The sequence below is a fragment of the Bos javanicus genome, chromosome 16 (assembly GCF_032452875.1).
Source record: "Bos javanicus breed banteng chromosome 16, ARS-OSU_banteng_1.0, whole genome shotgun sequence".
Taxonomy (NCBI): Eukaryota; Metazoa; Chordata; class Mammalia; order Artiodactyla; family Bovidae; genus Bos; species Bos javanicus.
In genome coordinates, this window is record NC_083883.1 from 38,802,272 (window position 1) to 38,874,360 (window position 72,089).

General features: G+C 38.6%; 1 protein-coding gene across 2 annotated transcripts; it reads left to right on the forward strand.

The window, feature by feature from the left end:
* Window positions 1-15,026: 15,026 nt before the first annotated feature.
* Window positions 15,027-38,191, forward strand: GORAB (golgin, RAB6 interacting). Of its 2 annotated transcripts, XM_061382578.1 has the most exons (5): window positions 15,027-15,204; window positions 23,024-23,372; window positions 25,559-25,660; window positions 28,198-28,338; window positions 35,959-38,191. In XM_061382578.1, exons 1-5 carry the CDS (start codon window positions 15,069-15,071, stop codon window positions 36,416-36,418), a joined length of 1,188 nt encoding a protein of 395 aa, XP_061238562.1. In that variant the 5' UTR covers window positions 15,027-15,068; the 3' UTR covers window positions 36,419-38,191. The 2 variants fall into 2 exon arrangements, with proteins under 2 accessions (XP_061238562.1, XP_061238563.1); XM_061382579.1 differs by lacking the exon at window positions 25,559-25,660.
* The last annotated feature ends 33,898 nt before the right edge of the window (window positions 38,192-72,089 follow it).

Here is a 72,089-nt window from a genome sequence, read left to right on the forward strand (position 1 = left end):
GAATGTGTGTATTTATGCACCTATTCACTATATACATGTGTTTGTATGTGTGTGCATATCACCTTAAATTCTTTCTGGCCTAGGTAGGGATACAAAAAGCACGAATTTATCATTTTGTGATATATGATTTCCATTGACTAAAGGCAAGGGTACAGTTTAGCCACATGACTATTTAAATTCCATCTTATTAATATAATCCAAAGATTATCTGGCCCAGAAATGTCTTAACTTTAAAACGGTTTACAAACTCTATTCTTCTGAATATCAATGGCAGTTTCATAATCTCTCTCATCCACATATATTGAATCTTATGTAAATTCAAGTATCTAAAAGAAAAACTTCTAATATTCAAATATATTGGCTAATTGTAGTAATCTTTTAAGAAAACAAAAAATCAAACAAAAACAATACTTGAAGCAAAAGAATGCATTAATAGCACAAACTCGAGTCAGACTGCCTGGGTTAACCTCAATTACTAGATGTGGCAACTTGGAAGTTATTTAAATTCTTTGTTCCTCAGTTTCCTTATCTGCAAAATGGGGTGGGGGGTGCTGATAAGAATGCTGTTGTAAGGATTCAATAAGATAATCATGAGAAACTCTTAGAGAACGCCAAAATAAATGTTAGCTACAATTATTTTAATAAAATATCTTCATGGAAAACATCTTTCCCAGAAACATTTTAGCATTCTATCACACAAATGATGATAAGTTTTGAGGGATCCAGAACAAAGTTCATTCAGAACAGAATGAAGATTCTTTAGGAATAACAAGTAACATAAACAAAAAATGACCACTTCAACTTTTTCTATTGCCATTCATTTTCTAAGCCGCTTATTCAATAGCTACCTAAATGTTATAAATAAGCATTTGGTCAAAATTCTCCATCTGATAAGGTGACTAAATTTTGTCAAAATTTTCCCGGGAATTATATGCTTAAAGAAACAGTACTAGTACATCTTATCCAGTTAAATCAAAATTTCCCTTTAAACTTAGGCTTTTACAACTGATGGCTTCCAAGCTGTATATTTTGTTGCTGTCGTTCAGTTGCTAAGTCGTGTCTGCAGCCCTGTGGATTACAACACACTAGGCTTCTCTGTTCTCCACTATCTAATTCCTCTTCAGTGGTTTGCTGAAGCAGTCTCGTATCAACTGGTAAGAGGTGACTGTATGCAACTCTTCTTAATTCCACATCTCATATTTACCCTATGGGAATCAAGAAAGCATGGTGGTGGTATTTTTTTTTTTCTTCTTTTTTTCGTGGAGAGACTTTTGTTAAACCTTACCAGCAAATCATAACTTCTAGTTTCAAAGAACCAGTCTTTGTGAAATCCCAGTTAACAGTGTCCACATGATCTTTTGCAATGCAACTTATTTTAAAAGTAGGTATCAGAAGACACCCTGATTTGAATATACAAAAGAAATACAGTGCAAAAAGAAAGTATGTATCTATCTGTAATATTCCTACTTATAAACCTAGCTTTCTATTCTGGTTTAAAATTTTGAGCTTAAATCTGTTCAGATGAAACAGTAACTTCTGCAGTTATGTGGTTTGATGATTCCGCATACTCAGTTAACTTGGAAATATTGATACATGATGTAAGCCCTCTTAGAGGTTCAGTCTGTTTTATTCAAAAAAGTTTAAATGCAGAATATTTTATTCTGCTCTGGAAATTTTATAAAGGTGTTTTGCCAAAAGCATTAAATACTTGATTTTACTTGTTAAGATTTGCAGGAACTGCTTTAAATTTATTATAAAAAATAACAGCAACAGCAACAGATTTTCCCCTTTCATTAAGGTAGTGAAAAAAAGAACTTTAAGAGCTTTTCCATAAAAATGCTCTAAAATATTCCATTAAAATTAAAAGGCAACTGCCATTTCACACATGGTCAGATTTAACTATTCAAAGTTATTTTTGGTATATCAGTCCCCAAAGACCAAACTACCTGAGAGTCCAGCTGTGTTCAAAGATCTCTAGAACCTAGCCTCCAGAGTTGGATATGGCTGATACAAAGGGTTATTAGACCAGAGAAGGGAAGAAGAATTTCAGGTGCAATATTAGTAACTTATTCCCTCCAATGTCTCACTTCATTATAGGTTTCTTAATGAAATAATCATCCTGCAATGATCAAGGAGAAATCCACAACAGAGCAAGGAGCTTGGAACAAAAGCCCAATTCGAATATTGATAGCATGTGACCCACATGTCGGCAGCGGTGAATTTAGAATCTTAACAGCAAACAATACTTCAAAGGGGTGGAAAATAGTAACATCTCAGTTGTAATTTTATGCTTTCATGATTATCTATTTTTTAAATGCTACAATAACATGCATACTCGTCGTTAAATATTATACTCTTTCTGGTGTGGTTCTCCTTGCCTAGTTTTGTTTTATAGCAATACTTCTGCATTTTAAATATGGTTCAAAACATTAGTTGCCACAGAGATACATAGTTTCCTGCATGAATAACTCACTAATGTAGTTTGTAGGGTGGCCCATTATATGTATACTTAATTAGCCCTAGAATCGGATCGTTAAATACTTGTTTCAATGTCCTAAATATCAAGAAATGAATACCATATATTTTTCAGGAATTTATTATTGACTTTTGTATTTAAATCTTAACAGTCCTTGTTAGGGTCTCCCAGAACCCCAACAAACTTTGAAATAACTTACTTTTACTTTAGTACCAGATGCTGATATCTTTAGATTTTCATTTTTGGTAAAAAAGAGAGCTATATTTTTAAAAAGCTGGGGCAAGTGTGGAGGTGGGGACTAATGACATATGATTAAAAAACATGGACACAAAAGATACAGTAACTAAATTAAGAAGCCAAAAGATTTGCCAATAACTCTTGATTTCCAGTGTTAGAAAGAAGATATCCAGATGAGAGTTTTTTTGTTTGTTTAGTTTGCTTGATTGTTTAGATGGAAGTGAAAAGTTCAGGGCTGAACACATATATATTTGGGGTATCATTCTGACTTTTCCGTTTACTCATTTGCCTGACCCTGAGGAAATCACTCAACTTCAAGTTATTTCTAGATTTCATTAGACTTCCTTTCAGGTCCATCAAAAAATGAGAAAACAAAAATAATGAATGATATTTGAATGATTTTATTTATTAAAAAACGGTGCAAATTCTGAAAAACAATAGACCAATGACAACTTTCAGGTTAGACCACTGCCTTTCCTCAAAATATTTCTATAAGGAGCTTCTCACCCTCTGTGTTAGAATGATTTCTTAAGGTAAAGTATGGCTATAATGCTATTTCAAATGTAGGACTCCTTAGATTTCACACATACCTTGCTGGTAGGCCACTGAATTTTCTTCCACAAGAACCAATGAAAGGGCAATTTCTACCCTACTTTCCTACACATTTACTATGAGCTCAACTCCATTTGTTGGAAAGCTGCCATACATTTATGAGAGCCCAAGGGATATTGTCATCTTTCCCTTGCTCACTCCCACCACACTAAATGCCCTGGCAAGGTTGCTGCACCTGGACTCTGTATTCCCTACAGAGCACCTTGTTACCAAAATTATGGAAAACTTGGACTAAGTTCAGAGAAGAGCTACTAAAATGATTAAGTGACCGAGGGGACCAATTTATAAGAAACTCAGAAATGTTTGGTTAAGTGGTAATTACCCTAAAAAAAGGTGTGGTGGATCTGGCGTTAAGTTTGAATTCCAAACCATACTTGGCAAAAAGACCTCCTTTCAGGCTTCTACATTCGGAAATGCTCTGAAGAGGGGGCAGAGTCTCCTCTTGTTTGGCCCTCTGACCACTGTTTGGGTGGTATTCCCATTCAAGGGTAATGAACTCTACAAACACAGAAGGAAACACTACCAAAGCAGACAGCCCACTTAAAAAGGCTGAAGGATGCTTAAAGGAAAGTCTTCTTGGGAATCATGAAGAACAAGCCTGGGCCGTGAAGGGCCAGTTCTTCCATCCCTGTTAAGCACCTATGCACACCCCACAGCCAATCTCTGCTTGATGGGTGGTACTATTTAATAAGAGCTGCTGACTGACTCCAAGTGTGCAAGTCTGCCTAAAATACACTGCTGGGTACATTGACTCCTTTAGGGATGACAGTTTCCACTTAGCCAAAGAGGAAAAAATCTAAGAACACCTGTAACAGTTAAGGAGAGTGAAAGAGATAATTCCTCATAGCAGCATTTCCCAAAATGTCTTCCAGGTGATGTTACTGTGGGTTACATATATTAATAATAAAAAAGAGCTTAAAACTGGGATAAACAAAGTTAAACCTTGTATCTATGTACTTGATGTGTTTGTTAATAGTAACACCTCACAAAGTCATTAATATGTCAGAGTCTATTGTGTCTCACTAAGAGGGGCAGTGTTTATACTAGCTCCCAAATTCAAATTGAGCATGCAATGTTTCACTCCTTAAGTACAGATTCTCTGTATTCACAGCCACTTCCATAATGCCATGTAAAATGTAGCACCCAGTTGGCTTAGTAGTAAGGAATCCGCCTGCCAGTGCAAGAAACACAGGAGACATGGGTTCAATCCCTGGGTTGGGAAGGAGGAGGAAATGGCAACCCATTTCAGTATTCTTGCCTGGAAAATTCCATGGACAGAGGAGCCTGGTTGGCTATAGTCCATGGGGTCACAAAGAGTCAGACACAACAGAGCACACACACTCACTCAGTAAATAAACAATTAAATGAATCAGCCTAGGCTAGAACACAAATCTTAAATCCCAACCCACTCCTCTTTCCACTACACTGATACTCTAGCTACACTTGGCTTACATGAATCTTTTTATCCTATATCAACAAAATGAAATTTGATTACTAGAAGTAGATTGACCACCTGAAGCTATTAAAGCTCAAGCATGAGGGCCTTCCACTTGCTTGAGGCCTCCATGTCCTTGAAAGTAAGTGTGTACTTACAGTATTGTATTCTTTTTACTTAAGGAGGTCCCACACAACTAAATAAGCTTCATGTCTTGCAAAGCCTGCTGTTCCATGTAAGATGAAAATGATTCAATAGATTTTCACTAAATAAATTGTGATTGAGATAGCTGAACTTGAATTACTAATGATATGACAGACAAAAATTCACTTCAGCTTACTCTCAGGTCACCTTTGAGAGAGAAGTATTCATCCTTCTGTGTAGGTAAAATGTAGACTCAAATAAGAACTAAATGTAGATTCATTACCTCTAAATGCTTCGCAAATACATTAGCTTAAACCATCTTGCTTTTTAGAATTCCTCTTAGGACATTCATCAAATCTCTACTATTCTATTTTTTTTTTTAAGCACCTTACCCAATAGTCTTACTTCTGCTCTCCCCACCTCTCAATATTTTAAGACATGCACAGCCACTTTGAAATCATCACATTGTAAATATCACCACGGTTGGAATTCCTTCCGAAGACCATCTGAAGTTTCTGCATCATTTTTTTTCCATGAGTAGGGACTGACATCTTTAAACTTGAATCTGCGGTACTGCAATTTGGCATTCCACTTCAATTCTTGAAAAGCTTCATTTATATTGATCTTGTCTTTTGGAATTTCCTGCAGGCTGCCTCAGATAAAATAATTTCCAGCCCAATCTTCCTCTTGTGTGTTCTCTAGTTTGACATTATGCCTTCAAAATCAAATCTTATTATTTAACACAAAACAAAAACACCTTATTACAGAATATTAAATCAGTAATGTTAACAAACTGACTTTGGTGATTCACTTTTACCATGATTGATAAGCCAGTGTTTGAGCTTTGACTATTGATAGTCAAAGCTTTGCAAATTTCTTCCAGACTATTCATAATTTAGCAAGATACTCTAACAACCACATGCACACAAATCACTCTCCAACCACTTGTGTCTTAGACCAAGTCCATGCTTTACTCTCTCATTTTTTAAGATACAGCCAAAATTACAAAACTAAGCCTGAGCACAAAGGCCAAACATTTTACCTTCCTGTTTTCTTCCCATTATCTTCCTGAACTGGTGACTATGAAAATATGCTAAGCCCGAAATAACTGTTGGGTGCCGCCAGCTCAGTCTCAGTCATTTCCAAGCCAAATGGGACTTGACAGACCTTTATAAGTTGTAGTGTTTGTAAATATCCAAGGAAATTACTTCATTCAGTCAATTATTTCTAGGGAAAGCTGGCAGAATAATGTAGTAATTAAACTGAAGACTAAACAGGAGAGCTATTTTGCTCAGAAGTTCTAGTTAATGCTTTCAATGCATTTTCATTTTGCAAAAATGCTTGCAGTGGTAGTGTAATGAAAAAGAATAGCTTTTTCATTGAGAAACATATTTAAAATATTCCAGTGAAGAGAACATATGGAAAAGGAAGGAGAAATTCAGTTTTCCAGTATCTTATTAGATTCAGCATTGATTTCTTATTTTAAGGTAAGGAATTCTGAAATCAAAAAACAGCTGTATTCAAATGCAAATAGAAAAGACATTCCAAAGTCAGGACATCATGTTTTCAAGACTCAACTGCCTTTGTGCTAGGTATTCACTTCATAGTGAATATGTTGTCTGCAACATATTTTTTGCCCTCTGGCCCTTCTTTGGCTCTTCCAATTGGCCACCTGCATGCTTTGATTTGGGGCTTCCCTGGTGGGTCAGTGGTAAAGAATCTGCTTGTCATACAGGAGACGCAGGTTCGATCCCTAGTCCAGGAAGATCTCCTGGAGAAGGAAATGGCTACCTACTCCAGTATTCTTGCCTGAGGAATCCCATGGACAGAAGAGCCAGGCGGGCTACCAGTCCATGGGGTTGCAAAGAGTTGGACTTAGCAACTGAACAACAACAGTAATGTAGCCATAAAAGGATACTTTCCCACATTAGCTCTCCTAGCTGCCTAACCATTATACACTTGGAGAGAGACAACAGTTCTAACACAAAGTAATAATAAGAACCCCAAACCAATGGAAAGAACTCTGAATGCTTCCTAAAGGAAAATGCAAGCCATTAAATTACTTATAGCACTTCATATTTAAGTCTTTTGCATACAGATAACTACCATCTTTCCTAGTACCTGATGCCATGAATACAAAGGTTTAAAAAAAAAAAAAAGATAGAGAAGCTGTTACGTCATCTGTAACAACTGAAAGAATGAAATGGGAGAAGTTGGCAAAAATCAAGACTGGCTAAGGGAAAGGAAGCCAGAAAATTCCAAGATTGAGTGAAATTGGGAGAGTTAATGACTAAAAAGTGCTTGTTGCACTTCACAAACATTTCTCATTTCTCTTTGTCAGTATACACGATATTTCCTTTACTAAAGATTCCTCTGGATGAATAAGCATATTCTGAAAATGCAAATAACATGGGATTAAGAACTCTCAGTCATTCACATTCTGCTCATATAAGCTACATAACAATTTAATGAGATGTATGCCACAGTTCTTTATAAACTGAGGAATACTATAAAATCAGAATGACAAGGTAGGTAAGAAAATAGATTCTAGAGACATATTGTCTGAGTTTAAGTCTTAACTCTATCATCAACAAACTATGCAAGGCTTCCCAGATGGCCCTCGTGGTTTAGAACCTGCCCGCCAATGCAGGAGACCTCAGAGATGCTGGTTCCATCCCTGAGTCAGAAAGATCCCCTGGGGGAGGGTATGGCAACCCACGCCAGTATTCTCGCCAGGAGGATCTCACGGACAAGAGAAGCCTGGTGAGCGATGGTTCATAGGGTCACAAAGAGTTGAACACGACTGAAGCAACTTAGCACATACACACAAGAAGCTATGCAAGTTTGGGTAACTCACAATCTCTTGGTGCCTCAGCGTTCTCATCTACAAAACAGGAATAACAGTTGAATGCACTCTACAATGTTGAAAGGTTTAAATTAGTTAATATACATACAGCATTTAAAACACTGCTGAGACTTGCACTGTTGACCAAAATGGAGGAAGAAGGATTGAATTTATGTTCTCTCCTAAGACAACCACAAACAAACAATGTATGAAACAATGATTTTCCAGACACAGGTAATGAAGGGTAGTTATTCCTGAGACATGGCAAACAAGTGAAGCAAGCCCTATGACTGCCCCAATTTAATTCCTTAAGAGAGTTCCCAGGCTACCACATGGGGTAGGGGAGAGAGGAGAATCCAAGCAAAGCCAGCTGGACTCCCTGGGTCGAGAAGATGAAGTTCAGGATACCAGAAGGGAAAGAGCTGAACAGGAAAGGAATGATGGAGATCAGCAAAGGATCCCCTGAAAAATGCAGCAGAGCAGTGATCAGCACATGCATGTGAGGACCCTACGTGAGGCCAGGGAAAGAACTATCCAAAAGCATCAGGGAACACAGTATACAGTACCCCCAAAGGACAAGGATAGGGACTATTGCCCCCAGTCAGACTGCAAAACATTTGTAATTCACAGAGGACTTGGTATTCAAGTCTTGCCTCACTAGTAGGAAATTAGTCTTTAGTAAACATTTCTCTGGTCATGTCTAACAAATTTTAAAAGTTATAAGTCTCAAAAAAAATAAAACTATCTCCAAGTAACTTAACTTCATCTCAGAACAAAGTTCAAAAATATTTACAGGAAAACAAAAACAGGTAACATCCAACATGATAAAATTCACATCTTGAATCAGGTTGAAGATTACCAGGCATACAAAGCCAGAAAATATAAATCATATTTAAGAAAAGAATTAATCAATTGCGACTGATCCAAAACTAATACAGATATTAAAATCAGCAATGACATTAACATTTATCACAGCTGCTAAGTCGCGTCAGTCGTGTCCGACTCTGTGTGACCCCATGGACGGCAGCCCACAAGGCTCCCCCGTCCCTGGGATTCTCCAGGCAAGAACACTGGAGTGGGTTGCCATTTCCTTCTCCAAGGCATTAAAGTGAAAGTGAAGTTGTTCAGTCGTGTCCAACTCTTTGCAACCCCACGGACTACAGCCCACCAGGCTCCTTCATCCATGGGATTTTCCAGGCAAGAGTACTGGAGTGGGTTGCCATTGCTGTATTTCATATGTCCAAAAAGTTAAGGAGATACACCAAAGATATAAAAAACTCCACAGAGAACATCCATAGAAGAAAACTACAATGTCTGTGTTGGAAAAAATATTCTTGATGGGATTAGTAGAAGGCTAGACATTGGAGAAGCAAATATTAGTGAATTTGAAGCACAACAATAAAAACTATACAAAACAAAGCAAAAATGGGGAGAAACCCATGTTAAAAAATAAAAAGAGTATCAGGTGAACTGTAGGAAGACTTCAACTGGCTAACAAATGTGTAATAGAAGCCCCAAAAGAACAGAGCTGGGAGGACAGAAAATATATTTGAAGACATAATAGTAGTCTATTCTTTTTTATTACCAACTAGTATTCCACCACATAAATATAAAACAGCTTGTTTACCCAGTCATCAAGCAACAGACATTGGGATTGTTCCCAGTATTTGGCCTAATGTGAATGGAAATTTTTTGTATATTCAAGTACAAAAAAAAGGCAAAATACTTACTTATATATGCAAAAGCTTAAAGAATTCATCAAGAGTAGTCCTATACTGTTATAGTAGGCAGAAGGAAAACTATGCCTGATGCAATTATGGATCTGCATACAGGAATGAAGAGTACAGAAAAGTTGTATCTATATGAATAAACATAAGACTTTCTTATTTAAATCTTCTAAAGAAATAATTTTTAAACAAAAATAACAATAATACATCGTGAGGTTTATAACATGTATTAGTTAAATGCTTGAAAATAACAGCAAAGGCCAGAAGAGAAGGAGAATAAATATTTGGAAGTTTCTTTTATGTAAAGTGGTATAACACTACATGAATGTCGACTGTGACGAGTTAAAGATATATACTCTGATTTTAAAGCAATCACTGAAAAAATAAAGCTGAATTATAGCTAGTAACTCTCACATCCATATATGACCACCAGAAAAACCATAGCCTTGACTAGACGGACCTTTGTTGGCAAAGTAATATCTCAGATATGCATATGACACCACCCTTATGGCAGAAAGTGAAGAGGAACTAAAAAGCCTCTTGATGAAACTGAAAGGGGAGAGTGAAAAAGTTGGCTTAAAACTCAACATTCGGAAAACGAAGATCATGGCATCTGGTTCCATCACTTCATGGGAAATAGATGGGGAAACAGTAGAAACAGTGTCAGACTTCATTTTTGGGGGCTCCAAAGTCACTGCAGATGGTGATTGCAGCCATGAAATTAAAAGATGCTTACTCCTTGGAAGGAAAGTTATGACCAACGTAGATAGCATATTCAAAAGCAGAGACATTACTTTGCCAACAAAGGTCCATCTAGTCAAGGCTATGGTTTTTCCAGTGGTCATGTATGGCTGGAGAGTTGGACTGTGAAGAAAGCTGAGTGCCGAAGAACTGATGCTTTTGAACGGTGTTGTTGGAAAAGACTCTTGAGAGTCCCTTAGACTGCAAGGAGATCCATTCCGAAGGAGATCAGTCCTGGGTGTTCACTGGAAGGACTGATGCTAAAGCTGAAACTCCAATACTTTGGCCACCTCATGCAAAGAGTTGACTCATTGGGAAAGACTCTGATGCTGGGAGGGATTGGGGAAAGGAAGAGAAGGGGACGGCAGAGGATGAGATGGCTGGATGGCATCACTGACTGGATGGACATGAGTGTGAGTGAACTTCGGGAGTTGGTGATGGACAGGGAGGCCTGGTGCTGCAATTCATGGGGTCTCCAAGAGTCGGACACGACTGAGTGACTGAACTGAACTGAAGTAGAATTTATAACAGGATGCAAGATTGGTATAACATTGGTTAACTGCTCAAGGCAATACACCATATTAAAAATCTAATACAGAAAATTCATATTATCATGTCAATAGGCCCAGAAAATGCATGCAAGAAAATCCGTTATCCATTTCTGATAAAAGCTCCTGGAAAACTAGGAACATAAAGGAATCTCATCAACCTGCTAACGCGCACCTACGAAAAAACCTAAAGTTAGCATCATTCTAAATGGTGAGAGACTTTACACTTTTTCCCTAAGATCAGAAACAACCCAATTTCATTCTTTCATTCAACATTATATTGTTGGGTCTAGCCAGTGCAATAAGGCAAGAAAAGAAAAAAAGGCATGCAGACTAGAAAGAAGTTAAATTTCAGATAACATGATCATTAAGGCAGAAAATCCAATGGAATCTATTTTTTTAAATCTGCTATAACTATGGTCAGTGTAAAAATTAATAGTTATAGCAACATTTTTTAAAGTAGAATCCATTGGATTTTCTACCTGGATGATCATGTTGTCTGAAAGTTTTACTTCTTTCTAGTCTGTATGCCTACAGAGAAGAGGGTGTCAAAGGATGAGATGGCTGAATGACATCACCAACACAAAGGACATGAACTTGGGCAAACTTTGGGATATGATGAGGCACAGGGAGGCCTGGCGTGCTGAAATCCATGGGGACACAGAGTCGGACATGACTGGACAACTCAACAACTACTATTAAGTGCATTAATCATGGCTGATCAACAAACATTTCTATGTAGTAGACACACAAAAAAAGAAAAAAGAATGCTATTTATTAATAGCATCATGTTATTAATCACTTAAAGATAAATCTAACAGATGTGTAAGACATATACTGAAAACTATGGAGTATTGCTGAAATGCTATTTTAAGGCCTTATAAAAAACAAAATGACATCTTGATTCTTTTCAGCTTATTTTTAATGTCTTTTATTTACTAACCCACAAGTCCATGGCTGCAACTAGCAATAAGAAACAAACGAGGTTCACAGAAATTCATACTAGAAAGGAATCTCAAAATATATAAGATGTGGAAATGTTTCAACTCAATACTTTGAAAAGTATCTTCTTTCAATATTTATGTGAGTACTCAGTAGGCCTCAAACACTGTTATACACTGACTGAGTAAATAAAAGATGAATCCCCTGAAATTGTGGAGATACTATTGAGTAAAGAGAAAGAGAAAATAAACAAATGCCGATAATTTAGGAGTTATAACGGTGCTATGAAAATAATAAAGAACACAAAAAAGTAGGAGGAAATCTGGGGTGCTATTTGTATAGGATAGGGTGGTCACCTAAGGGGACATTCAGGTCAAAACCTGAAGCAGAAAGAGCCAGTCAGACAAGGCAAAGATCGTTACAGCCAAATGGAACAGCATTTGGGAAAGCCTTGGGTAGTGCGGTACGGGAATGGGAGGAGAGACTGGGATTTTCTAAAACTCCAAAAAAAGCCAATCTGGCTGGAGTGTAGGGAATGTGGAATAAAAGGAAAGATAGCTTAATGGTCAGGTAAGAGGTAAGCAGGGTTCAGATCCATGTAGGCTCATGTAGAAACAGCGATTTTATTCAAAGTGCAACAGGAAGCTGTTTTACAGTTTTAACCAGACTACAGACATTAGATTTTTCTTTTTTAGAAGATTATTCTAGTTGCTATGGCAGAGAATCAACTGAAGCCAATGTAACAGTCTAAGTTGTCACAGATGGTCTCCTTTAGTCATAAACACAAAAATGCTGTATATGATACAACATGTTTTTATTTAACACAAAACTTAGAAGAAAGCAAAATGAGAGGTAAAAAGCAAATCCAAAAGGCACTCTACCTGTATATGTGCTGGTGACTCGGATTTCTAAACACTTTTGAAAGCAAAATCAACGAAATAAAGTTCAGAGCGTGGAAAGAATGGTCCACATGGTAACAGAGGATTAAGAAAAATACAAAACTCAGCCTACTGCTTTGTAAAAGCAGCAAGGAATGTGGTTGTATATTTTTTAAGGGCACCTAAAGATATCTGGAGCCCCTGTTGGCTCAGACAGTAAAGAGTCTGCCTGCAATGTGCGAGACCTGGGTTTGATTCCTGTGTCAGGAAAACCCCCCGGAGAAGGAAATGGCAACCCACTCCAGTATTCTTGCCTGGAGAATCCCATGGACGGAGGAGCCTAGCAGGCTACAGTCCAAGAGGTCGCAAAGAGCTGGACATGACTGAGCGACTTCACTTTCAAAGATATCTGAGGCCTGTATCATATCTGGGGTAAAAGCTTAATTTATGTTACAAGCTGAAAAAACTACTTCAAATCTGGTTTTAAAATTATCTTAAAATCTACTATAAAATGAAACTTCTAGGAACCAGTAAAACCAATTTGTAGTCTCTCAATCCAAGATATAAAGGGCTCTCAACAGAAAGAACTTCGAAGATAAACTCCAAGGAAAATATTCATTATTTTACATTATATGAAGAAATGAGGCATCAAGAAAAGTGAAAGTCGCTCAGTTGTGTCTGGCTCTTTGAGACCCCAAGGACTGTAGCCCAACTCTGTCCATGGAATTCTCCAGGCAAGAAAACCAGAGTGGATAGCCATTCCCTTCTCCAGGGGATCTTCCCCTCCCAGGGATGGAACACAAGTCTCTTGCATCGCAGGCGGATTCTTTACCATTTGAGCCACCAGGGAAGTAACCATGAGGGAGAGCCAAAAGAAACAACAAACAGTACATTTTTAAGTTTGCAAATTGGAAATTATAACTTTATACAGAATGTCTTTTACCATAATCTCACTCAAGCTTTGGTTCTCATTCAAGGTTAATGCAAAACTTTCTAAATACCTTACTTTCCATCTCTATTAAGATTACTGATAATTCTCGAAATTATCATACAAGATGGTTCATTTTTATTAGATGGCACTAGATGGCTGATGCTGTAAACAGCAAACTGAACTATCAGAATGTACTGATCCCCAACTACTATTTTGGAGCTACATAATCTTTAACTGCATTTTAACATATTTAGTATATCTTCAAAAACTGTATCAATCTGACTCCTCCAATCTTTTTGGATGGCCTTTTAATTTCCAAATGTTAGAAAATCTGTCCATGTTTTAAAAGAAGCGTTTGTACACACCTAAATTTAAGAAATCGTTTTTAAAGTTTAAAAGCTTAGAGGTTACAAGAATTCCAAACACCCTTCACCTTCTAATCACCTTGGTTAATTAATTAATTAAGCTTGAAATACTCATTCCAACTCTTTTCCTGGGGGAGTATTTTTAGTCTACTCCTTAATTTCAATTTGTTTAAAAATAGTGACAGATTAAACCCAAAAGCCATACATGTAATTTTAAAATGTAAGCTAAAATAACTGGTTTTAAAAAGGCAAAACAATGAAAAGAGAAATAGGAAAAATTAAATGTGGTATTATTTAAATCATTCTGATCTACATGTACTTAGACATCGTTTGCATCTTTTAATCTCTGAAATCTTGCTTAAAACGAGAAACGGTGGCCCAGAGTGGTTAACTGTTCAAGGTAGTACCAGGACATTGAGATCGGGACTCCAGGTAGGAGACGCCCAGGAAACATTTTCCCATCCCCCCTGGTCCACGTTTTACATTGCCTTCCCTGAACATAAACAGAGAGGAAAGACCGTTTTTAAGAGGCGGGACTTAGACATCCCTTAGGAGAAAGGTGACAGATTAGCGAGAATCATTCACACATCAAAAAACCCATCCGCAATCAACAGAAATCTGGAAGTCGCAACGGCCTCTGGGAGACCTAAACATGTTGTTACACGTGTCCGTTCCTTTACCACTATTATACCCCAGTCTTCTGAAATGATTATAATTAAAAGCTTAAACCTGGACATTCTTGAGTCAACCTGCAGGATAAAGTCAGTGCCGTTTTAAAGGAACCCTCTACAAATCACGCAGTGAAACCCTGGATAACCGCCACGCAGAGGGCTCCGCTCCAGTAAATTTACAAAGGGCCCCTAGAGGCAGGGTCTGTCCTCCCTTCTCCGCCACCGACTCGTAGCCACTTTCTCACTGCCTGTTTATCTCCAGCCTACTCGCATCGGTATTTCCTCTTTTTCCTCTTGAACCGATAATCCAGCAAGCACAGGAGACAGGGAGAAAGAGAAAAGCCAGGTCAAGGGGAACGAATGTCTGCGAAACCGAGATTTCCTTATGCACTTTATCAGGCACTGCCGGAGACAACCTGAAAGAGATCCGGGTCCTGCTGCAAGGGAGAAGGGGGCCTTGCGTCCAGAGTTCGATGCGCTGATTGGTTGGTCCGCCGCGGCAGGAGAAGAACCCGGATGTGTCTGGGTAGTCGTGTTGGCAGTCGGGGCTCAGAGGTTTGGGGTACTAGGCGTGCTGGCAAGCCAAGGCGGATGGCGCAGGGTTGGGCCGGCTTCTCTGAGGAGGAGCTGAGGCGACTAAAGCAGACTAAAGGTAAAGGGACGGGTCTACAGAGCTTTAATTCTTCGATCTGTTAAGGAAAGGGGCGGGGCTGCAGTTTTTGAGCGAAAGGGGGCGGGGAAAAGGGTTACCTGTGTTAGGGACGGGGAGCTGTAAGTAGGAGGACAGGATTGAGGGGGGCTCGGGAGCTGGATGCACTTGGAGCCACGGCTGAGGTGGCGGTGGGGGTGTGTGGCAGACCCACGAGACTGAGATCTACTTTTTAAAAAGAGAGTTAAGGCATCTATTTCAGGGATTTGACTTTTTCCTGGGAAAGAAATGGGACTTGGGAGAGGAAGTGACCTGTAGGAGGCTTGCTGCACAGATCAGTGGTTGGAGGGTTGGGGTCAGAGTAAAGGAAGGAGGGGCACACATCGTGTTAGAGTTAAATTGTGGTGTATTTATAGAAGCAGACTGTGATTGGGAAAAGGAAGCACAGGGATCTGAATAAATGCAGAAAGTTTCAGTTTGTCATGATACATCTGGAGTCTTGCATTCACTTCTGGTTGCCAGATGATTTTTGCAGTTCCTTCCAACTCTTGAGAGTCAGCAAACCAAAAGGGTCTTTGAGAGATTAGGTGTGAAATGTATAGCTATCTATCTACCTATCAATCTATAGACATGCATATCTACTGACTTCAGTGTAAGCTAAATTTTTGTGCTTGCTTCTCCATCTTTATAGTGTAATCACTAAATGGACTTTCACTGTTTTGTTATTTTTTAATGAGGGAATTAAGTTTGCTGATATTTGGTGAGAAACTTGTAATATAACCTGTGCTTTGTGATTGAAATTTTATAAAGTTGTATATAGTGATCTTGCTAGTACATGGTACTTCTGTGAGTTACACCACTCTTGGTCCCATAACTTACACATTCTGGGGGAAAATTAATAATCCCTTCTATTCTTTTATTATAGTGTGTGAGAAAAAGTTGGATGTTGCTCAGGTCAGCTTGTTTGTTTTTAGTATGGTGGTGAAGATAATCTAGGCCTGAGGAGTGGAAAAGGAAGTAAATTTGTAATGTGATAGCAGTGTAGATTATACGGATCGGGAAAAAGTTGACTGATCCAGAGACCTTTAAAAGCTGAATCATAAAAGTTACACTAAAGTTTGTAATTAACTGACATTCCTGGTACTAGTACCCTGCCTCTGATCTGACCCAAAGTTAAGGGTGTATTAGGGATGCTGATATAATCAGAGTTTCATCCCTGCCTTCAAAGAGCTTATAGTCTGCTGAAGATACAAACTATAATGTAATGTAATAGTAGATGTTGTACCAGAGCTTGCTACAGAATTAACAGAAATGTTACTCTGCTGGTGGTTGGATGGAGCTTGGCAGTATTTCAGAGAGATTGTGTGTTAGTAGAGGTGAGTTTGCCCAGGGAAGGAAGACTTAATGCTAAATTGAACACTGCTGCTGCTAAGTCACTTCAGTTGTGTCCGACTCCGTGCTACCCCATAGATGGCAGCCCACCAGGCTCCCCCATCCCTGGGATTCTCCAGGCAAGAGTACTGGAGTGGGTTGCCATTGCCTTCTCCGAATTGACATTGGATTTATTATTTGAAAGTACATTTCTAAATATCTCCATAATTTGGGATGGAGAGGGGATGAAGGACCTTAACTTTACGACCTATCATTTCACTGAGATGTTAGAACATAGACAACAACTAGTCTTTGACTATCTTAAGAAAACATTTCAACATTTTGTATACTCAGCCAACCACAGTGATTGAAAATAGTAGATCTCACAGCTCTGCCTCTAAATCTTTTTGTCTTGGATTTCTCATTTATAAAACTAAAAGAGCTGAATCTTTTATTTTAATGCTCCTTCCAGCTGTTCTCCAGCCTTAAAAATGTATTTAAATAATCTATGAAGATAGAGTTGGTTGTCAGCAAAAATAAAGACAGCAATAGTCTAGAGAAGCCCATAGGGCATCTGGGAAAGTCAAAAATGTTCCTCATACTCTTGTATATATTGTTCATAATATTAAAAAGCTAGAAGCAACCTAGTGTTCATTAACAAGGGAACGGATAAATAAATTGTGGTATAATCATCCACTGGGCTACTATACAGCTAGTGGGAATTGAACTACAAGCTGCGTGTATTAGCATATATAAATTTCATCGACTTAACATGTGAAAAGAGCAAATTGCAGAAGAATATATACAGTCTGCTACCATTAGTAGAAGCTCAAAATCATACAAAGCAGGTATATTCATTTAGGAATATAGGAAATAGATTTAAAAATTAAAAGAATAAAACACAAAATTTAGGATGGTGGGAAGGCAAGGGAATATGATCAAGAAGGGGCAAATGCAGTTTCAAAACTATTGATAATAGTGAAGTCAGGTTAAGCCAGGTTAAGCTGCAGTAACATATAGCCCTGAAATATCAGTTGTTTGAAATAGTAAAGGTTATTTTTCACTCTAGTTTCATGTCTAACATGGGCTAAGAGGTGATTGTTCCATATAGCCACTACACACCATGATTTGGTGCTGTCATAGTTCATTATCACTATAGCGGGAGAAGATTGTGAAGTGAGCATTGGCAATAAATGCTTCCATCAGTAGAAGATTAATAGACTCTTAGAGAATACTCTCAATAGAGTATTATACAGCATTAAAATTAAATGGCTACAGCGACATGAACAACATGGATGAATAATGGCAATATCGTATTAAGTTAAAGAAGATTATATCCTGCATGACACCCTTTATGTAAAGTTAAAATAACTAAATAATATAACATTTAAAAGAAGTATTTGTAGACACAGTATGACATAAAAAGGAAAGGAAGGGAATGATCAACATACAATTCAAATGATGATTATCTTGGGTGGGGAAAGCAGGGCTTGATTAAAGGATGTATAGCCAAGATCACAAACTCAGCCCACTGGCTTGATTTAAGCCAAAAATGTTCATTTTTTCGACCCCTCCCCCCTTTTTGGATTATCTAATCTTAAAACTTCTTTTAAATTAATACTGGGGAAATTATTTCTGGTTCACTTCTCTTCCCAGTATATTCCTGTTGCCCTTGTTTTTGTATCAGACCTAGTGCTAGTTCAGCATTGAATTGCATTGAATTGTAAGTGTAAGTGTTATGTCACTCCTGGGTCAGAGCAATTAATTGCTAAACCAAGTCCTCCTTAAGCTCTTTTCTCACCTGCCCTGGGGGCTAGCAAACTCTGACTGGATAGTCAGCCTGGAGCCCTGAGAGGCTGATCAGCAGGAAGCCCCTGCTGGCCTTCAATTGGCACGTGGCGTTAATAAGAAATAAACCTTTGTTGTTTAAAACCATAAAGTTTCCAGGGTTCTTTGCCCCTATAGCATAACCTAGATTTTCTTGATTGATACAGTTCTCTATATTTTACATAAAAATCTGAATTTTTCTAGTGAAAAATCCAAATGTCTGATAACATGGACCTAAATTTTTTAGTGACAGCTGCCATCTTTAAGGGCTTCCCTGGTGGCTCAGCTTGTAATTAATCTGCCTGCAATGCGGGAGACCTGGGTTTGATCCCTGGGTTGGGAAGAGCTGGAGAAGGGAAAGGCTACCCACTGCAGTATTCTGGCTTGGAGAATTCCATGGACTGTATAGTCCACGGTGTGGGTTAGAGGTGGCCAATGGACTGTCCCCTTTAAACTATACGTGTGCTCCCAGTTGGCCACATCCTCCTTGGTACTTGCAGCCCCCCAAAAAGTATGCAAAAGAGTATGTTCCTATTTTTTCCCCCTAATTCTTCCTAAAGACTGAATTTTTTAAGAGCAGTTTTAGGTTGATAGCACAATTGACAGGTAGATACAGAGGTTTCCCAGATAGTCCCTGCCCCAGCAGGTACATAGCCATCCCCAGTATCAACGTCTTCCGCCAGACTGACGTATTTGTTATAACTTTCATTGACCCATCATAGTCACCCGAGTCTGTAGTTTACATTAGGGTTCAGTCTTGGTGTTATACATTCCACAAGTTTGGACAAATGCATGATGTCATGTATCTGTCATTATAGTATACAGAGTATTTTCACTGCCCTAAACATCCTCTTTTCTCTGCCTGTTCATTCTCTTCTCTCCTTAAACCTTAGCAGTTACTGATCCTTTTACTGTCTGCATAGTTTTTCCTTTTCCAAAATGTCATATAGATGGAATCATACAGTATATAGCCTTTTCAGATTGTTGTCTCTCTCTTAGTAGTATGCAGTTAAGGTTCCCCCATGCTCTGTGTGGCTTGATAGCTGATATCTTTTATTTTTAGCTTTGAATAATATTCCATTGGTCTGTATGTACCACAGTTTATCCCTTCACCTACTGAAGGACATCTTGGTTGATTCCAGGTTTTGGCAGTTATGAATTAAGCTTCTATAAACGTCCGTGTTCAGGTTTTTGTGTGGATGAGTTTTTATCTCATTAAAAATACCAAAGAACACGATTGCTAAATCATATGTTAAGAAATGTTTAGTTCTATGAGAAACCACCAAACTGTCTTACAAAGTGACTACCATTTTGCATTCCCACCAACAATGAAAGAGTTCAAGTTGCTCCACATCCTCACCCTCATTTAATGTTCTCTGTGTTACAGATTCTTGGCCATTCTAATGGTTGTGTAGTGGTTCAGTTCAGTTAAGTCCCTCAGTCATGTCCGATCCTTTGTGACCCCATGAACTGCAGCATGCCAGGCTTCCCTGTCCATCACCAACTCCCAGAGTTTACTCAAATGCATGTCCATTGAGTCAGTGATGTCATCCAACCATCTCACCCTCTGTCATCCCCTTCTCCCGCCTTTAATCTTTCCCAGCATCAGGGTCTTTTCAAATGAGTCAGTTCTTCACACCAGATGGCCAAAGTATTGGAGTTTCAGCTTCAGCATCAGTCCTTCCAATGAATATTCAGGATTCATCTCCTTTAGAATGGACTGGTTGGATCTCCTTGCAGTCCAAGGGACTCTCAAGAGTCTTCTCCAACACCACAGTTCAAAAGCATCGATTATTCAGCACTCAACTTTCTTTATAGTCCAACTCTCACATCCATACATGACCATACATGACCACTGGAAAAACCATAGCTTTGACTAGATGGAGCTTTGTTGGCAAAGTAATGTCTCTGCTTTTTAATATGCTGTCTAGGTTGGTCATAAGTTTTCTTCCAAAGAGCAAGCATCTTTTAATTTCATGGCTGCAGTCACCATGTGCAGTGATGTTGGAGCTCAAGAAAATGAAGTCTCATTGTTTCCATTGGATCCCCATCTATTTGCCATTTGCTATTTGTGTAGTGGTATCTCATTTTAATCTGCATTTCCCTGTGGTATATGGTTTAGATTCTTTTCATATGCATAGTTGTTATGTGTATATCTTCTTTGGTGACAAGGTATCTGTTAAGGTTTCTGACCCATTTTTTAATGAGATTGTTTTCTTATTGTTGAGTTTTAAGAGTTCTGTGTATATTTTAGATAGCAGTCTTTTATTAGATGTGTCAGTTGCAAATGTTTTCTTCCAGTTTGTGGCTTGTCTTCTCTTCCTTTGACATTGTCTTCCACAGAGCAGAAGTTTTTAATTTTCATCAACTATAGTTTATCAGTTATCTCTTTTGGTATTATATCTGAAATTCACTGCTATACCTGACATCTTCTAGATTTTCTCCTGTGTTGTCTTTTAGGAGTTTTATAGTTGAGTTTTGCGTTAGGTCTATGATCCATTTTGAGTGAAAGGTATAAGGTCTGTGTCTAGATGTATTTTTGTGCCATTTGTTGAATATTTTTGTTCTATTGTATTGCCTTTGCACCCTTGTCAAAGATCAGTTGACTGTATTAAAATAGGCCTATTGCTGGGCTCTCTATTCTATTCCATTGATCTTTATTCTATTCTTCTGCTAATTCCCACTGTCATGATTACTATAGTTTTATAGTAAGTGTTAAAGTCAAGTAGTGCCAGTCCAACTTTGTTCTTCAATATTTTATTGGTTATTCTGGATCTTTTGCCTCTCTGTATAAACTTGAAAATCAGTTTGTTAGTATCCACAAAATAACTTGCTGGGATTTTAATTGGTATTGCTCTGAATCTATAGATGAGTTTAGGATGAACTGATTGACATCTTGACAATGTTGAATCTTCTTATTCATGAATGTGGAATATCTTTCCATTTGTTTAGTTCCCTGATTTCATTTGAATTTTGTAGTTTTCCTCTTAGATCTTGTACATATTTTGTTAGATTTATATCTAAGTAATTCTTTTTTTTTTTTGAATGCTAACATAAATGTAACTGTGGTTTTTTATATCAAATTCCACTTGTTCATTGCTGCTAGGAAAGTGATTGGTTTTTGTATATTAATCTTATATTCTGCAACCTTGCTATAATGACTTACTAGTTCCAAAAGGTTTTTTTTGTCATTTGTTTAATTCTTAAGTGACCTGATTTGTTGTTTGGGAGTTTAAAAATTAGCATTTTTAATCTCATAGGTAGGTTCTGTGAAAATGCAAAATAAAATGGAAGCTGCATTACTGACTTTCAGAGAGATATTAATAATTCAACTAACAAGTATAACTGAAAGGTAAGCAGGCTCAATGACATTTTCTGATGGTGTGAATAAAGATCAGTAGCCTAGAATAGGTTTCTGTTGCAAGATATAGTACACTACTTGTGATTCTGGCTAAAGTCAATAGCAATAACATTTTACTTTTGATTATATGTCTTTTGAAAATATTTTCTTCCCATATTTCATTTAATTCTTACATCAACTCCTTGAGTTAAGTAAAGCAAGTAAATTTTCAACCAGTTTGATGAAGAAACTGAGGTGTAGAATATTAATAATCAGTTGACTTGCCTAAGGTTACTGAGGTGGAGAAAAGCAACAATGGAAATTTGACTCTCAAGCTTTAACTCTCCTTTGGGAAATGTAAATAATAAGCTTATGTTGTTTCAGAGGTCATTATTAGGTTTTACAAACCCCATTTAGTTCATTTACAAAAACTTATCAGTGTCATTTCTTGGGCACTTATTGGAATATATCACTTATTGATCTTAAGTATAGTGTGAATGTGAGTCAGAGTCTCCAGTTGTCTGACCTACAAGGTTAATACTGGTATGGACAGTCCAAAAAGTACATTTAATTACTTTCTTATCATTTAATCCATAATACTTTTTTAAAAAGACTTCTCCCGGTTATTTTGTCTTCCTCTATTGCTTTGCTCAGGCTGCTATTAAAATTAGCTTGCATACATTGATTAAAGGCTAACTGCACTTTGGGGAACGTAGGCCCAGGCTGTTTGGAAGATGAAAGGAAACAATTTAGGGTTAACTAGCATCCCTAAAATTAAAAGACTTCATTCGGTAATACTTTGTGTATTGTGTCTACCTATGTATCAAATTACCCTAAGATCTGTTAAAATTTAAGAAAGGTGAAGCCCATTTGAAAAAAGACACCATTTTATTTCAGAAGTACAGACAGAACCATCAATCAAACTTAAGACATATCAGTGAATTCATTTGTCTACCAACTTCAGTCATACTAGATTCTTCTGACAGCAAATCAGGATGAAACCTTGCTTTGTATTCTAAGGCCTAACTCACAAAGAAATGGACTTCCTTAAAGATAAATTGAGAAGTAGGATAGTTTTTGTTAAATATTAGCAGTATGATCAGAGAACTGTCAAATTCTGCAGGAAGATGGCAGGTTTTCCCCTGGAATTTTAAGGAAGACAAGGGAAGAAAAACCCTGCAGAATTACTAGAGTTTAATGTTAATGCTTTATTTTCTTAGAGAAGTTATAATTATTTGCTGCTCACACAAAGGAATTTTTCTCTGTTCTTTTTTTTATGTATAGATCCGTTTGAACCACAGCGGCGTCTCCCTGGGAAGAAAAGTCGACAACAACTTCAGCGAGAAAGAGCCCTTCAAGAGCAAAGTCAAAAATTTGGACTTCAAGATGGGCCAACCTCATTACCTCCAGAGCAGCTGCTTTCTGCACCAAAACAAAGATTTAATACTCAGAGACCATATTCTTCTCCTCCTACTCCCCTTATACTCACCTCTCCTGTTGGTGATGGAAAACCACAGGGTACTGAAAGTCAACAAAAGGAACTGGGACTTAAGAATTCCCATGAAGTTCACAAAAATGCTGAGGTTCTGCCTCTAAAAGCAGATTGCCAATTGGAAAAAAAGAAAGTGGAATTGTTAGTAAGTCTATATATCCATGAGACTTTCTTTCCATTTTACTTTTTTTTTTCCCCATTGAACTTTGAAGAAATACAGTTTTAATATTTTGTTTGTTTGATAGTCTAACCTAGAAATGTGATGAATAAACTGTTGAAAAATAGCTATGACCTAAATATAAGTAGCAGTGTTAAGCATTTTGTATGTTTTATGTTATTTAGTCTTCTCAACAGTCTTAGGATGCATGTTCATTGTTTTCACTTTACAGATGCGATATCTTAGAAAAGATACCGTATTCCCAAAGTGAATACCCTGCTAATAAGTAATAGAGTTGGGGTTCACATGCAAGTCTCTGGATCCAAAGTCTGTGCCCTTTACCCTCACCAGAACCAGTTCTTATATGTATGATACTCCTCCCCAGACTGAACCCATTCTTTGAACTTTCTGATAGCATCTTCACTTACCCAGAAAAGGGTGCTTGTGAAGAGACATGAAGATCAAAGGAAAGAGTATAGGGAATTGAGAGGACAAATTAAATAATTAGTCATTAGATTTCTTTATTTGTTGTATTGGTATTAGAAACCACTTCCTGAATTTAGTTTAGCCACATTCTTGTGGTGATTGCCATTCTGTGACTTGTGAATTCTTATAATCAGTTTTTTTCTATTATATAACTTACGTATGAATAGCCCTTCTTTGTTTCTCCTGATTTATCACTCACAGGGAAGAAAGAATAGTCTCTGTTTCTGTTTTCCATTTTCTGAGTCACTCTTTTTCAAAGTGTTGTATGTTTTATCTAATCTCAGCTCTTTTTCTAATCTCTGCTGATCCAGATTCTCTACTAAGTTTAAAGTGTTTCCTGCCCACCAGGGTTTACAGCCAAGAAATCATTTTGACAAGAGATATAAAGCCATATGAATTATGAAACCAAAATTAAATGTGCCTACATTTAATGTTTTAAATGTAATCTAGTCTCATAGTTCTGAAACAAGTTGCGGGGGGTGGTTTAAATTGGAAAATTGAGATTGAATGTCATTAGGAAAATTATTATTATCATTTTAGGTACTTGAGAAAATTTTCGTAGAAGAAATGTCATCTCGGGAATGGTTGTTGAAAAGGAGAAATTCTGAGGCTATAAGAGAGGAAAAGGAAAGCTATATATTAGAGAATGTTCAGAGATGACATCTCACTTTTCTGAAAGAGGCACATGATAGCCCAGAAAATTGTAGAGAATTAAAGAAGTATGAAGAAGGGCTTGGAAGCTGAAGATGCCTATCTAGTGAGTTCCTTGACCCCAAAGGGGAGATGATGCTCTGATAAAACTAACCGAGAACATCCAGGTGTCAGTGCTGCGGATCCTTTGACAGAGTGTACTGGTTTGAGCTGCAGCTAAGATCTGGGGAGGAGAAGCCTGCAAACAGTAAAAATGAGCAAGGACCAATGGTAGCCCTAAGGTGGAGATTGTAGGAATAAAGAGAAAAGGATAATTTTGCAAGCAGTTACTAGGTCTCAGAAGGGAGATTTTTGATACAATGGCTATGAGAAATGACAGTAATAGGGACAAAAGGCTTTGTCATTACCTTGTTTAATTTGCATTGACATCAAGTATGTGAATTTACAGAAAATTTTAATGTATTTCAGAATTGGATAGATTGGAAGACAATTCATGTTTGTAGATCTTTGGAGTTTTTTTTGAGCCCAGCATTCAAGTCTTATTTCGTAGTGTTTCATTCTTTAAAAACGAGAGCTAGAAAGAAGTAAACAAATTGAAAGAAAAATGTATGAAATAAACATTGGTTATTGTTTGTTACAGAAAACTCTTAAAAGATTTGACATTAGCTATAGGACAATTTATTTTGCTATCTATTTTGCATATAATACATGATTAACTTAAACAAGTTTCTTTGTACTCCTAAAAAATGCCATAGTACTCTGGCTTCAAGTTTGTGGGTTTCCAGCTTATATACGTATAGTGGATTTCAAAGGGCCAATTTATCTAAGCCTTTACATCAAATTATAGTCTTTGTTCCTATTAGAACAAAATAATGATCTGCAGATGGCTTCCTTTTAAGAGAACTTTTTTTGGGGGGGAAAAATATATATATATATATATAAAATCTGGTTGATTGAATTTTATACTTAGAAACTGAGACTGGCAAGGTGTGGAAAAGTACAAAAAGCTCATTTTTATACATTTGCTCCCAAGGCAAGAAAAATCTCGTTGGGAAGTCCTCCAGCAAGAACAGCGGCTAATGGAAGAGAAAAATAAACGTAAGAAAGCTCTTTTGGCTAAAGCTATTGCAGAAAGGTGAGGCACCTGAACCAGGAGAGGTTGTTTGTAACCTGTAATCAGTTTTGTCTGTTCTGTATTTATTTTCCTATGTCTGTTCTAATAAATGACATTTTCTCTACAGTCATTACTTTTAAGACCTATTAAACAAATTATGCTTTACAAGTGATACAGAGATTCCAATCTTAATTTATTAAGGCTTTTAGAGCATAGATTATAATGTATTTATGAATATAGATGCAGTTAAAGCTTAAGATCATCATCAGTGTTTTTTAGTTTTAACCAACTACATACTCATAAGGGAGCAGTAAATAGCTGTCGATATAAGTAAATTGGGCTTCCCTGGTGGCTCAGATGGTGAAGAATCTGCTTGCAGTGTAGGAGACCCGGGTTTGATTCCTGGGTTGGGAAGATCCCCTGGAGAAGGGAATGACAACCCACTCCAGTAATCTTGTCTGGAGAATTCACATGGACAGGGGAGTCTGGCAGGCAACGGTCCATTAGGTCGCAGAGAGTCGGACATGACTGAGCAACTAACACTTTCACTTTCTTTCTTCATAAGTAAGTTAGCAACAAATGCAGGTTTTAATTTTGACCTAAGCCTTAATCATCTGACATGTAGAGGAATAAGATTATTCCGAGTAAGTGACTTATACTCCCACAAATCTTAATTGTATTTTTTATGGCCATTTTTCTTAAAATTTTATCCTGCCCCCACTGATAAAAGATACATGATATAACTTAACTTTATCCATGACTCTAGGTCACCCTTAAGAGCGCTGTTTTATATTGCGTGTGATTCTGCTTTTCTCTCCCCTTCAGAACCAGTTTGTCAGCAGTCCCTTTTCCCTTGCTGCCTTGCACAGGCCTGGAACAGCATCAGTCCCGTTTGAGCCGCTTTCCCATCCCTTACCCACTCTTCCCTTTTAGTTTGTAGTTTCTGGTATGCTGTGGCCTTAGGAAACCAAGCTCAGTCAATAAAGTAGTGTTTGAGAATAGTGAGAACTAAATGCCAACAAGTATTCAGTGGCATTTTTTTTTTTAGATCTCCAGAAAAGTCTAGCAGAACTGTTTCTCATTAAAGCTAGGGTATGTGTCAGGGGGAGAGGAAGGCATAGGGCTGGAGAGAACGGTAAGTAGGTATCAGAGTAATTCAGGATTTTATCTGCCAAAGGGATATATGTATTTAAAACTAATGATTTTTTTTTCTCTTACTGTACATCTTGATCTTTCATGAAGCATAGAAAATTTCAACTTGACTTACATTTCAAGAAGGAAACAGTGTGATTATTGAAATGCATTTTAGTAGTCTTCAATTTGGAAGAGGTTAGGGAGGCTGTTTACTGGAGATTTTACAAAAAGATTTACAGGCTCAGTACTTGTTTTTCTTTATATGATTTTGATTTAAGACAGCACTGCTATAGACAGACATGTAAGGAAATGCAGCCTGGTTAGATTATTAATAAATGGACAGTGGGTTATTAAAGCACGTGTGCTCAGTTGTATCCCACTCTGTGACCCCATGGCCTGTAGCCCACCAGGCTCCTATGTTCCTGAGATTTCCCAGGCATGAATGCTGGAGTGGATTGCCATTTCCTTCTCCAGGGGATCTTCCCAACCCAGGGATCAAACCTGTGTCTGTTGCCTCTCCTGTTTGGCAGACAGGTTCTTTACCACTGAGCCACCTGGGAAGCCTGAATCATTAATATTTGAAATAAAAAAATCACTTGGTTAACTTTTGTAGACAGTAAACAAGAGTAAATGCATAATGGAGTAGAAATCAAGTCACAGTATGGTGGTTTTGTTGAGAGTTTTATTTTCCTTTGAGAATGTGTATGACATTTTGAAACAAGTAAAATCGTGATTAAAGGTTGGCTTTGTATTTGTTTATTGTTTCTGAGGTAGATGATGTACTTGGGAGTGATGAGAGGGCTGAGGTTGCCCTTAAACAAGGAGGCAAATAGAGTGTTTGGTTTTGAGCCCTGGAAAAAATTTTGAGGACCTGTAGTTTTGCCTACAGAAGAGGAGTCAAAACAATAAAAGTTTGAAGAAATGGGTCTTCAAAATTAAAACCACATAGACATTCTCAGACATACAAAGAAATGATGTTTAATGCTGGCATCTCTTCTCGGTGTCCATTGAAATGAAAATGGGCTTTGCAAGAAGAGTTTAAAGAATTTGAAAAGCTGTGTTCAATACTCTAATGTATCCAGTTCTCTATACAAGTACATCCTTTTAGTGCTTAGGGAATGAGTATAGACCTATGAGTGAATGATTTATTGTTATTTTTTAAGTATTACTTTTTCTCTTGTGTCTAAAAACAATATAGTAATAAAATTTGGAATCATAAGAGGAAAAAGTGCAAATGCTGCTTTGGAGATATACTAAAATATTACTAGCATTAGTTTTATTTCAGTTTTTCTGGTTTTTTTCTAGTTTTTAAAATTGTATACTATAATCATATTGTATATACAGTAGATTGGTTTTTTCAGTTGTATGTGGACATGTGATTTTAAAATGTTTTAATTTTTCCACTCATGTTCCTCATTTTATAGATCTAAAAGAACCCAGGCAGAAACCATGAAACTGAAGAGGATCCAGAAGGAGTTACAGGCTTTAGATGACATGGTGTCAGCTGACATTGGAATCCTCAGGAACCGGATTGATCAGGCGAGCCTCGACTATTCATATGCTCGGTGAGTTGCTGCTGCTGCTGCCAAGTTGCTTCAGTCGTGTCCGACTCTGTGTGACCCCATAGACGGCAGCCCACCAGGCTCCCCGGCCCTGGGATTCTCCAGGCAAAAACACTGGAGTAGGTTGCCATTTCCTTCTCCAATACATGAAAGTGAAAAGTGAAAGTGAAGTTGCTCAGTTGTGTCTGACTCTTAGCGACCCCATGGACTGCAGCCTACCAGGCTCCTCTGTCCATGGGACTTTCCAGGCAAGAGTACTGGAGTGGGGTGCCATTGCCTTCTCCTTCAGTGAGTTAGGAGTCTGATTTAGTTAATGTATATTGTTAGCTGGGCCAGAGGCATTTATGTATATCATCGTTAAGCCTCACAACGATAGTATTAGGTGCTGTACCTACTCCGGTTTTCAGTCAGTTCAGTCACTCAGTTGTGTCCAACTCCTGGAGCTTGCTCAAACTCATGTCCATCAAGTTGGTGATACCATCCAACCACTTCATCCTCTGTCATCCCCTTCTCCTGCTTTCAGTCCCAGCATCAGGGTCTTTTCCAGTGAGTCAACTCTTTGTATCAGGTGGCCAAAGTATGGGAGCATCAGCTTCAGCATCAGTCCTCCTAATGAATATTCAGGACTAACTTCCTTTACAACTGACTGGTTTTTTCTCCTTGCAGTCCAAGGGACTCTCAAGAGTCTTCTCCAACACCACAGTTCAAAAGCATCAATTCTTCAGTGCTCAGCTTTCTTTTTGGTCCAACTCTCAAATCCATACATGACTACTGGAAAACCATAGCTTTGACTCTATGGACCTTTGTTGGCAAAGTAATGTCTCACTTTTTAATATGCTGTCTAATCAAAGTATCTCCTTCTTGAAGTCTTCATTAACTCTTAAATCTGCCCTATACATTAACCTTGTTATATCCCTGTTAGAGGATTTCTTGCTTTATTTATTAACATTTTGGTCTCTCCTGCTAAGCCATCAGCTGTTTAACATTTGAGACTCTTTAAAAGTCTGAATGACTTCCTCCAGAACTCTATATTATTCTAACACCAAGTCTGTGCTCTTTCTTTAAGAAATTTTGATTATCTGAGATGGTCTAAGGATTAGCCTAGTTCTCATTTCAGTTTTCATCAAAGAAAGATCTAGTTTATTTTTTAAAAGCCTTTGAGTATTTTAAGGAAAATACCACTCTGTATTGAAAGCTTGAAGTTTTTTTCTTTTCTCTTTTTCAATTATGCTCTGTGTAAAATAGTTTGCTATCACATGTTTCCTTGGTTTCAATGACTGGCATTTTTTTAAGAGAAAAAATCATCATTGCATGTTCTCAAAACAAACACATGTAAAGAATTACATGAACTTTAAACAGATAAAAGAGCAAAAAAATTAAGTCCAATTTCAGGGTTTTCAGTCTTTTCAACATCGCTTTAATCATCCTGGTTTGTCTTTTTTCACAAGGGAATGCTGTGTTAATGACTCAGTTTTGCATCTTTCTCTGTAACAGTAGAAATCAATCAGAATGCCTCATTAGTCCAGAGTAAACCACAGCATCAGAATGTTTATATAACAATTTAATAAAGCGGAAATGCTTGATTGTGGTTTTTAATTCACTGTTTATTGTTTAAGAAAGAGGTTTGTGGTGTCCTTGTGATTTTTGTAATTGTTGTTTGACCATATGCTATCAGACCTAATGGGTTGCTTTTATTAATTAACTGCATAAATTAATGCCATCAGTAGCTGATAACTGGTGGTTCCATTTCCATTAATAAGGTCATTAAGGAGGTAACCAAGATTTTATTAAGATTAGACTAAGCCCAGATTTTTAGCACATTTTTCCTCTGTAACAAGTTTGCCAGAGGAATGTTTTTATGCCTTTTTAGCTCTTTAAATGAATAATTCTGATTATTCTGGATGTCTCAACAGAAAAATCATTTGATCATGTTTTAATTCTGTCCTAGGGGAGGGCTGGAGAAGGATGCCTTTGTACATTGAACATTATATAAGAAATGCCATTGTTTTAGCCTTCAGAGAACCACAAAGAAGGTGGGCTTGCTGGTTAAAGGAGACAATATCCCAATATATGAGTATTTTTTCATGACATTTTTGTACACTTTATATAGTAAAAAGATTTTACATGATAAATTGTTGCATCTCTTAACAAGCTAAAGATGACAGTTTGTCATGGTACTAACACTGATATAGATGTTTGTGAATATCCTTATTGTATGTGTGACATTATTTTTAAAAAAATAAGCTCTTGAATTAAGTCAAAGAGAGCCATAGACAATTTAGCCTAGAACCAGGGTTGTATTTAGCCTAGAACTAGTGTCAAGCAGAAGATTAAGACAACATTTTCTAAATTTACAGCTGTGGTTGTTAGGCAGTTATAGATTGGTGGTAATAGTATTATGGTCTAGACTTCTACTGAAGGTAATCCCCAGGGTAGTCTGTTTCATTGGTTCTGTGGGAGATTTCCTTGACTTTGTTTAAATAAAAATACTGTTGTTCTGCCCACAAAAGTTTCTTCTATACAAATAGGCCAGAATTCACCTTAAAACTGGTTCCTGTAGAGCAGTGTCAGGGTGAACACCTCTGAGAAGACGACATTTGGAGTGAGCCAGCTGGAGAGGGTTGTCACGGCTGCTGCTGTTCACAGCTGTGATTACAGTGCTGCCCTGTGCTGCGCAGACCAGCTTGTAAAACTGAGAGTGGCTCCCTGTAGAACTTTTCTTTAACCCTCAGTATACTGGGAAAGATTGAAGGCAGGAGGAGAAGGTGACCTCAGAAGATGAGATGGTTGGATGGCATCACCAATTCAATGAACTTCAGTTTGAGCAAATTCCAGGAGATGGTGAAAGACAGGGAAGCCTAGTGTGCTGCAGTCCATGGGGTCGCAAAGAGTTGGACACAACTGAGCAACTGAACAACAAAATACCAGGAAAAACAATGTTCGCTATTTGCCTTCCATGTTTAATAGACTCTGCCATGTGTATGTCCACACATGCGCGCGCGCGCACACACACACACACACACACACACACACACATATAAATGTTCTCAGTTGCTCAGTAGTGTCTGACGCTTCGGCAGCCCCAAGGACTGTAGCCCACCAGGCTCCTCTGTCCATGGAATTCCCCAGGCAAAAATACTGGAGTGGGTTGCCATTCCCTTCTCCAGGGGACCTTCCTGACCCAGGGATCAAATCCAGGTCTCCCACATTGCAGGTGAATTTTTTACCGCTGAGCTACCAGGGAAGCCATATTGATCTGATAGGACTGCCATAACAAATTATGGAAAAGTCAGTGGCTTAAAACAATGAAAATTTATTCTCTTGTGCTTCTAGAAACCAGAAGTCTGAAATCAGATGTTAGCAGGGTTGCCATTCTGTCAGAGACTCTAGGGAAGAATATAGTCCTTGTCTCTTCTGGTGTCTTGTGGCTGAAGACATACCTTGGCTTGTGGCTGAACTACTCAGTTCTGGGCCTCCAAGGTCACATTGCTTCCTCCTGTTTTCTCTCAAAACTTTCTCTGCCTCTTTCTCAAAAGGAAACATGCAGTTGCATTTAGTACCCAGCTGGATAATCCAAAATAAATTCTTCTTAATATCTTAAACTTTGTCACATCTTTTGCCATTTGAGGTAATGTTCATAGATTCTTGGGAATAGGAAGCGAATATCTTTGGGGGGTCATTTTTTAGCCTGCCACAACATGCATCTTTTGATTTGTCTAATAACTGCAAAATGGGCTTCCCTGGTGGCTCAGATGGTAAAGAATCTGCCTGCAATCCAGGAGACCCAGGTTCAAACCCTGGATCAGGAAGATCCCCTGGAGAAGGGAATGGCTACCCACTCCAGTATTCTTGCCTGGAGAAGTCCATGGACAGAGGAGCCTGGAGGGTTACAGCCCATGGGGTTGCAAACAGTGGGACAACCAAGTGACTAACACTTTCACGTTCAATAACTGCAAATGTCTCCTCTGTAAATTTTCTGTGCTCTTCTGGGCAGAAAATGAAAAATAATCCTCACTTGTGTTTAGTGAAAGCTAAGAGCAGATTATAAGTATGATGTTTCCAGTCTAATTTTATACTTTATTAAAAGGTGATGTAATACTTTGGCAAAACAGTAAGGAAACTAAGCAGTTCATTATTGTATCATCCTTTTAGGTCATTCCATCATTCTCTATTTTCTTATTATTTTAATTTTTCAGCATACATGGGAATAATAGATGAGTAATGAGGAAGTAATTCCTAGGGTGAGGAAATGACAAATGTTTCAAAAAACAGGAAAAACTGTATTTCAACAATCCGATAATGTAGCTTAGATTTCTAAAAGGGCCCAGTGGACTGATAAAGTAACTGTAAAATATAGTCTATTTTTCAAAATATTATAAGTAAATTTTCTCTTTGTTCTCTGGAAAACTTCTAAGAAAGAATAAACATTATGATATATTGATACTTACAAGTAGTTAGAACTGTTCAGAAAAGAAACTAAAGAACTAAAAGGTCTAAGAACACTTTTAGTTTCATCGGGACCTAATGCATGCCAAGGGTTAATGGTGTTTTAAAAAATTTTCAGGGATACTGAAACCAAGAGATAGTTTCTAGAATCCTTTAAATAACATTCATTAAATCATTCAAGATCCCTTTAAAATAACAAAATGATTCTATAATTACATTTCCAGTTCAATTTGTCTTACTGTATTATGTATAATGCTCTTATTATTCTGTTCCAAAGTATGTCTTCATAGTCTGATTTGGTATTATCCACCTGACCCCCAGACTTGTAGTGCAGCTTGTGAAACTAATCAATATTTTTTGAACATAAATCACTGTTAAAAAAAAATATATATGTATATATATATGCATGTTTCTGGCCAGAGGACTTTAAATAAATAAACAAAATGCAGAATCTTCAATGATTTATTCAGAGTGAAAGATCAATGGAAACCTAGGGACCGATTAGCAAATTTTATTTCAATTCAGCATTCATGAGCCTAGTTGGTAAATCTTTACTGACTGACTTTGACTGACTGAGGCTGACCACAGACTTGCAGAGAAGGAGGGCTTGAGTCAAGGGGAGGGACAAGATACATATACCTCTAGAGAATGTTGTCAGCTCTCAAGCTTGATGAAAGAACATTCATAGCTAGGATATTATAAAATATGGGAATAAGGGATCCATATACCCAGCATACCCTCCTTTGTAACAATTCTTTTAACATAAGGGTAGTTGAAAAACAGCTCGTTCTTATTCTTATATTTACAAGATGACAGTAAAAAAAATTAGATGTGAGAAACGAACATTATGTAAAAGTTTTCAAATATAAACCCTAAGTTCTTAAATTGTACATAAGTTTAATTGTAAATATTTGTTTGTGTGCTTAGTTGCTCAGTCATGATCCCATGGACTGTAGCCCGCCAGGCTCCTTTGTCCATGGGATTCTTCAAGCAAGAATACTGGAGTGGGTTGCCATGCCCTTCTCTAGGGAATCTTCCCCACCCATGGATCAAACCCAGGTTTCCTGCATTGTAGGCAAATTCTTTACCATCTGAGCCACCAGGGAAGCCCAGATACATGTTTAGTGATATACTAACAGTTCTGTTTAATTCTGGTGCTCTGAAGAGGAAGTTCTGTTTCTTGAATGCCTACCAGGCACTGGGCTAGACACTTGCCCTATTTTTTCTATTTAATGCTTAGTTAACACTACTATGAGGTATTACTATCATCACCATTTTATAGACAAACCAAGACTTAGTTCACGAAACTACCCCTGCTCACCATACTGGAATCTTTAGTCACTGCATGCCTTTTTTTCAGCCTCTTCCACTGGAACGTGGCTGTGTTTTGTTTTCATGATGTCAACATGTGCCTGGGGCACACTTGATAACAAAAATGGGAACCCCAGAACATTTAATCCATAAACTGAACTGAGGAGCCTAGCATGACCAGGCACTAAGGGTTCTGTTCAATCTGATATAAGTCAAGCCAAGCCAACCCAGCCAGAAAGAATTTTGGAACATGGAGGCGCTGATTGAAGAGAATTTGATATCATACAGCTGGTGGCCATATTGGGCTGTGAATATGATAGGAAAGCCTAAAGGAAAGAAACTCTGGTTTCTGACCATTGAAGAGAAGAGCCCTTTATTCTGATGACATGCCTGTGAGATTGCCTCTTATATCCTGCAGTAAAACCCCCTCTGTACTTGAGCTAGTATGACTCAGTATCTATTCATCACATCCAGAAAAGGCTTTTGCCAAAACACGTACACACATTGTAAATGGCAAAGGTAGGTTTTGAACCCTGGATTCTCTAAAAGCAAGGCCTTTTATTTATTTATTTTTCACTGTATTTCCTTCTGAGAGACTCTTGCATAAGGAGATCATACCTATTTCTTTTTTGCCATAACTCTCATACTGGAAATTACTATTACATTGAGTAAGGTAAGGCAGGGCTTCCCTGGTGGCTCAGCAGTAAAGAATCCGCCTGTAATGCAGGGGACTCAGGTTCGATCCCTGAGTCAGAAGGATCCCCTGGAAGAGGGCATGGCAACCCACTCCAGTACTCTTGCCTGGAGAATCTCATGGACTGAGGAGCCTGGCAGGCTACAGTCCATAGGATCGCAAAGAGTTGGACACGACTGAAGCGACTGAGCATGCACGCACTCAAGGTAAGGCAGTCAACAGGTAAGACAGCATAGCCTTCACAACTGTTGGTAGTAACTAAATAGAATAATTAGTTGGTAGGAGGAATCAACCTCTTCTAGACAAAAAGAAAAGCGACACATTATATGGAAAGGCAAATTTAAAAAAAGGGAGATCGTAAATTGACCTCCTCAGTAGAATTACCCTGCATCAAGTAAGACTGGCATATCTACCTATGTAGTTTCTATATATGTAAAAATAATTGACTTTTCTTAGTAAAAGTCTCACAGTAGTCTGTTGCAGAGTGGACAGGGTGAAAACAACCTGGGGCTTCTCAACTGGGGGCAGTTTTGCCCCTGAGGAGACGTTTGGTAATATCTGGAGACATTTTTGGTTCTCCCAAGCAATAGGTGCTACTGTCCATGTCTTTCTCCACCAAAAGGTTTCTCCCTTTTCTAATCCATTGAGTCAAGAGATACAGATTTTTCTGCTTTCTCCATCCACTGTTTTACCTCTCATAAATTTAACTGGCTATATGCTAGAGCTGGCTTGCCCTGCTTCATAAGAGAGTTTGTGTATCTCTTCCCAGTTCTGCATTCAGGGATATCACATCAGTAGCTTGAAACTGGCCGTAGTAATCATAGGTTTACTACAGAAATTGACAAACACTGCATATTAGGGCTTTCCCCTACTGGAGCTAGCACGCCACTGAATTAACTTTTCAGCCCGGTTTCATTCACGCACAGCCTTGGAAAGAGAAAATGGGCACAGGAAAATGTGTTTAGGTTAGGAGAGTCCAGATGTGCATTCTGTGGAAGTTTCAGCAGCAGTACCCTACTTGGTCTAACATGTAGACAGCTGTTTGTAAAGTATTAATAGCCATATTTTCTTCATACATCATTTTTTCTGGTGTTGGAGTTACTATGTCTAGCCCTCTGACTGTCTCCTTCAATAGCTGATTAATAGACCAGTGTTTCTATCTGCTCCTGCAGGAAGCGGTTTGACAGGGCTGAAGCAGAGTATGTGACAGCAAAGCTAGAGCTGCAGCGCAAGACTGAGCTTAAAGAGCAGCTCACTGAACACCTTTGTACGATCATCCAGCAGAACGAGCTCCGCAAGGCCAAGAAGTTGGAGGAGTTGATGCAACAACTGGATGTGCACGCTGACGAGGAGACTTTGGAGCTCGAGGTGGAGGTGGAGAGGCTGCTGTGTGAACAAGAAGCAGAAGCAAGGAAACAAGTGGTTCATTTAGAGAGGTCATTTCAGCCTTCTGGAGAGAGCGTGACCCTAGAGTTGGCTAAAGAGAACAAAAAGCCTCAAGACCAGGCTGCTTCCCCAAAGGTAGACGAACAGGGGAAAAACTCCAATAGCATTGCCCTTCTCGATCCAGAACGGCCAAATGAAGAGGTTGAAACTGCTGTAAAAGACATTTCAGCTTCTCTTATCACGTGAAATGTCTGTGTTTGTTCTTTACAATTAAATAGGGTATTCAGTAGACTTTCTGTTGTATATTATGCCATGACCTCTGATAAATGCCCCTTCAAAACAATATTAATTTTTAAATCCATTAGTTTTAGTATAACATGTTTGGAGGTTCTAGAAAAATCTCAGATTATGATAGTTTTTTATATGTGGGCATAGTTCACCTTGATTTTAATCCAGGTCTTCCATTGTATCCTTATCACTGGGTGAAAACAAGTGATTTTAAAGGATGGAAGAAAAACTACATGGTTAATTGTTTTTGCAGACCAGGTGAATACCGAAATGTAAAAGTGAAAAATGATAATCGGTATCTACTGGAACTTATTTAACTTCTCCTGGGAGAAATGTTGGAAATGAGAGTTCTATTTCATGTAATCTATAAAGAGACACGAAAGCTAACGTGGAAAAGAGAATGAGAGACAAAACTTCAAAAGTACTAGGTTGAATTATCTATTCAGATCTTACTCGTGTAAAATACAACTTGGAAGTTATAGTTTACAAAAAGAACCAGATACCTTAAGTTGCTGTTGATATACATGTACACACATACAAACATAGATATGTATAAATATACCATGGTATATATAATTGTACTATTACTATATTGTCTCTTTTCTAATCAGCACATTGCTTAAATTTAGGCAGTGAAAACCCTTCTATAGGCTGAAAATAATACAGAAAATCTTGTTGCTACTTTTGATTATTTAAAGTTGATACATTTTTTTCCTTAAAGTTACCTGTATGTGTTTTATATGTTGGATATAAATTATCCTGTCGTGGAACATTAAAATTGTTAAAATGATGGTTTTTTTATTACTTCAATAATTTGTTAATTACCATCACTAATACTTGACCACTACATTGTACTATATGTGAATGTGTAACTATCACGTGAAATTATGATCTATTTATCAGAAATTCTGAAAGTACAAATATTACATTTTAAGGCTTAGAGAACTATTATAAAAGAAGATAAAGACAAATGTAATATTGTATCCATTATAAGTTCTGAAAAAGTTGGGGATATCCTATTTTAAAATGAGTTTGTTTAAAGATATTACCTTCTAGGAATGCAGGTGAGCTTTTTATATTATGTAATTTGAGTTGAATTTATAGCTTTCCATTACTGACTTCTCCGAACAGAAACACTTAGATAGTTGTTTTTTATTTATGAATTACGTACATAAAAACTGAAAGCTTCATTGTTCAAAACACTTATTTTTCTAATGAATAAATGATTCTGATGCATTTATAATGTGACAAGTTTAAACACTTGAGTGTGTATTCTTAAGCACTTTGTGGCAATAATGCATCCTGTTTGTTCATGTGGTAGGGGCTTCCCAGGTGGCTCAATGGTAAAGAATCCACCTGCCCACACTGGGGACGCAAGAGATGTGGGTTCAGTCCCTGGGTTGGGAAGATCCCCTGGAGGAGGAGATGACAACCCGCTCCAGTATTCTTGCCTGGAGAATTCCTTGGACAGAGGAGCTTGGCGGCCTATTCCATGGGATTGCAAAGAGTTGGACATGGCTGAGCAACTGGGCACACAGTCTGGTTCTCAGTTTATACTTTTACTTAAAAGTACAAGGAGGAAGGAGAACCGTGAAGTAAATGAATTGGATGGGACCTCAGAGATGACTCAGTTTAATCGTCTTATTTTACAGTTGAGGAATTTGAGAGTCAGAGCTTTTGCTTATGGAATGCTGGCCAACTTGCTCATATTAAAGTGCTGGTAAAGTTGCAGTTTTAAACTTGTGATATATCTCTTACGTATGTAAGGCCATGAAGCTCACTGCATTCTTCCACTTGAAAAGTTTGCTCTCTAACATATTCAGGATTTGTGTTTGTACATGTGAAATGCTTTCAAATATGTCTATGAAAGTCCCCGAAACCATTATTTTACCTTGCTTGACTTTCCCAGGGTGGTATCCAAGTGCTCAGGTGATGATATAAGTGACAAAGTTATATCGCATCAGTTTTGTACAAGGCAGCTGTCTCCCATGTGTGAGAGGAACAGAGCAAATGAATGAGAATGGGGGCTTATTGGTATGAGGACCACATGCACTGGCTTTTCCAGGATAGCTCTAGTATCTTTTAAAATCATAAAATACATTTGAAAGGCTTTTGGTATATGAATTCAGAAATCCACAATAATTGTTATTCTCTATGAATGAAACTATTGGCTCAAAATTCCTGCCATGAGTTTACTGGGGTGCTTCGTAGAACTGTTCCTCTGGTGGTGAACTCCTTTTCCTTCCACTGCTCCAGCTGTTATCAAGGCTCTTAATAATGTGATATGTAATTTCAGAGTTAATTGCTTTGTTATCTCACTTGTTCTATTTAAAAGATAGTGTTTAGAAAATTGTAGTGATTTTCACTCATTATCTTTAAAAAGCATACTTTGAAGAGTAGTAAACTTGAATTCCTGAATTTAAAGGTTCTTGCAACTTGAGGCCCTACTTTCTTTATATACGAGCCAATTTTATAGGTTTCTGAGAATCCAACTTCCCTAAAGCATGGTTTTTTAAATTGCATTTAAAAATGAAGAGTTTTTTCAAGTGTTTCACATCTGCATAATTCTCCTAAATTATAGCAATTGCAGGTGGTAAATCTTCGTACTCACTGAGAACACAGCTGGTTTCCAAGTCAGATGTTAAAAATCTCTGATTGGAATTCCTAGAACGTATTTCATTGCTGGATTGCCATTTGAATTACAGAGTGAAAAACTCAGCTGTAAACTTCTCTCATTCTTTGTTTAGATTTGGCAACACTGTACTCTCAAGGAGTTTTAAGTATTCAGCAACTTCCTCTTCTGAGGCACTGGCACAAAACGAACTCAAGTTATTCTGACCCAGGCCATTCCCTGTGACCTTTATAAATGTTATGGGGTTTGTATTTCTAAGGAGCTAAGTCAGCATTTCCAAAGGCCTTGATAGATATAACTCAGTCTGCCAGACAAGACCTGGGGCCACTCTGGACCAGGGTAATTATACCCCTTCTCAACATATATCTATCCCAGGCCAGACTTGAACTACTCTCTGGAGGGATGAAGCAGGACAGTATTTTCCAGTCTGCCTTTACCGAAATGTGAGGCCACTTTTGCGAGCTCCTAATCCCAAACAGTTTTTCGTGAAAATACAACATCATCTCTCATGTAGCTGATCAAAAAACAACTGTGTAAGATACATGTAGAACTATATAAATGGTATGCATAATGTATAATTTTGGGGAAGCAAAATAAATGACCAGTGATGCATCCTCCAGAAGTCCCCAATTTTTAGAGTACTTCTAATTTTAAATAGTCTGTCCAGTTCTGCAATCTCTGAATATATTTAGAACCTACCATATCTTAGTTTGTCTTTAGGACCAAAGAACAACATATATACAACAGAAAAAACAAAAACCCTCTGCTAGACAACATGTCCAGATTTTGAGTTAAAAAATTGTAGTCGCTAGAGCAAAAGTGAATTGGAAAAAGGGGAAGTTTTTGCATGACATGATTTAAAACAGGGCCCCACTGAGATTTATCAGTTAAGAAAAAATCAAAATTGTAAAAATGAAATTTAAGCACATATCTTTCTGACAAAGGGTTGGTAGTATCTTATATGGAGAAGAACATAAATATAATAGCTCATTACAATAATTCAAGGTGTTGCTGAACCAGGGGGCAATAATTATTGCCCAAGCCAGAACAAGATGGAAATGGAATGATCATGTAAACTCAAGGATAACAGCATGGATGTACATTCAAAGATTACACATAAGAGAAGTCTTTTCAAGCCAAATGACCCCGGGCGTCTAAAATAGAGCCATAATTAAGCAATAAGACGTGACAGGGAGCACATTTCTCAGTGATTATAGCATGCCTCAAGGGATAAGTCACTTGGCCAAAGGTTCGTATGAGGAGTGAAATAATAACCTTGCAATGTATAGTGTCAAGCTCATAGAGGGAAAAGGAGAAGGAAATGAGTAAGGGGCGTTAGAGGAGTCATTTCATGAGCTGTGATTTCAGTTGTTGGATAATACTGCCATGTGTACTTTACATGTAGCCATTAGCCGTACCCAGCATCCTGAAACTATTTACACCAGAGCCCTCATGTAATTTAAAACCCTGCAGAATTGTCCATTTCTCATATTCTTGGCCAAGCAGAAACAAGCAGTTAAGTCACAGACTTGAAAGTTCATAGCCATATGTAAGAAATCCTAGTCTGGTAGAACTTACAGTTGCTTAGACCCGGCTTTTATAACAAGAATAATTGAAGCAACCACAAGTTATTTTTGTTATCTTGGCTCATTTATCTCATGTACATTTCCCTCAGAAACTACCAATAGCCATGGCCCCAGGTGTCACATAGATCCAGAAATATGTCCAGCCTTCTAATCTGAGCTTTCCCTTCCCTATGCTGTGCTGCTAATGGGAGAGAGGGAGAATTCTAGAGCTAGTGACCAACTGAAACCCACAATATGACAGAGGCAGCCCTCTCCCCAGGATGAGAAGTATTCTATCATCAGTAGCCATAAGGTGGGGTAAACAATTTCTAAACTGGCATCCCCTGAAAAGCCCAGCAGACAAAGGTAGGTATCTTATTGCCAGATGTCTCTCCATGTTTCTAAGATTCTTTATCACTTTAGAAGATAGCCACAAATCTGAACCAAAGTCAGAGGATAAGATTTTTTGTATGTATGAATCTCAGCATCTCCCAATACCAGTAAATTTTGTCTCAGGCTTATACCCTGGACAAAATTCTAGGCAAGCAATCGTTTATCTTAGATATCTTAGGCCCTCTTTCTGGTGACCAGTATTCTCACTCTTTCTCTCAAAATCTATTCTTGGGGAAAAATCTGAATACAGTTCCTCCAAGATTCTTATGTTGAAATCTAACCCCCAGTGTGATAGGAGGTAAGGCCTTCGGGAAGTGATTAGGTGATGAGGGTAGAGTCCTCATGAATGGTAATTATGCCCTTGTAAGAGATGGCAGAGAAAGGGGAGAAGGGGATGACAGAGGATGAGATGGTTGGATGGCATCACCAACTCGACAGACATGAGTTTGTGCAAGTTCTGGGAGTTGGTGATAGACAGGGAAGCCTGGTGTGCTGTAGTCTGTGTGGTCGCAAAGAGTCGGACATGACTGAGCAACTGAACTGAACTGAACTAAAGAGACAACAGAAACATCTCTAATTGCTTGCACTATGTGTGGACACAGGAAATCATCTTCGAACCAGGAAGTGGGTCCTCACTAGACCTCAGATCTGCCAACACCTTGATCTTGGACTTCCCAGCCTCTGGAATTTGAGAAGTAAATTTCTATTAAGTTACCCCATCTATATACTATTCTGTTAGGCCTTCAGACATTTGGTCCTGTCCAAAGCTTCTGTGAGCATTATTTGGTCCATGCCAAATGGTTTTGGATGGAACCAAATATCAAGGACCTTTTGGCATGAACCAAATGTCTTATGAACCAAGTATCTTATGGGCATTCTGGACAGGACCAAATGTCCTGTAATTTTCTGTTATAGCAGCCCTAACGGACTAAGAGAAAGTTACTTACATCTTGGGAAAACTTTAAGTTGGTAGGTTAGTTTTCCCCAGGGTGTCTGCATTTTAATGAATGGAATATTGTAAAGTAATGTACTTTAATTTGTGTAGTGGAAGTCTTAACCCCCAACTAAAGGAATTTCAAGCAGCAGAGAGCAGGTGTGAGAATAGTGCTGCTGTCTGGAGAGGACTTGAGGAAATTCTGAAATCAAACCCTACTGTATGAGCTGAGGAATGAGTCCCCAAAGCCTGTACTGCCCATGCTGGAATAATCCTTAGATGAGGAAAATTACCCCAACCTGTTCTCCCGCAACTTCCTATTGCTAATGCAACATTCTATTCAAGAAGAGAAACTAAGGCTGTCATTCAGGCCACATATATCAGTTATCTACATATATCAGCCAAAACAGTGTATTAAAACAGCAATTGCTTCTCTTTGCTCATGGAATTCTGTGTGTCAGTACTTTGGTTTAGGCTGTGCAGAGTTTACAGCTATTGCTGGGGAACACTCATCTGGTTGCAGCATTTTGATGGCTTTCCTACGGCTAGATAGTCTAAGAATGCCTCACTCACATTCTGGCTATTGGTGATGCCTAAAACCTGGGCTTTTTTGTCTCCATTTAGCCTCCTATCCTCAAGAGGGATAGCTTGAAATTATATTCATGAAGGTGCCAGGGTTCCACGATAGCAAGAGCAGAAGCTGCAATACTTCTCGAGACCTACCCTTAGAAGTCACATTCATCACATCTGCTGCATTCCACTGATCAAAGCAAGTCACTAAATTAGCCCAGATTCAAGTGGTGGCAAAACTGACTCTACATCTTGAAGGGAAGAACAGAAAAGGGATGTTGCACAGGGTCAATCAAATAGGAATGGGAGGAACTGTTGTGACCATCTTTGCAAACTATGTAACACAGTCTGTTCCCCTCATCCCGCATTACTATAATTTTCAATCATTCCACCTGCAAAATGTACTCACCTCCTCCCCCAAACATCCTTTCCCATTCTGGTTTCAGGCATGGAGTTCAGGATCTTATCATTTGATCAAATGCAGATATGAATGAATATGGGAAGGCTGATACATTGAATAATATCCTCCAAACTAAGAAACTTTGAGATCAAGAAATGAAGCAGGTGACTCCACTAAGTGCAAGTATCAAGTTTATTGTGAATATCTTCCACACAATCAGGATCAGGAGGATGGCGATCCAGAGGCATTCACAGCTGTCCTCCGCACCAGCAAAAAGGATACAGGGGACTTTAAAGGGGTCAAAGCCAAAAATAGAATCTGACTACTAGGGAGAAGTATGTCTGTGTTGGCAGGAACCAGGAGGTTTTCCTCCTCCCCAACCCCTGGGGGTCTCATGACCACTAACCATCTGTGTTAGCAAAATGCATTCTTTCAGGTTTTGTATTAGATGAAGGCAAGAATAAAAGTTGATAGAGAACTTACCTAACTTGGGTGCATTCCTTTTGAGTTGGCTAAAGCTCAGTCATGCAGAAAGAGGAGAGGGCAGGACTGCAGGTCAAATATGGAGCTGACAAAATGCAGTCAGTGTGGTTCAGCCATGCAGGTGAGGCTCCTCAGGTGTATCCCCCCAGTGTGGCGCCTCACAATCTAAAGACCTATAAACTAAAATGAAAAGTTACCTGTCCTGACTACATATCAACGTACAATGGGGAAACAAGAAGGATAGCTTCAGGAGAAGGCAAGGGTGGGATGATTTGAGAGAATAGCATTGAAACATGTATATTATCATATGCGAAACAGATCTCAGGTCCAGGTTCGATGCATGATTTGAGAGAATAGCATTGAAACATGTATATTTATTATCATATGTGAAACAGATCTCAGGTCCAGGTTTGATGCATGAGACAGGGTGCTCAGGGCTGGTTCACTGGGATGACCCAGAGGGATGTGATGGGAAGGGAGGTGGGAGGGGGGTTCAGGATGGGGAACACATGTACACCCATGGCTGATTCATGTCAATGTATGGCAAAACCACTACAGTATTGTAAAGTAATTATCCTCCAATTTAAATAAATAAGAAAAAGAAGAACATGAGGCAAATAAAAGGCATTCTGAAACAGAAGGCAAGCAGAAGCCTAGGATATGTTGTCAGGTCTTCCTCATCTGGGACCAGGGAATGTAATGAGAGCCTGGTTCTCCTGTCTGGGAGTGGCTCCCTAGTTCACATTCTCAGCTCCACACTCTAAGATCTCTTTACCTTTTCCATAAGAAATGACCCATATTTGCAAATGAGTAGCTTTCTCAGCCTGCTTCCTGTTCATAGAAACTTAAGGGTCCAGAGGTCTCTTTTCATTTCAGAAAGTCTTAGTCTCTTTTCCTTCCAACTGGTGGTGATTTTGTCAATTCAATTCTCTTAAACCTTTGTAAGTTTCTTTGAATCTTAGTGGTGATCACTTATAACTCCACAGTCACATTTAAAATTATTTTTTTTATGAAAACCTCTTTTGAGGTTTATAAAACCTCTTATATATGTTAGGGAGCCAACATAAGCCTCCCAATGCCTCATATGACCCAATGCCTCCACTGAGAACTGAACTGTGTCCTTCTGAAATAAGTTATGTTGAAACTCTAACCTCCGATATAACTGTATTTGGAGACAAGGCTTATTAGGTGGTTCAGTTCAGTTCAGTTCAGTTGCTCAGTCGTGTTCGACTCTTTGCAACCCCATGAATTGCAGCATGCCAGGCCTCCCTGTCCATCACCAACTCCTGGAGTTCACTCAGACTCACGTCCATCGAGTCAGTGATGCCATCCAGCCATCTCATCCTCTGTCCTCCCCTTTTCCTCCTGCCCCCAATCCCTCCCAGCATCAGAGTCTTTTCCAATGAGTCAACTCGTCGCATGAGGTGGCCAAAGTACTGGAGTTTCAGCTTTAGCATCATTCCTTCCAAAGAACACCCAGGGCTGGATCTCCTCTAGAATGGACTGGTTGGATCTCCTTGCAGTCCAAGGGACTCTCAAGAGTCTTCTCCAACACCACAGTTCAAAAGCATCAATTCTTCAGCGCTCAGCCTTTTCACAGTCCAACTCTCGTATCCATACATGACTACTGGATTATTAGGTGGTAGCTAAGGTTAAATGAAATCAGAAGCATGGGACCCTGATCTGAGCAGAAACAACAGAAAGCCCGCATATTCTCACTTTCTCTCTCCCTTATGTCCTCTCCTCCATATGAGGACACAGCAGGAAGATGGCCATCTGCAAGCCAGGAAGAGAATGCTCACTAGAAATCATATCAGCTGGTACCTTGATCTTGGTATTCCAGCCTCCAGGGCTATGAGAAATACATTTTTGATGTTTGAACCATCTAGCCTGTGGTATTTTGTTATGGCAACCCAAGCTGACTAATACACATTTTGACAGCAAGAAGTGGGATGCTGTTATAACAAATTCCATTCCAATATCTCCAAAACTCTTAACTCATTCCAGCATCTAAAGTCTAAATCCAGTCTTATCTAAATATCATCTAAATCAGGTATGGCTTTTAAAACTAAGCATTTAAAAAGGATGAATTTCACTCTATATAAACATGACTCAATAAGCAAGACTTTGAGGAAAAATAGTGACTTAAAACAATTGTGTTGTTTTGACCCCTTTCCGTGGTTCGTCAATTTGGATGAGGATCAGAGGGCTAGTCCTTATGTTCTATAAATAGAATCAGAAGCAAATAAAATTATTATTGTTTTAAATGGATTAACTTTTAGGGATGGTTCTTTATGCAACAATAAACAATTTAGGAACTTCCCCAGTGGTCCAGAGGCTAAGATTCTGAGCTCCCAATGCAGGGGGCCTGGGTTTGATCCCTGGTTAGGGAACTAGGTTCCACATGCTGCAACTAAGTTTTCATGCAGCAACTAAAAAAAGATCCCACATGCCAGAACGAAGATCAAAGATCCCACGTGCCACAGTGAAGACCCAGCACAGCCAAATAAACAAATATTTTTATAAATAAATAAGTAATTGATATGGTGCAATAGTAGATTGAATCAGAAACTCTTGCTTTTATATGGTGACTTAGTCACTAAGTTGTGTCTGGCTCTTGTGAACCCATGGACTGTAGTCCACCAGGGTCTTATGTCCCTGCAATTTCCCAGGCAAGAATACTGGAGTGAGTTGCCATTTCCTTCTCCAGGGGATCTTCCCAACCCAGATATTACCTTTACCAACCCAGATCTCCTGCATTGCAAGCAGCTTCTTTATCACTGAGCCACCAGGGAAGCCTTGCTTTTATATGAGGCAACAAAATAGAAGTTGGCCATGAGGAAGGTCAGCATCCCTTAGGGTGATTAGTATGCCATATCTAAATGACGCCTAAACCACTTGATCATTTCCTTCATTTGGGAAAGCATGCAGTGCAGAGGGCAAAGAAAGAATTGTGGGTCAAGTTCAGATTGTTATCTGAAGGGAAGCTGAGCTACTTTTCCAGAGTTGACTTTACATGTTTCAGGGTCTGGTTGTTACATGTCCAGGTTGGCATCCTCTAAATTGTATATGGTGCCACCTGTCCTTCAAACTCAATCCATGTGGATTACATCTTCAATATCCCTTGGCCCAGACTGTGGAATTCTTCCCTGTCTGGCTCCCTCTTGACTACTTCTATACCTTTCTCAGGATCTAAGAAAATATTAGGCTCACAGTGTCTTTGCCACTCTAGGGCCATGGAAAATTCTCTGAGGCGACCCATACTCTTTTGCTCTAGATGTTCCAGGTAGTGTCTCTGGTACAATGCTGTGTAGAGGGGATCTTGGAAGTTTGCCACCAGTTGGCTTGCAACATGGAAATACGGCATAAGCCTCTTTGTTCTCAGAACCTCATGCTCAAGTCAGGGTTCAGCCTGACTGTGGAGGATGTAAGAATAGAGCAAGATTCCCTTTCCGGGACTCACCAGCATCTCACCCTTTAGAAAAGCTTTAGAAAAGCTTGTCTCCCAGCCAGGGGAATTTTTATTTTACGTGGGCAGAAAAAAATTGGCTCAAGTTGATCAAATATTCTTCCAAATCTTTTTTGTCTGAAGCCTGAAGCTCAGCTTTTTAAACTCAAAAGCCAAGCATTTGGCTCTTTTGTTCTCTGGTTCTGCTGTGACAACCCTCCCTTGAGGCAAGGAATGACTCACAGTCTAGCTGCCCCAGTGGGGGAGGGTCAAGGGTAACAGGAAATCATGGGGAAAAACACATTTGTTAATACATAAAAATATTATCCCGCTACACTGAGATTCCTATTCTCTCTCTCATTCTTTGTTAAATGACGAACCCATCTTTCGTCTTTCTCCTTTCTTAGTCTTCTGCATTAGAGAGGGTTCTTTTGGATGTAAGTAATACAGATCAACCCATTCTTGCCCACTGGCTCCCTGAAAATGAAATGCAGGTGCTGGGAGGAATGGAGAAGGGGTGAAGACTGAGACAGAAATGTAATCACACTCCACAAACGCACCAAGGACCTAGATTTCTATTATAAGCCATTTTTCTCTGTTTTCACATTGCCTCTGTTTACTCCATGGCTTTCTTTGGCCCCGAATCTGAATTCTTCCCTGCTACTGCGCTGAGACTGAAATCTTCTTGTTCTAATATATGAATTCTAAGGGAACTGACTGATCAGTGTGGTCAATGATCAAGCAACAATAGCTGGGAGAGTGCTTGTAGGGAAGAATAAAATCTCATTTTACGAAAAGACGGCCAAAGTGCCCACTTCCAGTGGAAGAAAGGAAAATTCTTGAAAAAGAGGAGGTTGGATAGATAACTCCTCAGATGTCTAGTTTACTGCTCCCTGGGTGGAAGTGACTTCGCATTTATCTTGGCAGCTTCTGTATCTATCATGTAGTACCTACCAGACTGCTTATTTCATAGCCATTTAGGGATATGCCTAGCTTCTATTTGGGGGCTTCCCAGGCGATGCAGCGGTAAAGAATCCACCTGCCAATGCAGGAGATGCTAGAGATTCGGGTTCGATGTCTGGGTTGGGAACATCCACTGGGGTAGGAAATAGCAACTCACTCTAGTATTCTCGTCTGGAAAATTCCACAGATAGAGGAGCCTGGCGGGTTACAGTCCATGAGCTCCCGAACAGTCGGACACAACTGCACGTGCGCACGCGTACACACACACACACACATACAGAGTCTCTCTCTCTTCTATTGGGACCAGCAACTGTGGGCAAGAATTTGGTTTCTCTTCCCAACAAAGGCAAACATCGTGTCCTACAGAATATAGGATTCCAAAGCATCCACTGAAGAATCAAATGAATCAATGAATGGAAACAAAAGAAAGAGTTAATTGAATCAATAAGCCCCCTCCTTCCCAAATCAATAGATATTACAAGAGAAATATAAGGCATTTACATGACAGGCATAATTTTGAAAAGAAAAATCCAGATACCTTCTATTACATGCTACAGTTTTCTTCGGGCAGGGAAAGAGTTAAGCAGTTTTGCACCGTGTTCATGGACTTCTGACATGATATAAAACACTACAATTTTGGCTTTTCCATTTTAGCTGACATAGTTTAAGTTGATGAATATTTTGATTTGTGCCAGTCTCAGGCAGTTTTAAATGCTATCCCTGCAGGAGTCAAGAAGTCCAGTCATAATCATAACAATATGCCTGTCAGTCAAAAGCACCGGAAGATTGTTGAGGTGCAAAGAAAGCGTTTTCCCCTGAAAGGAAACAGGGCAATTGAAATCACCTACTTTTCAAGGCATTGAAGTCAAAACTGTTACCAGCTTCATGGTGTGAAAATCCAGGTCTCGGCACCCCCTTGGTCAGACTCCAGTATGTCCTGGGGCTATCCAGCCAAAAACAAGTTACAGTGTAAAGTTCAGAAGAAATTAGACTAAAGGGAAAGCACGGCGATCAAGGTTGATTTCCGCATCATTATTTGCAGGTCACCATTTCAGCAGGGAGTATATAATGAATTCCCTTCCATCTCTGCAGTCAATGCACCTTGGGATAGATTTGCAGAGCCAACTAAATAACTAAATCAGAGAATTCATGCAATTACATGAAATCTGGGCAGAAGAAAGTGATTTTTTTTTCCCTGAGCTGACCAAGCACATAATAACTTGATAAAATTGACCTAAAGTTTATACCATAGGAACTGTTTGCATTAGAGCAGGTAAAATTAAAACATCCACATAGTATTGGATTCATTAGGAAAAGGGGGAAAGCCAGAAACCAGTGTGGGAGAAAGAAAGGGAGAAACGAACAGCCTGAAGAAAAGGATTTCAGAATTGGAGGCAGCCCAGGATTATTCAGATCTTTGGGTATGTTGATGTCAGGACCTTCTTTTTTCAAAGTTAGTGTGACCTTAGCCATTCCAGCTGCTCAACAAATTTGCTCAGCAACTTTGCCCCACCAGAGGAAAATTAAAAAGCAAATCTGATATGCCCCTTCTAATTTTATTGTATCCATAGCAGCTTTTACATGGAACTGAACTGGTTAAATAAAAAGTTACTATAATAGAAAGAACACCTTTCACCCCCAAAGAATTCCATATACCCCATGCTGATATCAAAAGAATCTCCTCATGGGAAAGAGCAATGTGGAAAGCAGAGGGGAATGAAAATCTGGTGTTCAGAGTCCACTGGGAGCTTCAGACAAATATGAAACAATGACTTCATGTAGTAGATAAATTTCTCACATTCTTCAACCAGTTTTATTGGCTAAATACTCGTGTATCCAGTTATATGAACACCAAGCCCTCTCAAGGAAGAATCTGAGTGGGTATTAAAAAATATGTCCTGGATAGGAGTCTAATCATGGGCTTACCCTTTGTCCAGCAATTAACCAATGTTCCTATTAGTTGGTCATTGTTGAAGTCACCTAAAAAACTGTCTATGATTTCCCCCTGTCTCACTGACAAGGAAATGATAACTTTGAAAAGGTAAAAAAGTCTTTTAGCAATAATGGAGCTAGAGGACATATACTGTGGCTCTGTCTCTTTAGTTTTGTTTCCAAACTTTTTCCTATGAGACTCTTTCATTTCATTTAGGCTGTTTCGACTCTTCTGAAACCAGGTTATGCACACATGTGCCTCTGTAACTTCATGCCCTCTGTTTCCCCTTTTTTCTCTCATCTAAGCTCTGTCTTCCCATCCTTCAGACTGGATGCTTCTATGAAACGCTCATGGGCTGCTCCAGGCTTTCCCGGTCTCTCTCACCTAGATTATTCTCAGTTGGTGCTTAGCCTAGTTGGTTCTAACCCTGTTGTATCTCATATGATTTCATTAGCCTCTGAAGGCCAAGAGGGAACAAAGAAAGTGCACGGGCCTTGGAATCAAATAGACTTAGTTGAAGATTTGGGATCTTTCCCTAATAAACTGGTAATATAACCTCTCTGAAGTTTTGTGTACTCATGTGTAATCTGGAAATAATCTCTCTTACAGAGTTCTTAGGAACATCCGATAGAGTCACGTATACGGAGTGAAAGTGAAAGTCACTCAGACATGTCTGACTTTTTGCAATGTCATGGACTGTAGCCTGCCAGACTCCTCTGTCCACGGAATTCTCCAGGCAAGCATACTGAGTGGGTAGCCATTCCCTTCTCCAGCCGATCCCTTCCCCTGACCCAGGGATCAAACCTGGGTTTCTTGCATTGAACAGATATATTCTTTACCATCTGAGCCACCAGGGAAGCCCAACTGGTCCCTTATACTACAAAGTAAGTCAGAACTTTGTCTCTTTTGTTCCTTGCTTTGTCTTTGGTACCCAGAAGACGTCCAAGCACAGACACAGTGCTCAAATAATGTGACGAATAATCAGTGTGCAATAAGCATTGGTTCTCAACTATTTTTGAGAATTGGAAAAAGTGGAATTGGTTCTCTATTCCACTAGCCTGGAAGACACGGCTTGTGAATGTATCTCTTGGTATACTCACTGAAGGAGCTCTACCGAGTGTTTGCTTCTCAGTCCTTGGTCTCTCTATTTATTAGATGACTGAATGGCCCATAATGATCCATTTGTAATGGTGGTTAACCCATTTGTATATGGACTTCAGTGTTACTCCCCACTGATGGAAGCAGTAACAGATTAAAAATAATAACCATCTTGGAAAAAATCATGAGAGCCAGAAGACATTTGACAAATATGTACATGTATTAACCTTTTCCACCTGCCCAGCATGCCAAGAAATATACCATGAAAGTCAAACAAACAATAACGAAAGTATTCTAGGAGGAAAGAAGGAAGGAAGGGAGAGAAGGAAAGAGGAAGGTAGAGAGGAAGGAAAATAAAGAAAGAGAGAAAAAAACTGTGTGTGTTGGGGGAAATGCCATGAGCATTTTGCTGTTGCCTCAAGGCTGCATGTCTTTTGTTTGTTCCCAGGCTTCTCGTGATCATTCTGGCTCAGGCTGGGAACAGCCTCAGAAGAGTTTTAAAGTCCCAAAAGGCTAGTGGTATTTAGAGTCCAAAATCTCATAGTACACTCTCTTCTTCAGAGAGCATGCCAAGCCACCATACATACATCAGAGACACTCCCTGTGTCTCTCAGAATAAGAACCTAGATCTATGATCCTAGAAGATCCTTTCCTGATTTTAACCCAAGGACTTCTCCAGTTTTTAAAATCAGCCTGGGCTCTGAAGTCATACACTGGAGAGACAGTTTAGAACAGTTAAGACAGGCTTTCCCTTGGCATAATGGAAACCACATGGACTATTATGGATTTCTAATGCGCCATTGAGGTGGGTACACGTTGCTTTGAAGAAAAGGAAGCCATTTCCAACTACATTTCTCCTGATTTATGCCTGAGCCCCAGAAGGTCCAGACAGGTTGGAAAAGATCTGGTAACTAGAGAAGTGACAGGGGGTGAGAAAGTATACTTTGTAGAAGACTGCAAACTTGACTCTCACTTTAAATCCTTGCCTTGGGCAATGTGTGCATTTCAGAGTTTAAATCATGTTAGTAGTTTAAGTCCAATTGAGGGTGAAGGACTACATAGCCCTATGAATTAGGACTGGATTGTGTTGGTAAAAACATTTTCTAAGTTGGCCAAACATAAATCAGTCCTAACAAGGCACCTGTGATTACAAGTAGGTCTAATGCCCTTCCACATTATCCACCCATTCTTATTTCTCTTCTAGTCACAATTTTTTTTCCAATCAGGAAAGTGGAAAGAAAAAAAACAGGCTGTACTCAGACTCAAAAGAGAATAGAAGAGTCTAGAATGACTCAAGTCCAGAGTACGGGTCACAGATGACTGCACGTGTCTTAACAAGGGGGGCCAGGACCAGGCAGAAAAGGATACAGGAAAGTTTTTCTTCAGACAGTGGGGCATGGAAGTCCTAGATTTCAGCATTGTGTCCAAGAGCTGACATCAGCTGTCACCTAGCAGCTGGCGCCCCACACTGCTGTTCTGGGAGGGCTTCCAAGATGGGACACACAAGACTCATCTTTCTCCTTCTCTTCTCACTGCTAGTCTTGTGGTCCAGGAGATTCTAGCTGCCCATCCTTTCAGGTGACTCTTGTTTATCCATGGATCCTTATATTTGTTTTCCTATTAAATCATGAGTTTCTACCTTAGTATATTTTCCCATGATTTTTCTTTTATTGCTAACTGATTAACAATGGTCTCACTATTGAATGAATGCTTTATTTCCATTAACGAATGACTTTCTTCTTCAAGTTGCATCAGGAACAGAACAATAACACTGAAAAAAAAGACAACAGGGTTATTTTGTCCTCTTTCCTACACAGTAAACTGGTCAAATAGGTTTGAAAGTTTTTGTTCATTAAATCCAGTGGTCTTGGGAGTATGTGTGTCTATTTCCAGTCTTTCATCTATTTTTAAAATTTACTTAAATTATCTCCCCATATGTTATATGCCATTCATAAACATTTTTATAAGTAAAATCTTACTTTTATTGTTTATAACTCATCACAGGTAATTCATTTTTCCAGTTGACTGATGTTATTTTAGTATTCCATAGCAACTCCTGCTCAAGTTAGTTACTGAGTTCAAGATCTGATGGAAAACAATTATTTTGTTTGTGAGCATCATATGATCAAGGTAGTTAATTGGTTGAAATTTCTTGAGTTCTCCTGAGTCACATCACCAGTAGGAAAACAGATTATGGCCTCATCTTCAGGAAATTAATTTAGTCTGCACTATATATTTTATATCAGTCAGTTCAGTCGCTCAGTCATGTCCAACTCTTTGCGACCCCATGGACTGCAGTACACCAGGCTTCCCTGTCCATCACCAACTCCTGGAGCTTGCTCAAACTCATGTCCATTGAGTCGGTGATTCCATTCAACCATCTCATCCTCTGTCATCCCCTTCTCCTCCTGCCTTCAATCTTTCCCAGCATCAGGGTCTTTTCCAATGAGTCAGTTCTTTGCATCAGGTGGCCAAAGTATTGGAGCTTCAGCATCAGTTCAATTCAGTTCAGTTCAGTCGCTCAGTCATGTCCAACTCTTTGCAACCACTTGGACTGTAGCACACCAGGCTTCCCTGTCCATCACCAACTCCCGGAGCTTATTCAAACTCATGTCCATCAAGTCAGTGATGCCATCCAACCATCTCATCCTCTGTCATACCCTTCTCCTCCCACCTTCAATCCTTCCCAGCAACAGGGTCTTTTCTAGTAAGTCAGTTCTTCACATCAGGTGGCCGAAGTATTGGAGTTTCAGCTTCCAGTCAATATTCAGGACTGATTTCCTTTACTATTGACTGGTTTCATCTCCTTGCAGTCCAAGGGACTCTCAAGAGTCTTCGCCAACACCAGAGTTCAAAAGCATCAATTCTTCAGCGCTCAGCTTTATTTATGGTCCAACTCTCACATCCATACATGACTACTGGAAAAACCATAGCTTTAACTAGATGGACCTTTGTTGGCAAAGTAATGTCTCTGCTTTTTAATATGCTGTCCAAGTTGATCATAGCTTTTCTTCCAAGGAGCAAGCGTCTTTTAATTTCATGGCTGCAGTCACCATCTGCAGTGATTTTGGAGCCCAAGAAAATGAAGTCTGCCACTATTTCTGTTGTTTCCCCAACAATTTGCCATGAAGTGATGGGACTGGATGCCATGATCTTAGTTTTTTAAATGTTGAGCTTTAAGCCAACTTTTTCACTTTCCTCTTTTACTTTCATCGAGAGGTTCTTCAGTTCCTCTTCACTTTCTGCCATAAGGGTGGTGTCATCTGCATATCTGAGGTTATTGATATTTCTCCTGGCAATCCTGATTCCAGCTTGTGCCTCATCCAGCTCAGCATTTTGCATGATATATTTTATATAGTTCACCAAAGTTTCTATTTATTTACTAAATAAATGACAAGATCTAATTTGTCAAACTCTTGAAATCCTCCACATATATATGTTCATTTAAAATGATCACATTTAAAAATCAAGCTTACATGAACAAGGTACCCAAGTGCTATGTCTAGCACATGGCAGTTAATTTATTGTTATGTCCATCCTAATATTATCCACATTGAAAAAAATGAAAAGAAGTTCAGAAAAATGAAGTAACCCATCCAAAATCATATCGTTCTGGTATAAAGGACTCAGGATTTAAACTTATGTCTGTCTGATTCTAATGCCCTGCTATCTCTTAAATAGATTGTTACATGAAAAATTATAGCTCTTTATAGCCATATAGAACTTCAGAGGTCTCAGATACTGATTTCCTTGGATAATCCTAACAACCAGTTAAGATTTACAAATCAAATGTGATTTCTGTTTTATAGCTGAGGAAATGGAGGATTAAGAGGTTATGGAATTTTTCAAAGACCCCAGTCTCCTAATTCCTACTCTGGTGCTTTTTTAAGGACATGCTACTGTCTCCTGAAGTTTTCTTCTGGGCATTCCCTTTGCCTCTGTCCCTACTTTTCTCTGCAGTGTTTGTGAGCCCACAGTGGATGATGAAGATGGGGATAATCACATTGATGAGGAGGAGGAATAATGCCGTGCTACACACTCACAGAAGCTGTACATTTTTTTTTTCCTATGGAAAGTTATATAATTGCCCCCACCTTATGATTATATATGGTTTCTATTTTTGCCTGATTAAGAGATGTACTCTTCAGGGTAAATGAACAAAGATGAATAAATGCTAGGTCTCAAAATTATGTGCTTCATATAGTTTAGGATGTGGTGGAAGACTAAAGCCTGTTTAGATGTCTCAGAAGAGGAGATGATTTCAAGAGGTTTAATCAAGATTTAAATTAAGAGATTTAAATCACTAGAGTGATCTCCTTTGAGAGATTTCATTCTTTGAACATATAATTCATGAATACCTACCATATAACAAGGGCTATGATACTGGAGATATATCAACAAAATTTGATCTCCAGATTGAATAAAAGAAAGTGTACTGATAGGTGGTGAAGGGATGGGTGAAAGAAGGGACAATAAATAAACAGCAATGCACAATATCCAATTTTTACTTTTGCATATCCATAATAATATATATACAAATATCTTTCACAGTTGATTATCAACTAGAATAAAGAAATAGTAATTGCTTTACTGACAACATACATGTTGAAGCTTAAACCTTGTGTAATGTGGATATTCTGAAATTGTTTTGTTATTATTCATTATTTTTTATCTTAAAATAATCATCCTTACTCTATCTACTCAAAGAAAGAATTAAAGGGGAAAAAAATCATAAGATCCCAAAACAGAAATTGGATGAGTGTAGCTGGTATGGACTTTTGAGCTCTTTTAACTACGTTATGGGGAATATGTTTATAATGACAATTATAGTTATATTGCCCTTTTTGGTGACATTTATGCTAATCAACTGGGCAGGCCCTTCAGTTGTTCCCGGACTTAGAAATTGTGACATAGATAATTAAAGTTTTAAGGTAAATAGTCATTGGTTCTGCCCTATGTCTTACTTATTGATTTTTTCTTTCCTGTAGTCACTTTTTTTCTTAAGCTTAATAATTACTAATAATTTCCCAAGCATAATTTGAGAGTATCTGGAAGCTGCCTTTCATTATAAGTAAAGGACTAATAATAAGGAGCTTTATACTTAGAACCTAGTATCTTTTCAAGGGCCAAGTTCTCTATCTCTTTTTGCCCAGAGATATATTCTGAGGAGCATTTAGCTTTGAGTATATAATTTTAAAGACTGAGACAAGAAAGCTTGATGTCATGGTGTTGTCTGGTCACTTCTAAGGGCTAATATGAATGGAGTTTTAATTGAATACTATTTTTCTGGGACTTGTTACATACTTTCTTTAAAGACGAAGAAAAGAAGTACTATGTCTTATATAATCATCAACATAGCACAATGAAAACTGCTAATATAAATAACCTAGGAAACCTAATTTCCATTCCTAAGACACCTCAGCTTCCTTTGAAGAGCAGCAAAATGGATGCCCAAATGTAAATAAACTAAAATAAAAACCAATACACCCTGAGGGATGGGATTGTTTAGCTCACACAGTGGAATGAAAAGTGGTTTTTGTTTGTTTGGATCTGTTTAGTTTGTTTCATTGTTATGGTTTTAACTTCCCCGTGGTTAGTACTCAAGCAATTTTCTTCTTTTCTATTACAAGTTGCTGGCAGGCTGGTCACGATTTGGTTTCATTCTAATGTTTAGAGAAAATGATCTTCCTGTTCCATATTCAAAGATAAAAATATCTCCTAGCTAAAGAGATTGTCAATGCCAGGGCCAGGTCCCTTTTCAGGAATTTCCTTCCTGGACTTGGCACTTCAACTTCCAAATTAATAATTGTGTTTTGGCTTTTCCGAAATGAAAATGTTTACCAATGGGGGCTTGATTTTATGGCATTGCATCTCCTTCTTTGTGGAGCTACATCAGACCGGGTGGTGAGGAGCAGTGGAAAAGCCAGGAGGAAACCTCTGTGGTCAAAGAAGAAGGGAAAGAGAGAGCGAACAAGAAAGAGAAACAAGTTCTGACTATTTGACACGCACGCAGGAATTTCAACACAGGCCACAAGGCCGAGCATCCAAACAGAGAGGAAACATCTATCAGATGAAACACCCACACTTTGATCTTTCTTAGAATGTAGCTCTTTTTGGCAAAAATGCTTTCTCCTCTACTCTCATTACAGAAAGGAACTTGTCCTTGCCAATCAATAAGGATAAAACAATAACAAGAATGTTAAAATTTCCCAATAGGAAAACAGGGTTGGGAACTGTGCATGCTATCTGCTCTTGGCTTGGTTTCATATTTTAAAGGGGATTTGGCAAAATAACTAACTGCTTCTGTCTACCTCCCTTCCATCCTACCCAAACCCTATGCAGCTTGATAAACTGCTGTCAGAGGAATTTGGCAGGGTCCTTCATGAAAGCCCCTCAAATGAATGTATAAGTAGGGCATAAATAGCCGTTCTGGAGGACACTTCCTATCTCAATCCCTAATGTATTAACTGGTGGCTCAGCGGTAAAGAATCCGCCTGCAACGCAGGAGACACAGGTTCAATTCCTGGGTTGGGAAGATCCCCTGGAGAAGGAAATGGCAACCCACTCCAGTATGCTTGCCTGGAGAATCCCATAGACAAAGGAGACTGGCACAGGGTCACAAAAGAGTCAGACACGACTTAGTGACTAAACAACAAAAACAACAAATGTATTAACAATTAATGCTGAGTAATGCTAATCCCAGGTTGTGATGGTGTTGAGATGGGAGGAGGTGGTGGTAGGGTAAGGGGATTGCATCATTTGATTGCCTTTTTCTCATAAGAGTGACATCCTCCAGGGGCAGAAAACACAACCAAAATGTCAGCACTCCTCGTGAAACAAGGCAGGTTATGAGACGATGACATTTTCATCTCTTGATTAACCTCAAGAACAAGCTGCTATTTGTTAGACCTTCCTTATTTTGTGAAATTATCCTTAGAAATGAAGAAGGATTACCATTTGATAAGAGGAAGGTGAAATTCACTTTCACTCGGCTAGATGCTTGAAATGTTTATTTCTTTTAGTCTGCATAATAACTTTATCCATTTATGTTATTATCCACAATTTGGGAGTAAGCGAAGTATAGGTTGGGCTTCCCGGCTGGCTCAATGGTAAAGAACCCATCTGCCAATGCAGGAGCCCCAGGAGATGTGGGTTTGATCCCTGGATGGGAAAGATCCCCTGGAGGAGGAATTGAAAACCCACTCCAGTATTCTTGCCTGGATAATCTCATGGACAGAGAAGCCTGGCAGGCTACAGTCCATGGGGTCACAAAGAGTCAGACACAACTGAGTTGACTGAGCATGCATGCAAAGTATGGGTTAAGAGGCACAAAAATTAAGTATCTTGTCTAAGGTCATATATCTAGTTGGAGAGAAACTACAGTAAGAACCAAGAGAACAGATCCTCTATGTGTCTTTGTAATGGTCATGGTGGTGCACTGCCCAGATGACCCCTTCAGGACTGAGGCACCCCTTCCCCGAGCTGTGGGAGCATTAGTTGCTAATGGCTCACCTCACTGGAGAATCTCTCTCCAGTAGTTGCCAGAGCTGAAAGAGAGTGGCCTTGCCGATATTTGTGCCCCCTTTCTGGGAGACAGCCTGCAACCAAAGACTGGGAGTTATGGGGGTACAACTGGTCCCCATGCCTCAGTTGGGAGGAACTGGGGCCAGAACTCCCCACAGGATCAGTCAAGTCTTTGTTGTGTCTATGTCATACCCAGCCTTTCTCCCTGCCCAGTCCTGCTCCCTTGACCACTTACAGTCCTCATCACACACACTCGCCAATAAACTCTGGCACACACATCTTCATCCCAGATTCTATTTTCTGGGAAGGCTGATCTGTGACAGCCTTCTGGAATGCATGTTAAAAATGAAAAAACAAAAATATATACTATTTAAATGCCAGAACATAGGAAAAAACAGAAAGAGAAACAAATCATACCCTGCCTCATTGTTTCAGTAGAGTGGCCCTAGGATTCTACACATGGATATCTGGAAATAACACTCTTGTTCCAAGAAAAATCTTATAAATGATAGGATTTTACTCTTTTCAGAAACCAAACGAATGTCAAAGAGATGTCCTCTGCTATCCTACTCCCAACCACCTTGACTTTACGATTTTAAAAAGTATTGATAAATGAGGCTTTGAAAAAGTAACTGACTTGGTTATGGTCACCCAGCTCTTTGGCAGATGAGGGTCTAATGCTGAATGTAAGATGTCACCACAAAACATGAAGCCAGGGTAATATTAAACTTTTAATCTGACTAAATTAAAATGTTTTTATAGTACCTATTATGCGCAAGAAAGTACTTAACTCAGAAATGCCAGGTTCTTTCATGCCAATTTTAGAGTTAGTGATACATAACTATTGCCTTTACAAATATAATAAAGCAACTTAATATCATGGAAGCAAACATTACTCTCTGCTTTAACTGGATCTTACTTGATTCTACCTGTTTTAACCAGTAGTGTATTTTACATGTGATTTACATGGCTTAAAGTGATGCAGTTTCTCTCTTGGCCATCCTGTGATAATTTTAATTTAAATTTCACCATATCACATGATAAATTGTTTATTTTCCTTAAAAGGAACAACATCAAGTGTGCCAGAGCTCTGGGAGTTCTTTTTCCTTTCAATTGGATTAGTTTATATATGGGGATCTTGGAAACTGAAAGAAGATTCAGTTGCAGAAGGGAAAACTTTGTGCATGACTCTGATGTCTCCAATACATATGTGCTCGTGTGCACAAACACACACACACCGTCCTCCATCAGGAGGTTAAAGGACCATGGCCTTTTGTTCATGGGATGGATTAACATTGCTGGATTTCTTGGAGGGAGAAAGGACTTTCCAAGCTGTTATATGCTGGACGTGTTGAGAGTGCATGGTTATGTAACACCATATTTTTTAATACGACTGACAGTCTGTCTTGAGATTTAAGTGTTTTTTGACAGTTTTTATGCACCTGTTAATTCAAAGCTCTTAACATATGCCAGTTAAAAAGAGCCAGGCACTAAAACATCTAGCGTTAGAGGCTAAATATGGCTCAGCTGCAATCCCAGGCAGGCAGGCAGGAGGGCAGGTGGGAGGGAGGCCGGCAGGCTGACAGGAAGAAGTCCTTTCTCCAGGCTGGAAGTCAGCTGAAGCCTCCTCTCTGTGACCTGAACAAACCATTTCTAGGTGGGGTGGTTGAAAATAATACCATTTGATTTCCCAGGGAAGAGTTATCAGAGCTAACACAGGTCTTCAGCATGGTTGGTTACCCAGGATAATATTCTGTTGTGTTGAAGTGGAGAATTCAGAATCTGAAAAGACCATTATGTTCTTCACAGCATCTGTTTAGGAGAGCTCTCCATCTGTTCTCTGCTCCACACCTTCCTTCCATACCTACTTACTCACACCCAGCAAAACTGTGGACCAATGACCCATTTTTTCCAATGCTAACTCCATGGATTTTAAGAACTGAGGCCTTACATTTCTCTGTACCACAAAGACCAATATTTCTGGTGTAAATAAAGAAATAACTTTCATCAAACTTAAGGCTGATTGAGGGATATTCACTTTAGTACTAATTACATGCCAAAAGAAAAATGATCTCTCTATACCTACAAGGGGGCTTCCCAGGTGGTGCTAGTGGTAAAGAACCTGCCTACCAATGCAGGAGACATAAGAGGTGCAGGTTCAATCCCTGGGTCAGGAAGATCCCCTGGAGGAGAGCATGGCAACCCACTCCAGTATTCTTGCCTGGGAAATCCCATGGACAGAGAAGCCTGGCAGATTACAATCCACAGGGTCACAAACAGCTGGACACGATTGAAGTGACTTCGCACACACGCACACACTGTGCTTACAAAGTACCCTGTACTCAGGGCATTAAAACAGCATTGAGTGGAAGATAAATAAGCATTTGCTTTTGTTTTTTATTTATTTTAATTGGAGGATAATTACTTTACAATATTGTGATGGTTTTTGCCATACATCAATATGAATTGGCCATAGGCATACATGGTGTGCCTTCCATCCTGCACCCTGCTCCCACCTCCCTCTGTTCTCTGACTGTCTGGGGCAACAAGTGTGATATATACTTGTTGTGATATACTCTAAACATCTGATACCTTCCCACTTGAGGGTACAGAACAATTGCTGTCTAAGAGAAATGTAATACAAGCTACAGATGTAAGTCTATGCATATGTAATTTAAAATTTTCCAGTAGCCACATTTGCAAAAGTAAAGGGAAATGGGTAAAAATAATTTAAATAATGCATCTATTTAATTAATGTCCAAAATATTATCATTTTGATGTGTAAGCAATTCATGAGAAATCTATGTGAAATCCAGCATATATTATGCTCTCAGTGCATCTCAGTTTGGACTAGCCATGTTAGTTAGCCACATCTTAAATTCTTAATAACCATGTGCAGCAAGCACAGTTCTAAAATGTTGGTCATGAAAATGTTCCAACAAATGAAAAATGACTTCTTTTTTACCCTGTGTTACATTTATTTTCATGTAATTGTTTGAATGTCCCTCTCAGCTTCACAGTGATGATCATCAGATTCAAAGTAATAAGCACAGGAAAACAGAACTATTAAAAAGTGGAATGAATTACCTAGATGGAAAAGTGAATTTTGAGTCATCAGGGTGTCTGAGCAGAATCTAAATAATTGTCTGCAGTGATGCTATGGTTAAATTCTGTATAAGGCAGTATACACAGTGGTTAAGAGCTTGGTATTTAGAGCCAAATGGCAAACAACTCCAGTGTTCTTGCCTGGAGAATCCCATGAATGGAGAAGCCTGGTAGGCTGCAGTCCATGGGGTCGCACAGAGTCGGACACAACTGAAGCAACTTAGCAGCAGCAGCAGAATTGGATTGGGCTTCCCAGGTGGCACTATTAGTAAAGAACCTGCCTGCCAATGCAGGAGACATGAGACATGGGTTCAATCCCTGGGTTGGGAAGATCCCCTGGAGGAGGGGCACAGCAACCCACTCCAGTATTCTTGCCTGGAGAATCCCATGGGCATAGGAGCCTGGAGGGCTACAGTCCATTTCGTTATAAAGAGTCAGACATGACTGAAGTGACTTAGCACATACACACACAGAACTGGGTTACAATCTCATCTCCACTATTTGGGTTGTGGCAAGAATTTTAGCATTTTGAGACTTAATTCTCTTATTTGTAAAATAGGAATAATGACTTCATAAAATTTTTATGTGAAAAAATTAAAGAATAAGTCTATAGCTCTCACAAAAAAAGATATTATGATTATTACAGCATAAGAAAACTGCCTACGGATATTTGGTACTAAAGATGGATAACACAGAATATTAAACATTTAAAGCATTATATCTCCTTTAACTTCTCAGCTACTCTAATCTATCATGGTATAGCAAGGTCATCATTTGTCAAAGACTAAATCGTTAGACTTCATAGTTATTTGCAACAAAAATGGTTCACTTCTAAAACTGTGATTTTGTTACATTTTTCAGTTCAGTTCAGTTCATTCGCTCAGTCGTCTCCGACTCTTTGCAACCCCATGAATCGCAGCACGCCAGGCCTCCCTGTCCATCACCAACTCCCGGAGTTCACTCAAACTCATGTCCATCGAGTCAGTGATGCCATCCAGCCATCTCATCCTCTGTCGTTCCCTTCTCCTCCTGCCCCCAACCCACCCCCCACCCCCAGCATCAGAGTCTTTTCCAATGAGTCAACTCTTCGCATGAGGTGGCCAAAGTACTGGAGTTTCAGCTTTAGCATCATTCCTTCCAAAGAAATCCCAGGGCTGATCTCCTTCGGAATGGACTGGTTGGATCTCCTTGCAGTCCAAGGGACTCTCAAGAGTCTTCTCCAACACCACAGTTCAAAAGCATCAATTGTTCGGTGCTCAGCTTTCTTCACAGTCCAACTCTCACATCCATACATGACCACTGGAAAAACCATAGCCTTGACTAGACAAACCTTTGTTGGCAAAGTAATGTCTCTGCTTTTCAATATGCTATCTAGGTTGGTTATAATTTTTCTTCCAAGGAGTAAGCGCCTTTTAATTTCGTGGCTGCAGTCACCATTTGCAGTGATTTTGGAGCCCAAAAAAATAAAGTCTGACACTGTTTCCACTGTTTCCCCATCTATTTCCCATGAAGTTACATTTTTAGGGGGAAAGAAATAACTAACTTTCATTGAATGTTGAGGGTTTTGTTTTTTATTTTTCCCCCCTGTTTTCTGTTTGTTTCTGAAGCGCACCAACTATTTTCTGCATCCCATCATACAAATCCCTCGAGGTGGTGTTCATCTTAAAGACTGAGGATACTGAGGATCTGGGAAATCAAAGGTACATGGTTAATATGTAGTGTATTAAAATATGAGTCCAGACCTGTCCAATTTTAAAGCTTGTGCTATTTCCACTACATGGAAGTGTCTGGATTTGACTTTCACTTATCTGCCACTTTCAATCAGTAGTAGAAATAGAAATAGTCTTTCAATCAATACTAAAAGACCAACATTCTGGCTCCTAAATTGACTGTGGTTAAAATACATGTATCCCAACCACCACCATTTACCTGGAAAGGCAATTACCTGCTCCACCTATGGGTTATCACCCTTATCCACATCATCACAGTCTGCTTAGGCACTGCTTCTTACGGCACCACTGAAACATTCACTCCTTTGAGGAGCTCACTTCTGATGAAAAGAAATACTGGAAATTGGGACCCATAAGTTGAAACATACTTCAGGAGACTTCTCTTAGAGGATGCTACTCCAGTGTTCTTGGGGCAACACAGGTGGCCATCCTAGAGGTGAGAGTCATGCACACACTTCTCCAGAGTGACTTTGCAGGTGTGTCTATCACAATACAACTAGTTTAAGATTGAAATCGGGGAAATGGGGAGAGTGGAGTGGCAAGGAAGAACAGAAAATAGATGCTTGAATGCCACCCTTTTGGACAATCATTCTTGATTAATCACTATCAGTACCTTTAGAACATGTCTGCTATAGAAGAAAACAAAAGAACAAAAGCCCTGGCAGTTGTTCTGAGAGTCTCTGATCAAGTTGGTAGCTGTGCAGTTTTTGTTGTTTAGTCACTAAGTCATGTCTGTCTAATTCTTTTGTGACCCCATGGACTGTAGCCACCAGGCTCCTCTGTCTATGGAATTTTCCAGGCAAGGATACTGGAGTGGGTTTCCATTTGCCTCCTCCAGGGGATCTTCCCAACTCAGGGGTTGAACCCACATATCCTACATGGGCAGGCAGATTTTTTTACCTCTGAGCCACCAGGGAAGCCTTGTAGAGAGAAGTCCAAATAAGAATACCCATAATATGGGCTCTGATTTTCAGAGGAGTCAAAATTCTCCAGTTTTGATCCTGGAACTGAATGGAACAATCTGGTTCAAACTACATTTGTATTTCTTATCTGTGAAGTATTCCATTTAGTTTAAACACACTTCTGTGTTTCCCTTAGGCTTTCTCACTCCAGAGGAACAGTTTCTACAAATTATATATAATTACCACTTCTGGTCAAAGGTGAGAGGGAAATTAGCATCACAATGGCAAGTTTTCTCTCTGGGTGTTGCCAGCTCACACAGTTCCACGGGTGATTGTAGTGTGTTAAGCCTCCGTTTACAAGCAGGAAAGCTCAGCAGAGCCCATGAGGACAGCATTAAAAATTCCTAATCATAGACAAGCATTTCAGACATTCATTACCACACAAGCTATCAATGGATTAGATCTAATAAGCCAAATACTTGCAGACCTCAACCCTGGGGCTGCTTAGACTATTCACAGTAATGGAAAGTCAAATGGGCCTGAGTTACACCCTGCCTTCTTTTGAAACAAGCCAATGGGCCTCTCTCTCCACATAATGGGGAGTTAGGATACTAGCTGAAAGATAGTAGGCTCAGACATTTGGGTTTTAGCACTCTATTTGGTTAGAGACAGTAGGAAGTCATGTAGTGATTCAGCACCTACCCACCATACACAAACATACAGGCATTTTTTAAAACTGTTAAGCTAGAGGAGGTAGGCTTTTGGAGGGAAGATAGAGGTGTTCTCTCCACTATGCTAGGAGAATGAAAATAACTCATCTTTTTCAGTAAAAAGAAATTGCAAAATATTCTTCCAGAAATAAAAGTGAAAAACTATACACATGCATAAATTTCTGAGACAGACGCCAAGAACTGCTCTGAAGCCATGTGAATTTTTCTCTTGTGCATTTGTCAGCCTGACTCCAAACCATTTTATTCTTTCCTTATTTCTCCTCTCTGCTCTGTCTGTTTTTAGTTAGTTGCTTCTTGGCATAGCTTCCGTTGGAGCAGAGAGTGCCTGTTCTTTCTTCTTTTTTTTTTTTTTTCCTCTCTCTTCTTCTTCTTTCCTTTCCTTTTAAAACTTTTTTTTTTTTTTTCAGTGTTCTTTCTCCTGGGCTCTGAAGTGACTCCGCAATAATTACTCCGGCCAGAGCAAATAGGAGGGTCTGTAGAGCCCAGTCTGTCCACCTCCATCAGGCCTTCACACAACATGTAAAAAGCCGTACAAGGAGGGGCACAGAGACACGTTCATGAATGCAAGTCCATTCTGCCCCTGAATCGCTTCTCTGGGAGAGTGTGCAGCTCCCTCACCACCTTCCTTGTGAGCGGACTTGCCCAACGACGCCATTTTGTGCCGATGACTTCCTGCTGAGGAATCCTCCGAATTGCTTTTGCTTTTAAGAACTAGTTTCTTGAGTCCCAAAGTGTAAGGGTTACTGTACTCATTTACTTACAGAGCTCCATTACATTGGAACCCCTTTTTTAAAAACTGGTTTCATCACAATATGTTTCAAGTTGTGGGAAAATGAAAAATAGAATCACACTAGCCGTGCAGCCACATACAGAACTGAAAAGAAGATGGATGTTTTTCATCTAAATGTAAGCAAACAAGTTTTATATGAATATAGAGTAGTATTTATAAGCATCATGAATACACAGAATATAAACTGAAACACACTGTCAGGGCACATCTCTGTCCTTGTTCTTTTTGTCTGGGGAGCTGGAGTGGATTTAGCTGGTGTTACTGTTTCTAGCACTGTGTGGCCAGACGTTGGAAAGGACACAATAGCAGAACACACTCATAAGCGTGCTTTGGGTCAGAAATGTAAGAAGAAAGAAAGGCAAGTCAATGCCTTTAATAAATTGAGAGGTTTTTTTAAACTTGAGTCAGCCCTGTAGTTTAATGAAACAGTGGAAATTGGACTATTTGTTCCTGTCTAACCATTACCAAATTCATGGACACAGCTTCTTTGAAAGACTTAACTGGGAAGCATGAAGCCCACTCTGTCTTTAGGTAAAACTTGAAATAAGAAGATTCTTTCCCTCTCTATCAACAGTTTTTTCAAGGAGACATAGCAACATCAAGGCATGTGTTCATGATGTGCATAGGATATATGAACAAAATTTAAATCTCTGTCATGTACAGAATTTTAAAAAAAATTATGTTCATTTCAGGAAACAAAAATAAAGGAATCAACACATCCAAATGCAAAGACGGATGTGAGAGAAAATCATCTTAAGTATGAAATGAGAGATGTGAATTGAAATGACTTGGCTTGGCTGCATGCAAGAAAAAGTGATCAAACCTTACCCTTTTCAAGTATGCAGCCTGGAGAATGTCATTTCAATCACTTTTGCAGTTGCTCTACCAAGTACTTTTGAAATATCCTGTATCTACCAACGACAAGCACCCTCATCAGAGAGGGAACACAGCCTGTGGCCATGTCTACATGATGCCAAACACTTGGGTAAAAACTGAAACCATTACACCAGTTCCTTGATGATTTTCAGACACTCAGCTCTTTGGCATTGTAAAGGGATACAACTGCGATTTTTCAGTTTTCATTCTGATATTTTTTTATTGTGTAGCTATAGTCAATGGTTAGATAAGTGTATGTTTATCAGTAAAATAATTTAAGAGTTATACATAATAATATACACAGTAATTCAAGAGAAGGAACTTTGAAGATACATAAACAGTTAAATCGTCATGCCATGGTCACCTGTGTGTCTTTATTATACACAAACTCATAAAACACACATGCAAACATACTCTCAAGCACCCATTTTTAAAAATCCGGTTAAGTGAGATTACCTCCTCTACCTTTAATTATTTGATGTGATATTATCTCAGTCTTATTAATCCATATGCCCAACAACTCCTACGAGAATAAAACTTTGCAGAAGTACATGACTTCTCTTTGTAAATCTGTAAACCATTTTTCTTTCTATCACTTGAAATATTGTCACTGTGGTTTCAGTTATGCACAGAGTATATTTTAAAGGTACCGCTGAAACCCAGAATGCTCTGAGCTTCTTTGTTATTTTAGTGATCTTATGGTTGCTTCAGCTTCTAAAATATAAAATATACTTACTGTTTTTTTTAACAGAAATAAAAATTGTATCCAAAGAACATGTGATTAATATTCTTATGTTAAAAGATCCAAAATCAAGATAAGAATAAAAATTTTGTGTTGTGGTATTTGCCAACAGACTTACTTAATGTCTGTTAATTAGGAGATGGAGAAATGAGGAAATGTAATTAAAATGAAGAAGCACTTAATAGTTGACTTATTTAAAATGAGTTTTTAATGATTTCTAAAATATTTTCTAAAATAAATGGTAAAGAAAGTGTATAAACTATTTGATAAAAGTTGCTTTCAAAAGACACATAACATACCACTAACCTTTTCTCTGAGCCTTCCATTCTGCAAAAATTCTCCCAACTATAAAGCATATTCATAAATGCCACACCAGTAGAGACATACTTATCATACTCAGTCTTGTTATTCATTGTACAGGAAAAGCTCCTCTTCCTATTTTCTCGGTTTTAAAATGCAACTGCCTATAGGTAATATATACATGAAATGGCATTCCTTTTTAAGATATTAAATTTCATAAGTCAGGTCATTTTAAGATTAGAAGAATCAGTGTTTTCAAGACAATGTACTTGAATTATCTATGCAGAGACACCCATGTGCTTAAATAAGGTTGGAATTGTGTAGAATCATTTATAAAGTTATAAATTAAACACATTGTTCAAGAAAACACTTGAAATGAGCACTGAGAAAACATATAATTAAATAAAAATTGAAAGCCTTTGAACATGTCCAGATTGGTGTAAATGGTTTCACAGACATAGATTTCATGTTTTCATTTTAATAGCAATAAAATATTGTTTATGTACATTCACTTTAAAACTCAACTTGAAAAGCATGGCATATATAGCATTTATGCACATGTTTACCATATATTTAAATATTTTAATGAGCCATGACTGGAAATCCATAAAGGTTTGCATGTCAACACTGGCTCCGTTATAGAAAATATTTTCCTTTCTCTATTTTATTTCTAAAAATATGAAATGTTTGGGAAGTATGTAGAATAAGAGGGAAGAAATGCTTTAAATAAACATAGATTTTGAAGGTGCACTATCCTTTCTTTCTTTATTTTTTTCCTCTTTCTGTTGAGAACAAGAATAAATACATGAGTAGTTTAGTGCAGAGGAGAAATTATACAGAAACTGAGATGGAAAATATCACTGCAGCAATAATGTATAAATACTATCAGCTCCATGTTCCTCTATCACTTATGAACATTTAGAACATACTCAGTGTGTTTGCTGGGTCAGATAAACTTTTGAAAGTCATTATTTGTCTATTTTTCAAAACTTCAATTTAGTGTTTTGAAATTTTGAACAAAGAAATTTAAAGTGGTTGCAAACTGAATGTTATTGTATAAAACAAACACACATACACACACAAAAAAAGAGAAAACAAGAAGAATAATATGGAAACAGAAGGAGAAATAATTTTAGAGGAGGGCAAAGGGGACAAAGTTAAAATCAGAATTGAAAGGGTCTAATAACAGAATCCAACATAAACTTAAATACTGAGGCAGAGTAAACATCGCAAAATAACCTTAACCAACCCCAATTCTTCAGGTTTTTCTGCTGCCTGAAAAACCTGAAAAAAGTATATTTTTCAAGAAAATTGGTTACAGCAGTTACCGTGCCTTCGAATAGCAGTGAGTAGAAATAAGGCAGGACGTCTGGAGGGGCACTTCTTAGAGCCACATTCCCTACCTTTTCAATCCCTTTCCCCTTCTCCTGAGCCTGACCATATGGAATCCATCTCACTCAAGGACATAGATGAGGAGAAGGGCTTTGGGAAACCAGGGCTGCTGCTGGCTGTTTTAACGGCATGCCACAGGAAAGTTTTATTTCCAATTGATTGGTTACAAATCAGATAAATATCGCTTCTAATGAAAGCAGCTTTGAACCGCTGGAAATGTTGTCTATAGGAGTCTGGGGTTTATCAAAAGCCAAATGTAGCTTTAATCACATCAGCATGCTAATTATAGGCAAACAATAAAAGCTTTAAGAAATGATTGTGAGGGTTTTATTACTATTGACAGTCACCGAGGTATATTTACTTCGGGAGGTAATTGTCAGAAGACTTTCTCCAGAAAGACTTGTTTGTATAATTAAGTGCGTGTTATGCAAGCTTATCTGCTGATCGGCTTCTGCTAGTTATGCAGCTCTCCCAGTGCCTCAGAACACAGAAGCAATTAAAAAAGAAAGGCCCAGGGAGATGCTTTCTCAGTAGTTCATTTGTGAAGGAGGAAAAAATAAAGACCTGACTACTCTGGAAAAAAAAAAAAAAAGAATGTACTAGAGTGAGAAATGTGATCAGTCACTAAAAAAATAAAGGAATAAAACAATATTCACAGTGATGTAAAAGTAGGAAAAAATAAGAATGGAGCATGTACATTTTCATTTAGAGGACAAAGAAGGAGCAAAAATTTTCTCTTTTGTATACAAAATATCATTCAATGAAATGAGGATATTCCAACCTAAAAATATATGTGATGAGAATGAGACAAAATGGAAAATAACAATAAATGGCTGTAGCACCACTGATTTTGTTATTTTATTGTGGATTATAGCATAATTCCCCAAAGTGCCTAATTGACAAGTAAGAGACTCAACTTTGGGTAACATCATTTCAGATCTGCTCAGACACATGTGCATTTGCATCCAAATAAAAAACAAAGGTAGATTTACGGTTGCCGCCCTGAGCATATTTTTTTTTTTAGGCTAGGTCACCTGAAACATATTTTTTGAAAAATGTTTCCGTCTTATTTTTAATGACAAACTGACTGCATTATGACTAAAGAGGAAAAAATAAACCTTTCATACTATAAACTATTTTTGTGCCATAAAGAATCATTCAACTCTAAAAGGAAAAAAATCCTAATTTAAAAAATATCATGATTATATGGAAAGGTGTTGGACTGGATTTAATTCTTTCCATTCCCAAGTATTGGCCTCACTTCAGTTTCCATCTCATTCAAAGCAATTAAAAATGTGGCAAATCCTTGATCAAATTTTTTACCCTTAAACAGGGTCAGTTCTGAAGTTGTTGTCACATTTTAATGGGTTCAGAGTCAGTTTATGCAAGAGACAATCAAATGTTTGCTTTTAAAAGCCCTATAAAAAGTAAGAGCTTTTAACCTTTGAATGCATTAATAAAATGCTAATGACATCATGGCCAAGACCACATTTGGAGGTTCCTCAAAACTCCGAATGACCGTTGTGAAAAGAAAACAGAATTTTAATCAAATGATCTGTTATTTTAATGGCCACTTACAAAACGGGAGATTTATTGAGAAGCATAAAGTTTGTTTGCATGAGTGAGGGCAAAGCTTTTAAGAATTACCTTCTTCTGGGTTTTTTCCCCGCAGTTCCTTGCAACATAATACTACCAAATATTTTGTGAATTGTGACTCAAGTCTGCAGTCTTATTTCTAGCAGAAAATAAAAGGGAGGCTGGAGAGCAAAAAAAAAAAAAAAAAAGTGGTGCCAATTTGTCTGCCCAGGCTCTGATTATTGGATACAGAATTTTTTCCCCTCCATTTCAGGGGAGAAGGATTTGGTGGGAATGTTTCTCCCTTCAGGGTGAGATATCTGATATCCATCCCGAGACCAATCATAAGGCCAAACTTTCATGCAAAACTGCACAAGGAAAAAAATGAAGTCTTTGGGTAAAATTCTCATCTAAATTTGCAGCAGATCCCTAGTTTCCGCTGGGCAATTATGGCTCTTCTTACCAATTCTGATTGCAAAACACATTGATTTAAAAAAAAAAGTTATTTCTGATAATTTGAGAACCTTCAATCCCTAGCCCCCTCCCCCAACTCTTCGTCCTCTCTTTTGAATCTCTGTTCCTCATTTCTGTCTCCCCTGTCTAGAAGTGCTATCCAGTGACCCCTGGTGCTGATTAAAGTTTCTTGGGTGACCCCTGAATGCATTTTATTACACTGGCTGGTCATAAAATCTGCTTAAACTGCTGGCTTATCCAAACTCCTACCTCTCCTGTGGAAAGCCCTACAGTTCAGTCCAACCTTAGGCAGGGAAAATACAAACAAGCAACCCAGAAAAGGCTGAAACACAGACTTTGTCAATACCAGGGAGTCGTCCGGCAGAGGGGAGGAAAAACTTAAAATGAAGACAGACGCTCACAAGGATCCTGGAGCAAATCAACTTAATACCAGTGTAGGTGGGACATGGAGAAGTAGAAACATGAGGAAAGAGGGAAAAATTAAAACCCTTTGGTGTTTTGTTCTTCTTTTTAATAATATTGCAACACTAACATAGCTTACAAGGTGAAAGACAAGCATCACGGACACAGGTCAGCATAAAGCATCACTGAAAACAACATACTCCTAAAATGGATCTCAGCAAAACATTTACTTGGCTTCTGGAAGCAACAGAAGTGCTTAGAAGCCTTTGCATATTTATGTATTTACTATATCTAGGTCAAAATATGTATTATTATATTTACATGGCTCAGGAGAAACCAACAAACAGTTAGGCTCAGTTTAGCTGTTTATTTTCCTGGGCTGCAGAAGGGAGACAAAATCTATAACATTCACACTCCTGCCTGGATGGAATTGCTGTGGCAGGGATAAGGCATGCAAGGCTTGTAGGAAAGGCCAGAGAAATCAGCCTTTGAAAGGAGAATAGTGTTACTGGGCATCTAAATCTACCAGGGCTTGGGTTTTTGTTTTTGGGTTTTTTTGCCCTGGTACTAAAACTGAATGTATGTGTTTTGTTTCAAATCCGATTTAGCATTTGGAAATAAAAGTGTTTTGAATCTCATTCTCACTTGTGAAATCTGGAAACAAATC

Bases quoted from the DNA above. Each gene is read 5' to 3' on its own strand.
- GORAB (XM_061382578.1), top strand. From the start codon at position 15,069: ATGTGTCTGGGTAGTCGTGTTGGCAGTCGGGGCTCAGAGGTTTGGGGT. The intron at 15,205-23,023 runs GTAAAGGGACGG...TTTTATGTATAG, and splicing joins GCGACTAAAGCAGACTAAAG to ATCCGTTTGAACCACAGCGG. The intron at 25,661-28,197 runs GTGAGGCACCTG...CTCATTTTATAG, and splicing joins GCTAAAGCTATTGCAGAAAG to ATCTAAAAGAACCCAGGCAG.